This window comes from Equus caballus, chromosome 19 (assembly GCF_041296265.1).
Source record: "Equus caballus isolate H_3958 breed thoroughbred chromosome 19, TB-T2T, whole genome shotgun sequence".
In the NCBI taxonomy this organism is placed as follows: domain Eukaryota; kingdom Metazoa; phylum Chordata; class Mammalia; order Perissodactyla; family Equidae; genus Equus; species Equus caballus.
This window is the reverse complement of record NC_091702.1, coordinates 58,317,893-58,372,329: the sequence shown is the minus strand read 5'-3', so window position 1 is coordinate 58,372,329 and position 54,437 is coordinate 58,317,893. Positions and strand designations below refer to the sequence as shown.

General features: G+C 38.0%; 1 protein-coding gene across 1 annotated transcript; it reads left to right on the top strand.

The window, feature by feature from the left end:
* The first annotated feature begins 18,008 nt into the window (after positions 1 to 18,008).
* Positions 18,009 to 51,959, top strand: TRAT1 (T cell receptor associated transmembrane adaptor 1). The gene is made up of 6 exons (XM_005602016.4): positions 18,009 to 18,475; positions 29,992 to 30,102; positions 37,888 to 37,924; positions 44,293 to 44,354; positions 46,440 to 46,528; positions 51,316 to 51,959. Exons 1-6 carry the CDS (start codon positions 18,469 to 18,471, stop codon positions 51,571 to 51,573), a joined length of 564 nt encoding a protein of 187 aa, XP_005602073.2. The 5' UTR covers positions 18,009 to 18,468; the 3' UTR covers positions 51,574 to 51,959.
* The last annotated feature ends 2,478 nt before the right edge of the window (positions 51,960 to 54,437 follow it).

The window sequence follows — 54,437 nt, the reverse complement described above, 5'->3', positions numbered from 1 at the left end:
AGACAGCCAATGAAAGTTAAATGCAGGTTTCAACTCCAACATTTAAAGAGCTTGGAGGTCATCACTCCAAGCTTACAAGAAAAAGTAGGATAAACTGAAGCTTTTCTTGGGCCCATCAGAGAAGAGTTTGCAGAGCAAAGTACTGCCCCCAAATCTGGAAAAACAGCTGAATCCAGTGTCACAGTAAGATTTGCTTACCTAGAACAGAGGCCACTGAAGGTATAAGCTGATAGAATTTACTTAAATAGTAATTTTGATGAATTGCTGGAGGCTGATTATGGACTAGTGTGAGAATGAGCAAGTCCTAGCGGTCTAATTTTTAGGGGCATCTCATACTTCTGTGGACTTTATCTCCAGGAAACCCAACAAGTTCTCATGGTGATGGTCTGGGAGAGAGAGCCCTTTGGGTTCTGGCAGGTGGAGCGAAGAATAATTGCTGTGAAATGTGTTTTCCTGGAGCATTCCTCATGACAAAGGCCTGCTTCTCATGAGGAAAAACTTTGTCAGAGCCTTGTTCCAGAGCTGTGGCAGAAAGGCATTCCTCTCACACAAGCCTGATCTAGCCCTCCTTTCTCATCTAAGGCAGGTTGGAGGGAATCTGTACACGAACAATCACTTGTGAAAGTCACAGGCCAAAGACACAGACCTAGAAAGGCTGAGATTTAATTAGAAGATTATAAAATGCCTCAGAAGACCCCCAAACACGCCTTACCACAACATCAGCAGGGTTCCAGTAGAGTAGCAGTGGATTACAGCTGAAAGACCTGCAAGACACAGACTCAGTCTGAAGGCGAGTACTCAGGGAGGCCCAGAGTCAAGATGGGAGAACAAAATGAGGACACTGGAGAAGTCTGAGGCCTCCATCACCTGTAGCTACAGCAAGCATTAAACAAAGCCTATGACGAAAGGCGAGAAAAAACAGTCTGAAAGGACAAATCATCAGAACCAGATGAAAACATGACACACACAGATGTTAGAATTATCAGATAGAAAATTACAAGGGATGTGAAGGAGGAACTGGAAATACTCTGTTGTATTCTGTTATTTGTTCCTGCTCTACACATGAAGCAGACTTGTTTTATTGAAGATGGACTTAGTTAAAGATATATATTGCAAATTCTAGGACAAATGGTAAATTCTATCTTTTAAAAGTATAATTGACATGCTAAGAGACAGCAGGAATCATAAAATGCTCAATTTTAAGCGGAGAAGGCAGAAATAGAAGCCTCTGGCAGTAAATAGAAGACAGTTCCAACATTGGCTGATATTAATCCAAATATATCAATAATCACTTGAAATGAATGGTTTAAGAGCACTAGTTAAAAGACAGAGACTGTGAGCGGATTAAACAACAATACCCAACTATATGTGGTCCTCAAGAAATCATTTTAAATTTAAAGACACTGATAGGTTAAGAGTAAAGGGGTGAGAAAGATACTGCATGCTAGGCTCGTTAACTGTGACAAATGTACCAGTGTCGTGTAGGAAGCTGAGAGGGGAAACTGGGTGTGGGGCATACAGGAACTCTTTATGCTGTCTTTATAATAATTCTAAATCTAAAAGTGTTTTAAAATTAATAGTTCATGAAAAATAGGTGGATAAGAAATTATTTAAGTGAGACAAGCAAAACAATTGAATGTAAAATTAAGGTTAAAGATAAAATTCTTTTGAATTAAAAAAAGAAGCTGCTCTGAGTGTGTGTCTTGAAGATCGCAGCGTCTGATTAGCTTGCCTTGCGGCTCTAAATGATAAATAGCAGCCATATATTAGGCCGATAGAATCAATAATTCAAAACCAGTTTCCTATAAAACTTGCTCATTGTTCACCAAGAACTGATACTCTTTTATCCATTTATATACATTTAAATTTCAGGAGAGAGAAAAATTTTAAAGTATACGACAATGAAGTCCTTCACAATATTTCAGCGTAAAATGTGGATAAGTCACTGTATAATTTAGGACTGCCTACATTTATCGGTTTGATTTAGCAGTAATTCCATCCTTTTAGCAAATAAACATTGAGTACCTCCTATGTTTGTTGAACTGTTTGGGGCATTACAGAAAATCACAAAAACGGACAAGAAATAGGCTCTGCCCTACGAAGGTTATGTAATATAGTTAAAAGGTCTTTATATGCAACTTATATAACACTTACCCTTTCCTACAAATCTAGATTTTTTTATACTGACAGAGTCAGTAAATAGGTAAAGAATCGGAACATGCCAACTTAACTGCTGCACCACCGGGCCGGCCCCTGGTACTATTTTTAATTTTTAAAAATTTGTTTGCATTTCCTTACCTGACTAAAACTATTTTCTCATTTTTCTTTTGGACATAATGAATTCAGTGTTGTTCAAATGCATGGCAGTTCCTGAAAGAACTGTGAGATCCTGGTATTTATCCTTAGCCATGATTCTCAAAATGATTTATTAGCTTTTTATTTTGTCTGGATAGTTTTAAGGGCTTCATTCTGGCAGCTTTTTGGTATCAAATAAGGACCTGGATTTCTAAGCAAAGTGGTATCCCTATGCTGTGAGCTCTTCCACCCAATTTTGCTTTAATTAATAACAGGGCAATATTGAGCTTTTGTATAATCATTGATTGCTAGCAATTTGTTTTGATATTTCTAATACAAAGTCTTCATTGATATAAGAAGGACGATGGCAAATAGGAACAATATACATGAATATTTACTAGGATGATTTAGCAAGGTGAGAGGAGAAGTATGAAAATGAAACTAGGCAAAAGAGCCTTTTTAAAAAGTTTAGTTCTTTCTGTAGTGAGAACAGGCTAAAGTTGAAAGGGTTTGTACCAAAGGACGCAAAGCACTTCAATAAGACTAAACGACTTGCAACCGTATTCATGTAACACTTATATGCTCCTTCCTTCTTCCTTTTTTGTCTAGACGTGTAGATGCCTGAGAATCATCACTTTTATTATTATTATTTGCTAACTCTGCAGAGCTTCTTGGAAATGTTGCCGGTTAAGACTCAGTGGTGGGAAGAGGAGGGCTAGGCGCAGGTGGTGGTTTCCCACAGGAAATCCATGTCGCAGCTTGTAGTAGAACTGACTTCGAGGGCTGATTAATGAGATCACAGCTTGCTAATCATCCTGAAACCCATCATTTGCCATTTCCAAACAAGACAGCAATTATCAGGCAGCTTTATCTTGTAACACCAAAAGCTCTTAGGTCTATCTTCTGATAATGCCATTGCAAATTTATCCATACATAGAGTTTACAAAAATTTTCAGAAACTGATTATATTAGCCAGCTGTGGGTTTAGTAGCATGGAACGCCAAACCTTACTCTAGTCAAAAACCATGCAAGCGTTTTTGGTGCGTTCACTGCAGATGAAATCAGAGGGAAAATCCCTTCTCTCAAAGTGTGCTTGCTATTCAATTCAGCAAATGTTAAAGAGAATATGATGTGAAAATCTCTGAGTTGGGCAGTTTGAGAGCTACAAAGATAAATAAAGTAAGATCCTGTAAGCTATGGCTGTGGCCAAAGAGAAGCAATTAAATGATTTGCAGCGGCAGATGGAGCAATCGTCATCTACGCAAGGTAGGGAAATTATGCTTTTGCTCTATTCTCCATCCCTATCCTTAGCTGTCAGAGGACATTTTGTCTAACTCCACAAATACTCAGTGACTGTATTGTCTAAAGCCCTCCACCATAGAGCCACATCCAAGCCTGAGATCACTGAGCGCCAGAAAATTCCTCCGTCCCACACTGCTCCTTCCTTCTTCATGGCTGACTGGACTCACACTCACCAGAAGGAACACCAGTTCCTTTATCCCTGCTTAGAGAATGCTTCAGCCACGTCTGCCTCAACATGCTTAGTTCTACAGAGCACTTTCCACTGGGGCTTGTAAGACCAATGCTGGCTGTTCTAGTCTTGGGGTTGACAGCAAAATCCTTGTTGCGTCTTTGAGGCAGAGGTTCTGGATGAGAAGGATGTGGAGGGCAGTGGGTTGGGGAAACCTCAGTCAAAAATCTTTGACTTTCAAAATCACTTAGTCATACTTAGATGATAGTCACACCCCTGCCCAACGGACAAGCCTTTTAAATCATGTCTTGCCGCACGCTTCCCACAGATGTCTGTCAATAAATATTTGATGAATGAACAAATGCACGAATGAATGAAAACAAAGAGCCACCTGACTCCAGCTGGGAGCTGCATTCACAGTGTTTGTTGTTCTCCTCTGGTGCATTCTAGGCTGTTGTGGAGGGAGAGGAAGAGCATTGTATTTCCTGTGGGAAATTTATATTGGATGTGAAACGAAATGATTGAATGCCATTCAGGACAATTGGCTATAACAGTTATTTCATTAAATCAACAAGCATTTACTGAGCACATACTCCGTGGAGTCACTTTCTAGGTATTGAGGAAGCGGTGCTGAAGAAGACAGATACGGGCCTGACTTCCTGGAGCTGAGAGCCTGGTGGAGGAAAGTAGATCATAAACAAAAACATAAGCAAAATCATTTCCATTTTAACGTGCTGTATAGGAAACAGGATATGACAGAGTGGAGGGTACCTGGGGAGCAGGGCCCTACTTCAGTGAGAGTTAGAGAGGAAAGGCTGCTCTGAGTATTTAAGGTTGAGCTGAGTCATTGAGGAGAAGATGGAAGACGCTTTGTAAAGAAACATTTTACCCTCTCCAAGCAGAGGGAGGGCGAGTGCAAAGGCTGGAGGCGATGAAGAGTTTATCTTGAACAAGGGGAGAGAGGAGGCTGGTGAAGCTTTGGAGGAGAGGTCAGCAAACTTTTACTCTCCAGAGTCTAACAGTAAATATTTTAGGCTTTCTGGGCCGTGCATTCTCTGTCAAAACTACTCAACTCTGCTATTGCAGCACAAAAGTGGCCACAGATGTGCATAAATGAATGAGTGTGGCTGTGTTCCAAGAAAACGTTAGTTGCAAAAGCAGGTGATGAGGTGGATCTGATCCACGGCCTATAGTTTGCCCCGCTCTAGACTATAGAGCAAAAGAAAAAGAGTTACATGTTGAAATTGGGAACTGTGCCGCAACCAGACATCTGGGGCCTGAGGGTATAGTAAGGAGCTGGAATTTTCTTCTTAGTGCAATGTTAAGCCCTTGAGAGTACCCATTAAGCAAGGGAGTGACTTGGGCTAATTTACTTTTTAAAATATTATTCTGGATGCTGTGTGGGAAAGGGATCATAAAAGCCATCAGTGCAGAAGTAGAGAGGTTGTTGGCAGTGGTCTTAGGCAAGAGAACATGACCCTTGGCCTACAGAGGACAGCAGAGATGGCGATCCAGCTCCTGAAGTCAGGACATGAAAATGGATTGGATGTGAGGGTGGGAGACACCGCAAGACAGCAAGGATGAGTTCTAGGTTTCTGGGTGATGATAGCGCTGTTCTCAAAACATGGAGGATGGACAAGGAATCAGAAGTTTAATTTCAGAAAGTTTTAGTTTGACATGTCTGTGAGACATTCTGAGTCATCCTTCAGAAGAAGAATCCCTGAATAAATAAGTCCAAGGAAAGTGGACCATTGTTGAAGCAGGTCAAAGAGAGAAGCAAGGCTGGTATGCAGTCATTCACAGCAGAATGCCTTCGGAGGGAGTGTAGCAAAGCTCCTCTTTGTAGAGCATGATAGATGTAGATGCCGGGCTGTGAAGCTACACCATCAAATACAACTCAGGACTTTTGTTAAAGTGGCCACAACATTACTTCCTGTGTCAAAAGAGAGGACAACCTCCTTCTTCAGCATAGGAAGCTGCATGCCTCCACCGCACGTCGCTGTTTCTGCTCTGTCAATAAGCAAAGCTCACACAGCAGTGAAAGGGGGCTGATTGCAGGCCGATAAAAAGAACTAGTGCAGAGAGACACAGGAAGTTAATTGTGACCAGCAAACAAAGCTTGCGGGTGAGTTGTGACCTGCAAACGTGCTTACACGTTTCTCTCTTGGGCTTTGACCACATCCTAAAACAGGGCTCAACATGTCAATATTGCAGAGCTAGTTTGCTCACTTGAGTAATCTAGTCATGGGCAAAAACAAAAAAAAAAAGTAACTATGTTTTACTGTTTTTGCTTAATTCAACTTAAGCTGCATGCTCCTAGGAATATTGCTGCAGAAATAATCATGGAAATAGGGAATAAGTTAATGAGACACGAATCAGAACACAGGCTAAATAATGTTTCCCAATACATTCTGTATTAGTGGGTGAAGTTTCAATAGATATTTTTTGGTCAAATATGTTTAAGAAGCATACATTTTGTTGAAATAGGTTTATTTACGGCAGAACATCTTAATGCTAATAATTAATACCGTTGTACTAATATGTAGTATGAAATCCCAGAAGGAAGATACAGTATTTGGTGTTTTCAAACTTATTGGAAACACACTACAATTTGGTAAACACACACACGTATACATTACATGTATCAATTATACATTTTCAATAGAGTCCTCATCCCATCATATAAGTCTTGGCTCAGTTTAGTTTATGCTTTGCTGCTAGTGACAGAATATCCAATTTTAGCCACTTAAACAATTAGGGGTTATTTTCCTTAAAGAGCAAGAAACCCAGAGGTAGGTTTGTGGCTTTATTCAGTAGCTCATGAATGTCAGAACAAACTCATAAAAACTCTCTTGACCTTTTCTTCTTGGTTGCAAGATACAGCTACAGGTACAGGTACCACAGCTGTGTACAAGAAAAGAGAGAATTGGAAAGTGGAAAGGTTATATCAGCTTCATCTGTTCCTCCTAACAAGGAAAACACATTTTTCAGAATTCCTGTAGCAGGCATTTCCTTGGGTCTCATTGTCTTACTACCATTAGGCTTCTTGACCACGTCTAGCTGCTGCAGACGGGGGAGGGTAGGCAGAGGCTCTAGGAAGCAGAGGTAGGATTCTCATAATTGGTTTAGACACTCATGTTATTCACCTGGCCTGAGCTCATTGCTTCAGACAAACTAGATGACAAGGAGAAGTTGGATCTTGGCTAGGCAACTAACAGTGTCTATTATACAGGCTGTGTTACAAGAGAAACTTAGTGTAAGTCATTTGTCGTTTTCGAATTGTGATGCACACTGCAATGTACTGCCCAGATCTCCCTTCAGGAATAAAGCATTGATTATCTGGCTGCTGGATTCCCTGGTGGAAGACACGCCTCAAGCTATTAGCAACCTTCAGTTACCGCCTCAACTGAAAAGAGTCACCTGGCCAAGGACATGCCCCATTTCCAGGACTCTTCATCAACAGAGGCCTACAAAGGTCCCACCTCTTTCCCTTCCCCTCCACTCCCTCCCACTCTTCTCTTCTCCCATCTCCCCTCCTCCATCCTCCCCATACTCAGACCAACTCTGAAACATCATCTCATCTTCAGAGCAGAAGTTGGCTGAAGCTTCTGCTGAGACTGCACTGAGCTTGACTTTTCCCTCTGCCCAGTCCTGCTTTCGTCCCCTGTCCCCTAAAGGGGCACTTGATCCCCACCCCCCTCCTAGTAAACCTCCTGCATGCGGATGTCCATCTCAGAGTCTCCTTCCTGGAGAACCCAACCAGCTGCAAAAATAGAATAGGAAATTAAATGTACTCAAAACATGTTCCTTTCTGTATCTTAGTTTCAAAGTATATTTGGAATTTTGAAGTAGTTTTCAAAAAAATTAAAGTATTAAACTTAAAATGTAATTTTTAAGACGGCTACACATCCATGAAGTCCTTTGTCATTTCAACAGTGGCAAGTGTGAAAATATTTTCCATCTGTACCAACTGTTCATTTCCTCAGTTGAGCAAACACTTGATTTTGTCTACAAAATTTATTTTTGGAAATTATTTTTCTGAATATACAATTAATTAGTGCTCATTGCAAAATTACAAAACAGGTAAAAGTTTAAATAAGAAAGGAAAAAATCATCTATAATCTTAACACTTAACTGTTATTAATATATGGGTGTTATCTGTCCAGACTTTTAAAAGGAGTGAACAGCTGTTTCTTTGAACTTTTCTTTAGTCTCAGGAAAGTCTGAGGATCTGACCCATGTTTAATCCTCCTTGCAAGATTAACTGGAAGAATTTTTAGGAATTTCACTAGAACAGATCCATATTAGAAGAGAATCCGGCCAAGGACTAGGTATAGCACCAAACCGTAGCTCATTGGTGAGACTGAGTACTGAATACCAGTATTTATTACATGCAGCTGCCCCAGAAATTGGGCTATTTACATACACCTGAGAGAGCAGTGTGACTAACAAGGAACGAAAGCCTAAGGGACCCCAGAGCTGGCCTTCCTTGAGCTGTGATAGTCTGCCCATTTTCAGCTTCGTTTCTCACGACCATGCATGTTTTCTAAGTGGCATGGCAGGGACATTGCAAGCGGTGCCTGGGAGGTCCAGGACCACCGCGATATTGTTGTGTCTCGGGATGTTTTCTGTTTGCTTTCTTAAAACGAAATAAAGTTCATGCTGGGTGAAGCCTAACATGTCCTGTGAGTTTAATTGTTAAGCTGAACTCTAAATGACCACAGCTCGCAGAAACAGACATTTTTATTGTCACACAAATAATTTAGGACTGCATTCTCGTTGTGAAAGGTTCAGATAATATAGAATTTTATAAAGTGAACTCTCCTCTCCTGCAATCTCCCTTCTCCTTGATTTTAAATTACTCATTTAATTCTCTTATTTTGCATAGATCTATTCATGTTTCCCATTGCTTCTCAAATCAGTTTTGGTAATTTGCATCTTTCTAGGCATTTATCCATTTCACCTAAGTGTTAAATTTGTAGGCATATAAAGTTTTTCATATTTCCTTATAATTCTTTTAATTCCTATAGTGGTCTGCATTTATGTTTATTAATTTTATGGATCTTTACAAAGAACCACCTTTTTATTTATAGATGTTTTCTATTTCTATGTTTCTATTTTTATGTTTCTATGCCATTGATTTCTGCTCTGATCTTTATTATTTTCTTCTTTCTACTTTGATTTGTTCCTTCTTGCTTGTTAAGGTAGAAATTACGATTGTTAATTTAGACTTTTCTTCTTTAGTTACGTAAGAATTTAGTAATCTATATTTTCTCCTAAGCATTGCTTTGGCAGCATCCTATAAATTTTAATATGTTGTGTTTTTATTTTCATTCATTTTGAAGTATTCTGCAATTTCTCTTGTGAGTTCTTCTTTGACCATCAGTTATTTAAAATCTGTTGTTTATTTTCCAAATATTTAGGGATTTCCCAAATATCTATTGTTGGTTTCTAATTTAATTCCTCTATGATAAAAAGTACTTTGTGTCATTTCAATCTTTTTAATTTTTTTGAGACTTGCTTTATGGAATAGCATAAAGCACACATTTTACATGTGTGCTTAAAAATAATGCATATTTTACTGATGCTATGTGGAGAGTACTCTTACATGTCAATTAGATCCTTTTGATGATGTTGTTCAAGACTTTTATATCCTTACTCATTTTCTCTCTACTTCTACCAACTATTGAGACAGGACTAGCTAAATTTCTTAACTATGGCTGTTGTATTTTCTATTTCTCCTTAAATTCTGTCAGTTCTTATCCATTTGTTTTGGGGCTCTGTTGTTATGAGCATATATATTTGTAATTATATTTTTCTAATGTATTGGCCCTTTTATCACTATGAAATGTTACCAACAAAATTATCTCTAGTAATATTCCTTGACTCGAGGTCTGTTTCATCTCACGTTAATGTAGTCATTCTAACTCTGTTATGGTCCCTGTATGCATGCATTGTCTCCATCTTTTACCCTCATCTATTTGTATTTTTAATTTTAAGTACTTCTTTTGTAGACAGAGAGTAAGATCTGGGTTTTTTATCCCATTCAACCTCCGCCTTTTGAGTGGAGTGTTCAGCTCATTCGCATTTAATGTAATTATTGATATAGCTGGATTTATAACTGCTATTTTGCTATTTTGTTTTCTATATATCTCATTTCTTTTTTGTTCCTCTATTCCTCTCTTGTGTGTTAAGAAAAACTTTTTGGATGCCATTTTAATTACCCTGTTGATTATTTTAACTGTATTCTTTGAGGGTTTTTTTGTTAGCTGCTTTAGGAATTAAAATACTCATCTTCAACTTTCACAATTCAATTCAAGTTAGTACTGACTTAATTTCGGTAAAATACACCAGACCAGTAAAGCTCCATGTTGTCTCTCCCCATTCCCTTGTGTCATTGTCATATATATAAAACCTTCAGATATACTACAAACCCAATAAGACTGTCAGAATTATGGCTTTAAAAAAACCTTCTGATTTTAAAGAAATTAAGGAAGGAAAAGAAAAAAATTATACATACACACACATAGTATTTTCATTTACTCACATATTTCTTGTAATCTCTATTCCTTCCTATGGATCTTAACTGTTTGATGTCATTTTCTTCAGCCTGAGGGACTTCCCTTGGTTTTCCCTGTAATTCTGGCCTGCTAGCAGTGAATTCTCTCAATTTTTATTTACTTAAGAGTGTCTTTATTTTGCTTTTTTTTTTAAGGAAAATTTCACTAGACTATGGAATTCTTGGTAGACTTCGTTTTTCTCTCAGCACTTTGAGTCTGCCTTCTGTGGCCTCCATCGTTTCTGAGAGGTTAGTCATTAATCACATTGTTGTCACCTTGTATACATTGAGTTGTTTTTCTTTTGCTGCTTTCAAGATTTTCTCATTTCTGTGCCTTTCAGAAATTTGACTATGATGTGTCTAGTTGCATTTTCTTTTCTGTGTGTATCTACTTGATGTTCATTGAGCTCCTCGGGTCTGGAAATAAATGTTTTTTTTTTATCAGAATTGCAAGTTTTCAGCCACTATATTTTAAAATGATTTCCTGGCCTGTTCTCCTTCCTCCTTCCAAGACTCTCAGTAAATCTATGCTGAAATTCTTGAAATCGTCTAGTCTTTATTTTCAATCTCTTTTCCTTTTGTTCCTTAGATTAGATAATTTCTATTGATCTAGTCTTTATTTTCAATCTCTTTTCCTTTTGTTCCTTAGATTAGATAATTTCTATTGATCTATTTCCTAGTTTGCTGAGACTTCTGCTGTTCAGTCCACCTAGTGAATGTTTTATTTTCAGTTGTTGTGCTTTTCAATTCTAGAATTTCCATTTGTTTCTTTTTTGTAGTTTCTGTTTCTCCATTGAGATTTTCTTAGTTAACTTGTTGGTTGCATATTTTTCTTTAAATCTTTGAACATATGTTTTTCTTTATTCTGACATATTTATATAGTTGCTTTGAAGTCTTCGTTTGCTAAATCCAACATTTGGGTTCCTCAGAGGCAGTTTCTATTGACTGCTTCTATTGACTGACACCCCAGTATGGGTTGCACTCTTCTGTTTCTGAGCATGACTTGTAACGGTTTTGTGAAAACAAAAATTTTAGATAACATATCGTGGCATCTCTGAATTCTGTTTTATTTTTCTAAGTCTCATTGTTTTGCAGGGTTTTGTTGTTTGTTTGTTTCTTTGTTTTAATAACTTGCCTGTACTTAAACCACAGAATCTGTTTTTTTTAGTGTGAAGCCAATGATGTCTCTGCTCATTTTTTTTTTTTTTTTTAATTTCTTAGCTTTTCTTCCTGCAGGGGGGCGGTGGGGGGGTTCCGTCGTCTGCATAGTTTAGTGGTCAGTCAATGATTTGGACAGACACACCTTAACTCTCTAAGGCTTCCTCACATGTTGCTGATTGAGATGGTGTGTTGACGAACACCTTCCAAGTTGCAGCCAGTTCTCAAGTCTACCTTGGCTTTTGTCTTTCCCTGGCCTGTCTTAGGTCTCCACAGCACAATGCATCATTTAGCAGTCAGACAGGGATGAGTGGAGAGCTTATCTTAGTGCTCTGATGGCTCTTACTATTAAATTTGTGTCTAGAAGATCATTTGTCCTAAACCAGGCCTGCAGCCTTGGACTAGCAAAGTTGTGGTCTTTCCCCATTCATTCTGAAATGAGGCTGCTACTTTAAGCGAGCAACGTGTATGGGGTTTTCACACCCATCCTTCCTCTTTGCTCTTCTCACTGCCCCACCCCTCACCAAATCAAGTCTGCTACCTCTGGCTCTAAAGCTGTTGGGTTTTTGCTGCCATTTGCAAGCCAGTAAGTTACCAAGCAACAAAGGGTAAAGGAAGAGAGGGAGAATGAGGTCAGCCAGGGCCAGAAGACAATGGAGTGCTGCCATTCTTACCTGAAACTGTAGCAATTTTCCAAGAATAAACATTTCTTAATTTTCAGATGGTGATTTTAGGCATTTTCCCTCTGTACATTTGCTTTGTACTTGTTTCTTTGCAAAGTGGAACTCTATAACCTCTTCACGTCTCTGTTACCAGAAGATCATCCTCCATTTGACGATTAGAATAATAGACATGCATGATTTTGATGAAAATACGATCAGAGGGTTTGATGGCTATTTCCTTAATATGGTAATATACCTATGCCTTTTTTTATATATCTATTTTGTCTCTATAATTAAATCTATATCTAAATATAAATATCTATACCTTTGTCCTAAGCCAGATCAGCATAGCGTTCAGTAAATTTTGGGGCTGGCCCAGTGGTGTAGTGGTTAAGTTCCTGCACTCTGCTTCAGCAGCCCAGGGTTCACAGGTTCGGATCCCAGTCGTGGACCTAGCACTGCTTGTCAAGCCATGCTGTGGCAGCATCCTACATAAAATAGAGGAAGATTGGCACAGATGTTAGCTGAGCAATAATCTTCCTCAAGCAAAGAGAAGAAGATTGGCAACAGATGTTAGCTCAGGGTCAATCTTCCTCACAAAAAAAAGAAAGAAAGAAAATGAAATCAGTAAATTTAACATTGATACAATACTGTTATATAATTGACAGTTCATAATCAAATTTTAACTATTGTCCCAATAATGTTCTTTGTACTTATTTTCCTGTAAAAGCTAGGTTCTAATGCAGGATCATGTGTTGCCTTTACTTGTCATGTCTCCTTAATCTGCTGTAATCTGGAACAGTTAATTAGCATTTTGTTGTCTTTCTTAACCTTGATGTTTTTGAGGTCTATGGGCTAGCTTTTTTGTAGAATGCCACTTAGTTTGGGCTTGCCTATTTCCTTATGGTTGATTAAAGCTTTGCATTTATCACAAGAATACCAGAAAAATACTTCTCAGTGCACTAGATCAGGAGATACATGATTTTGGTTTGGTCTATTATTGATAACATTGACTTTGATTCTTAGTCAAGGTTCTATCTTCTAGGTTTCTCTATCAAGACGTTAATAGTTTTCCTTTTAAATTAATAAATAATTTGTAGACTTTTTTCCAAAGTTTGTAATTTTGAGATATGCAAGTATCCCTTTGCTCATCAATTATTCACCTACTAGTTTAGCATCTATTGACGATTTTTTCTGAATCAGTTGTTAATTTGATAGTTTCAAAATGGTGGATTTTCTAACTTCATCATTTCTTCTACTACTGAAAGCCATGGCTTCTGTCAGGCAGCTCTCTCTTACAGCTACTTATCTCAGTGAGTTTCAGTGACTGATACTCCTCTAATACTTTCAAGCCTGGGGGTGGTATGGGCTCCTTCTCTCGTTAACCTAAAAGTGTTTCAGCCTGCCTTGTTCTTCCCCTTAACCCTGCCTGCACCTTTGAAAACAGTTCTTTCATTAAACTCTTTTAACTAACTTTGACTGTTGCATCTATTTGCAGCCAGAGCCCTGACTGGTCCATCACTTCTTGGTGTCTTTACCTCCACCCTATGTTCCTAGTCCCTACAGTCCTCCAACTAGAGCTTGCCTTCTCCTAGAAATGTCCTAGCCCCAAATCTCTTATTTTCATCAAAATTTAATGTATTGTGTCTTATCTGGCGGAGGATCTCCTAGAAATAGTCTCAGTATGTAAGCTAGTCTGAGGATGCTAATTGTGTTACCTGCCCTGGGGCATTTAAATTTTAAGGGCTCATTCCTTTGTAATCTCAAGCAAAACATCTCTAGAGATGAAATTCACATATAGGTGGTACAGTTGATGTTATTTGTGGGGCCCATCAAATAAGCCAGGCCCTGAGTGTAGGAGGAGGCCAGAAAGTAAGAGCTGGTTCAACTGGAAGAAAGAGTCGCTTGATCTAGTGTTTCCTAAAATACATACCTCAGAACAGCAAAACTCTTTGAAAAATACTAAGAGGATGTTGCTCTTGTGCAATAATTTTTGGCAATGCTGCATAATACATCCTTCTCTTGAGAAGAGAAATGCATGTCAGCTCTCTCAAACTTTGAGAAGTCCTACAGTAAAAGAACTAGTTTACTTTGTTTGAGCCAGTTATATTTCAAATAAGCACAAACTTCCTCAGAATCTTTAACTGTGTTAACAGCTCTTCCTCTGGCACATCACGTAGAAACCTGTGTAATGGGGCAAGCTGTTTGCTTCTAGAAAATTTGGATACTTAAGCCTTTCACATATAGGAAATTAGACTGTATCTGTTATTAGCCACTTCTCTCTCGTTTCTGAATTTTTATTTTATTTTTGTGTTTGATTTTCTAAGAATTCTGATTCTGTAGGGCTATAATAAATGTAATAAAAAGATCTGAGAATCTTATCCAAGTCCATGCATTGTTTTATTGCTTTTAACTTGTTTTCTGTTTTCCTTCTGAATAAGTTTGTTTTCTGGAGGATCTTACAGTATAAATTCAAGGAAAATCTGAACTATCAATGAAGTCTAATCAGATGCAATTGTGACACCATAATTAATTTTGGATAATCTTATATTTTAAAGCAGCATAATTGGAAGCACAGGGGCCCCTCCCCTCCTGTCTTTCATAAAGTTTTTTGCTTACTTTGTACTAGCTGTAGTCTTACTGAAGAATGATTCACCAGAATAGAGAAAAATCACACAGAGAGATAGGTTCTATTTCTATAGAACAAAGGTATTCTAGAGAGACTTTAAAATAAGGAAACACCTTTTATTCCAACTATAGAAGTAGTGCATGTTATTGTAAATAATTTAAACAATTGATAAATATACAAAATGTAAAGTCAAAGTTCCAGGTAATCCCCTGCTAATGCCTACTGTTAATAGTTTGAACCCCTCGGACTCAAAAAATAGATGTGTGTGCATAAATATACACCTAGATATAAATATGCTATAGTGCTAAAGACTAATTTTAAAAATAATAGATAACCATAAACAAAGAGATTTGAAAACTGAGTCTCTTTCTATACTCTGTGACCCATGTTTCTGAGTGTGGGAGCTCTGAAGAGAGCTGCCATTTTGATTGTTTTTCATTTTCTTTTGGCAACAAAACCTTAATTTTGTTGGCCTTAAAATTCTCATTTCTTGACATGTGCCCATCAAAACCACATTCCTTCCCCTCAAATTTCCTACATTTCTAATCACTTCAAACTTGTCAGAACATTTCTGCTTAGTCTAGCTATCTTCTAAACTTCGTTTTGATAAAATCTCATTAAAAAGTACTACAGAAGTCTCATGTTTATTTATTATTCGAACACGGCTCATGCAGTCATCATTCAAATCTCTGAAAGCATTCATTAATATATCTAATACATTTCATAACAAATATATCTATAGGCTTTTTTATATTCTGATAATGTCTCCATGTGCTCAGCTATCTATATTTAATGAAAAGCTATCATTTTTTCCCCAGTAAATTTCAAACATCTGTGGAGCTATCTACTGCATAGACACAAATTTTCTGTGTGACCTTGGACAATCTTGCTGTATCTCTGATTATATAAATCTATAGAATGAGGAACATTGTAATGCAGATCATTTTTCAAAAATATTATAATAGTTAGAAATTGTGAAGTGGTTAGGATTTATCAGTCTGAGTTTTATTATTTTGGCAATGCCAATCATGCATCATGTACATTATACTCTTTTAAGCTATAGATAATCACTCAGCATGGACCACAGACTGCCTCACTGACCTGAAGAGGGAGAGTGTACCTTTCCTTGGTCCCTGCGTGTCTCCTCTGCTCTTGCCTTCCCAGATTTCTGCAGACTTGCGTATGTAAGGTCACAGACTCAAGGCAGGGAAGCGCTTAGACAGCTTTAGACGCTGTTCCAACTGGCGGGTTTGGTTTGAATCTCGCTCCTTGCTGGGCTGTCCTGAGAGGTACACCTCCTGGGCTAACCATAGTTCCTGCATTTTTACCTGAGTCATTCTTACTGAGTCTGACCTTCTCTGTATTCCAAGCCAACTACTGAACATGCTTATCCTTTCTGGGTTTGTACTTTAGCCGAATGGGTCAGCCAGGATGGGGACATCCTTGTTCCTTTCTTTTCCCATCCTCTGTATTGTTCTTATTCCAGCAAGGGATGCTTGCTCCTAAATTTCCAGTCCTGAGACCCTTTCTCTCTCCCATGTCCTCTGTGTGCCCAGTTGATATAAATGGCCATCTACTTTGCCCATGTGCCAAGGTCCTTCTTAGGGAATCTATGCAGTTCCCCCTTGAGCCTGGGGCTTCTACCCTCCTTTCCAGTTATCCTCTTTCAGGACGAAAGTTCGTTCCCTCAAGGCTGCCCCACAGCTGGGCCCTCTCCCCTCGAACTGGTGTCCCAGGTGTCCAAACTTACTTGGAAGTCTGACATTCAGCTCTTCAGCCGTCTCCACTCCTATGTTCTAATTCTTGGATGGATCCTTCTGAGTCTTTGTTTTCCACTGGTCTGTGCATGAACCTAAGACTTCTGTTCCATTGAGCTCTTGGTCTGTGAGCACCCAGGCCTGCTTCACACAATCTGTCACCCTGCTGATGGACGGCAGCCAAAGAAAAATTTCTCTGCTAAAGAAGTTTAGAAAAAGCTCTAGTAAAAAGGTTATTCAGGTTCCCTTTCTGTAGGACTTACCTAAGCTTTTAATATACTTATATGCATCCATGAAGGTGAAAATAATATATAGTTTTTCCAAAGATGTTTGTTGAAGGAGCATTTGTTTTCCAAGAGTTTCTTAAAGGCCTGGTGTTCTATGGAACACAGTTTGAAAACGCCTTTTCTAAAAAGATTAGACTAGGGAATCTCCATAGTCTCTTTCAGTTTTACAGATTCTGATTCAATGAGTCACAAGAAATACTTAGGGGGAAGTGATTAAAGTGAAAAAATCTGTTAGTGTTTCACCACCTCTTTCCGAAGAATAAAGAAGCGCTGCACTAGTTACTAGGGAGTTGTTTTCTACAAGGGAACCAGGAGACAGAAGACTAACATTCTCTTATTATTCAAACGGTCTGAGAATATTTATTGAGACCTACAATGTGCCAGGCATTATTCCAGGACCTGCAGTTTTAATGATAAATAAGACCAATACTTTTGCTGCCCTCAAGAATCTTAGAGAAATCACCTAGAATAAAATATCCTATGAGCCATCTAATAACTTTCTTCTGAATCTATGCAACAAAGGTCTCATTTTAAAGTTTCCCTTAAAGTTTAAGTTCTTAAAGTTTAAGTACATCTCGTTTTGTAATAAGCTGGATTCGGGTTTGTCATTCTTTCACAATTAAAGAAAATTGGTGGAGCACATAAGCAAATATCCAGCAGATATATGTACACAGAATGCATACAAACTTTATACACAGATAATGCCAAGACGAGCTTAAACAGACTGATGCTAAAAATAAAATATTACTATTGACATATATGTGAGTTTCTCAGAGCATTGTCCAGAACATCTATATAAAAATAAGCAGGGGATGCTTGTGAAAATGCAGATTCCTGGGCTGCACTCCAAATATTGTGATTCAGGAATATGCGTGTTAAACCAGTGCCACATAACACACTTGTGAACACTAACCTTTAAGAATTTCTGATATTGAGACACTGGAGTGGGGATTGAGAGCTGGAGCTTGTTGCCCATTGGCCCTAGATTGGACAGAGGGACTCACATTGGTGGGATAAGGGATGGTGAGAAAGAAAGTAGGCACCCAATCTCCAGTGGGATGATGTGCAGATGGTACCTGGTATATAATGTAGTAAGTGTTCAAAAGTGCCAGTCCCCTCTTCTCTGTCACGCCTCAAAGAAAACAACCGACAGCTGAGCACACCTGGGGGTTTCTCACTGTTTCCTCCTTGGTTTAGTATATTTTATTTTGTTTCCTGTGCCCTCACTTGTGAGGAGATCCCTGGATTCTCTCCAGAAAGATAGGAGATCCCTCCTAGTTGAATTCATACCTTCATTTCATTATTTCTTTTAGATCAGATTTATATTGATAAAAATTCAAATACCAGAGAATGGAAGCTTGTGGGATTTTTCTTCTCACATTACACGAACCTTTAAGAGCTTATTGGTTTCAGATGAAAACTCTAGAAGCCTCCATCACCACATTTCCTGTTTGTAACTGAACAAAGTACACACAAAAGATTTTAAGAAACAGAAAAGAGAAAGAACTGAGGTACAGACAAAGAGAGGCTTTACTGCCACGCTGTTTCTCACATGACAGAGCAACATCACTTAGAATAAAGTTGGCGGGAGTATTTTTAATCCATACACTTGCCTTATGATTACATTAAGATTTCTTTGAGAAAAGAAGCATGTCAGGTAAGTGGCATTTTAAATTCTTTTGCTCCATTCCTATGCCTAAAAATTCATTTAATAGTTTCCAAGTCTCTAACAAAAAGACACTTAAGATGTGGAAAGTAAATCAATTTACACAATTATTTTTAAAATGTGAGATGAACTTTAATATAATTAGAATGCATTTTCAAATATGTCAATGAGAATAAGTTGACTATTTTCCCTTAAAACAAAAAAATTGGTCAATATTTTGTAATATTAAGCTAGTTGTAGCTGTTCAGTAAGTGTTCATTGATAATTATGCTGTTTAAAGTACTTGTTATTTTTAAAGAAACTTTCATTGACCGTGCATATTCCTCTTTAGTTTAGTTATAAAGCAGTTTAGGAGTAACCGCATTCTAATTCCGTAGAGTTTGGGAACCATATTATCTTCCTAGAAATCAATCCAATTGTCAGCATTCAGAGAGATGATAATTTTGCAAAGGCCGCTGGAAATGCATAGACTACGAGGGTTGAGTCCACATCCATTAGCTGAGTGTCTGTTGCACGTCGTGATGGTTCATTCCTCTTTTATTCTTTTACGTACTTTTTATTTCTTTAAAACCCATCTTTTTGTTGTAAGAGAAAATATGCCTATTATATAATGTGGGAGAACCGCGAGATATATGGGTAAAAGAAAAAGTTTACATAGTTCCCATCACCTTAAAAAACACAAGATATTATGTTGTATTTCCTTCCAACTTTTATTTCTATACATTCCACTTGGTTAGCTTTTCATAAATTAAATAATAATATACATAAAATCATATATCCTTTTTTCACTAACATAGCATAACCATTTCCCTTCTTATGATAACTTCTGGCTAATCAATTTAAATGAATGCACAAAATGTCGTTTATTGAGTTAATTATAGTTTACTTAGTTACTTGTTTATTGCTGGACATTTATATTGTATACAATTTTTTAATACTTTAAATGACAGAAAGATGAACAACTCTATAGCTTTTTTATATTGAGTTATTTCCTTAGAAAAGATTTTTAGAATTGAAATTACTGAATAAGAGGTTATGAATATTTTGTCTCATTATTGCCAAACTGCTTTCCAAAGCTGAAGCCACTTCACACTCATCTCATCCTAGCAGTGTTTCTCCTTAAGAGGCTTGTATCATTTGAGAAAATCTTTGCTAATTTGATAAACACAAGGTGCTAACCCATTGTTTAATGTGCATTACTTTGATTGTAATGAACTTGAACATTTTTGCATGGATTTTTAAACTGTTTATAATTCTATCATTTGTGAGTTGTCTGATTACATCTTTTGCTTAATTGTTTTGCTTATAGTACTTTTATCAATTTGTATGTCATTATAAAGATATTACACATTATAATTTCCATGAATTAGCTTCCCAGTGTTTTGTTTGCTGGATTTTAGAATCAATTGATTGGATTAATCACACAGGGAACATAAGCTGACGTATGATTTTCACACCTTTCCTTATCTTTTCCAGGTTCTTAGATTAGCAAAGAACAAAAACAATTGTTCCAGGTTCTCTAGTGCCCTGCAAAAAGTAGACACAGCAACGCGCTATGAACAATCACTGTGAACTGATGGTGGTAGGGAACTCGGGAAGGGTGACAAGGCCAAAGGCAGTGAATATGACATTCAACTATTTCCAGGATTCATTCATTCTAATTATATAAAGGATATGATCAAATTTCCTCCATAACATTTTGTAGGTTAGATTTTCCCTTCAGATGTAGGACAGGAGCTCCTCTATGGTCAATTAAGACCTTCTACAACTCTACAGAAGAGGTAAAAGTGTAATGTAGTTGCCAAGAAAACCTCATAAATCTTAAAAGGAAAAAAAACATCCCAAAACCAAAACCCAAGAAAACCTTAATGTGAAAGAAGAGAACCAGATGATAATATTTTTTGCATTTAGATAGTTGAAGTAAAAACAACGTGAATACAATGAAAAGGTGAAATTATCCCAGTTAAATAAGACAGTTAAAAAACCCAGATCTTTCCTTTTCTCCTACTTCTATGCCTTGTAGTCTCTGCATCAACAAATGTGCCAGTGTCATAATTCCTCCTGTGTTTCTGCACTCACATAAAATCAATACTGGCTGAATCAAATGGTGAAAACAATTTCTTCGGGCTACTGTTAATTTAGTTTAAACAATGATCCACAATTTAGTTACACATTGCTGTTTTTGGAAAAAAAGGATTTTCATTGTCTTTGCTCAGTTTTGTCATCCCTTGAGCCTCAATCACCTTTTTGGGAACAATGAAACCCTTCTTTTAGAGACTGGTTAGAACGAATTTATGAATCATCTTTGAAACTCAGATGTTCTTTAAAGATAGGTCAGAGGCAATGTTTTATCATTTAATTTAGGGAATGTTTGGCAACAATTTTAAGGAAAGTCATTCTAAGAAAGATGGTCACTTTTAGGTCACAGCTGTGAAAATTATGTCCACAAATTGCTAGTTAATAGTAAATATCATTATTGGACACTTTTCCAGGTACTTTTCATTTAATTTTCTCAGCATTCCTGAATTAAAAAGAAGAGAAAGCAAATGAACGGGTCTTTTAAAAACATTAAAGAAACATCATAGTTAACGTATTTTGTTGGATGAGTTTCCCCACATCCATGCCATCTTCAGAGGGTCTTACCAAGATGCTTCTCCAATAGGAACAGTAAGTCTATATTTAAAATGGAGCAGCCAAATACAGATATAGGGAGGTTCACCTACAGCAAGGCTTCTGGTAGCACTTCAGTCCCTGTAGGATTTCTGAAGTTTACCAATCCCAGTTGAAGTTTAATTACAAAAGTGACAAGGAGTCTAGTACTTGAGGAACCATAGCATCCTGTCTTAAATTTACCCTCCACCTCACTCCCATATGGATGGTTTCCTCGGTTAAACTCAGCAAGTATTGGTTACGAGTAAGCCTGATGTAATCAGAACGAGGGGACCTTGATGTCTCACAGATGGGATCTAAACTCCAGTTTTACGGTTGGATTAGTGAGGTTCAGTGATTTGCAGAAAGTCACACAGTGACTAAGTGACTTCACTCACTCTCTTTCTCCGCACTCTTTGAAACAGACATTCCAATGTCCCGTACTGCTATTGTCCCACTCCCCTCACGGCCCCTCCACAATATAAACTATTCAGCTCTCAAATGACCGCTGTTCATAATAGACACTCATTTAAGGTTGACATTTTCAAATTCTGCCTTAGAACCAATGTCTTGTTTACTTGAAAGCCTGGGACTGGATTTGAGAATCCCATCCAGTGCTCCTGTGTATGACTGTAATGCCTTCATTGATGGGGTGATGGAGGTGGAGTGGTGGCGGGGCCTGTGTGGATAGTGACAACGTGCTACATTCAGAGAGTCACCAAGAAAGTGCCTAGTTTGGCACCAAACCATCACTACAGTAAGAAAAACTCGTTTTATGAGTGGAAGCCATGAGGGTTGTTATATCAGAACTTTTAGTTTGAACTTTCTGGTATGCCTAAAATAGATACACACATTCACGCAAATGCAAAGAATGCAAAGAAGAAAGAATACAAATGCAAAGAAGAAATGGTCTCTACTCTGACAGAGTTTAGAATCCAAGAAAGAGAAACCATCAGGAAAAGCCATATCCTATATACTCTAAACTCATACATTTGTCTCAGTTAGAGACCCCCTGAAGGAGAAACAATTAAGGCATTATATTTATTGCTTTTCTACTGTTAATTGTTTAAGTAAAGGCTGCTGTACGAATTAAACCTGCCGGAAGAAAGACATCACATTTGCTTAGCTGAATTTCCTTCCAGAGCACATGTAATTGTGAATTCCAAATGCTGTCCAAGTACCGCTGGCTTTAAGGGAGTCAGAGGTCTTATAATTAAACTTAGTACTGTTAGCTCCCGCTGGTTGAAAGCTAGATGGAAACTTGAATCACAGTTTTTCCAGCTGACATTGCCCCACTAATAACTTCTTGAGGCCTTTGGCTTTTTAACAGTGTAAATAGATAAATTCAAATTGTGTGGGCGTTCTTTTTCAAATGATAAAAACTCTGTAGATGAAAGTAATTACAATTAGTGAGTAATGATACTGAAGACTGCATTTGTTGGGCAGGAATCTTTAAGCACTTTGTGCATCCACTATTATAAGAGGCACTGTGTACTGAGCAGATACACACATGGGTCTGGAGATTTTCATACTGTGTACAGAAAATAACTGCAAAAGGGGAGGTGTGAAGTGTGTGTGTGTGAAAACTTATACAGATCTACCATTCAAGTGGAAAATCTCCACCCTTTAGCCACTCAGTCTCTTCTCTTCTCATTTATGTTTTATTTTTCAGAATGGGGGCATTCATTGTTGGCAGTCAAAAAATCATGAAAGTTATCAAGAATGTCATGGGATACAAAGCTTCTAAATAAAATTCTTCTTATTTAAAACTCAGATCACATTACAAAAGGAAAGATATATTGGAAAACAGAAGGGTTATATAGAAATTACAGACTCTTAAAATCAGAAGAAAACTGGAGATCTTGCTAAACCAACACCATGCATTAGAATTTAGCCCGTGTTTTAGAAGGCCTCCAATTGGTTATGTGAAACAAATTTACTGTTACAGCAAATAACAAAACCCAGGCCCAGAGGAATGTACAGTGTGGTCCAAATTCTTGTCTTAGTGTTGCTGATATATTTCATGAAAATTATTAGGACTTTCCTCAAAGCCTTTATGTAAGATGTAGGCTCATGATATTGACTTGGTTGTTTCTTTGCAGCTGAGGGCAAAATGATCTTCTTGTAGCAGTTAATGGCCTAATACAAATTTTTCAACGCTCCCTTTAATTAAAAAGGAGAAAGGGAAACTTTTCATTTAAATACAATTTTGTGCAAATAATAGGATAATTTATAGCTGGAATCAGTGTAATATTTAAAGTAAGATTAGGGCTTTCTGCTTACTGCCTTAAAGTATACCTTTTTATGTTGTGCTATATTTTATTTACCCAAACCACAACTATTTATTGAAAATATACTAAATACTAGATGCTGTGAGAAATGGAAAGAAAAAAAACACTAAGTAGGATAGAGATTGAGTTCATTAGTTCTCTCAAGGATAAGGTCTAGAGATTTGTTACTGTTTTCTACGTATTTATTTGCTGTCTTATCCCTTCCCCAGAAAGAGAGGTATTAGAAATACATAGAACAGCATAAGGGCCAACCAAATAAATGAAGACTAAGGGAAAATAAGGAACAAAGGATACGATCAGTTCACAAAAATGAGTATCATATAATCCTGGAGATTTGCTTAAGACAGATTGTGTGTCAAATGACACACAAGTACTGACACTGATCAATGACAATATTTATAAGGACTATAGGAGTAAAAATGCATCAGTTGGTGAGGAGATCCCCAGCTGCTTATACATGAGAACAAAATGATGTACAGTCACGTGTCGCTTAACAATGGAGATAAGTTCTGAGAAACACGCTGTTATGCAATCTTGTTGTTGTGTGAACATCATAGAGTGTACTAACACAAACCTAGATAGTATAGCCTACTACACACCTAATCTAGATGGTACTAATTTTATGAGACCACTATTGTATATGCAGTGGGTCATTGACCAAAACCCGTTTATGTGGTGCATGACTTTATGAGACTGTCTTCTAGTCCCTAGCAATCCTATAATTAATGAATTCAATGGCAAGTTTCATACAGTTGTTACTTTTTCTCAAAATGGGACTTATTTTTCCCGAATAACAAAGGAGGAAAATGGAAAGAACAAAAAAGAGCAACAGAGAGTTTTAATTTTTTTTTTAAGATTTTATTTTTTTTCCCTTTTTCTCCCCAAAGCCCCCTGGTACATAGTTATGTATTCTTTGTTGTAGGTCCTTCTAGTTGTGGTATGTGGGACGCTGCCTCAGCGTGGTTTGATGAGCAGTGCCATGTCCATGCCCAGGATTCGAACCAACGAAACACTGGGCTGCCTGCAGTGGAGCGCGTGAACTTAACCACTCAGCCATGGGGCCAGCCCCGAGAGTTTTAATTTTTATTTTCTGACTACAACCTGAAGTTCAGGTCTCTGTTGCCATTTTAGGGCAGATTGTCAGCTGAGATGAGAGCAGGTTTGATCTTCTCTTCAGAAAGTTTGGGAAGATAACTGGGGCATGTCACAGCATAGAAAGTCATCAAAGCCCATTCTACCTCCATTCAGAGTTAGATTCAGAGAGAATCTACAGGCAGGGTCACAATTTCCTTCCCAAATCAGTTCTGCATCCTTTCAGCATGTGTCTGAGAGAATGATGAAGGTCCCAAAGTCTATGTCGTAGGGATTTGATGCAATGACTCTAGATTGGACTATTTCTAAAGCAAGGTTAGAAGTCTCTCAGTTGGCCAAAGGTAAATTATTAATACATCCATTAAATGCTTAATTTTAAGCAATGCAACTTTCTGGTCAACTCTATAATAAATTAGCTGTGAAATGTGTTCTTAGGTAAGTTATAGTATACTATACTATGATACATAACTACTGGGCTAAAAAAGATAATGAAGAACATCCGTCAAAAACAGTAATTTGAATTTTAAGTAGTTACTCTTCCGTCATTCTTTCTCTGACAATAACTAGAGAGAACAACTATTTCATGAGGTTACTCTTGGTTTATGAATATTATAAGCATATACGAAAACATCCATTTTTCTGTTCTCATAGTAGGTGGGTATGCATTTAATAAGTAAAAATAAACATATTAGATCTTTAAGGTAAAAGTTGAAGAGAAGAGAATGAAAGCACATCCCATTTTCTGCTTCCTAAAATTATAATGTGTCCATGAGGAGATTGTTTCTGCTCACCTTCACTCTTCTGTTTTTAACATCCCAGTTTCGGGTGAGCATGTATTGCCTAGGGTTGCAGTGGGCTCATAAAGCTTACCCCAACTAGTGATGTTCTCTAAATTCCCTCCCAAGAGGTTTTACTGATGATAATCAAACTCCCCAAAGACTGATTTTTAAGCAAGAAAATAAAAATTTTCATTTATAGTGGTTACCACTCCCATAAATCTAATCAGATAGCTAGCTGTTAGCACCAACTTCCTCGTATCAAGTTTACTGGGAAAGAAATTAATAATCCGTAGGTTTTTTGTTAAATATAGATCCAGGGCAGAGAGAACTAGGATGCTGTTGATGAGTCCTTTCACCAGAGCCACAGTGGCCCAATGAGCTCCTCTTCTCACAGGGCTCTATTTCCCAGCTGCGGGGAGGTAGGTCCTTTGTCAATAGCACTAGAGATGAATGTAATAGAATCCTCAACTTGTCTCTCCTGGGCTGTGGATGTGTCTGGAATTCACACTTGAGCAGAACCTTTTCTGTTGACTGTGGTCATTACATTTCCCTTCTTCACTCCAGTTTGTCAGTGGACACGTTTACTGAGCACCTGTTTCACGCTGAATAAGTTGCAGAAATAATAATAGGAGTCTTACTAGTAGTGAGATAAGAATAAGAATAAGAATAATGTTGGCTAACATTTATTGAGCATTTTATTAGTGAGAAACACTATTCTACAAATCTCATTACATGTCTCAACTCATTTAATCCCCATAACAATAAGTACAATGAGGAAATTGAGGCATGAAGACAATGATGAATATAACATTCTTTCTGTCCTTTGGGAAGTTCACAGTTTAGTGAGGGAGAGGTTTTCCTGCATAAATGGTTGATTCAATACTTGTTGAAATGAAGAGGGATGCATACGATGTCACTTGGTGAGGGACAGGCAGCATTGAATGAATGCTTCAAAGAGAAGGTACTCTTGAAGGATGACTAGGAATTTGTCAGATACTAAGGGGAAAGGTAATTCAGATAAAGGAGTAAATAGGCAGAGACATGAGACATGAAATGGTAAGTATGGAATCTACTGGAAATTTCAAGTGCTTCAGAATGATTGGAACATGCTCTATTATTGGGTGGCTATAGGAGGTAAGTCCTAAAAGAGGCGGGAAACCTAAAGTAACACTTTTGTGGAAGTTGTTCATAGTAAGAAAAGAAAAGTGTGATGTCCTCTATGTTTAGGGCAGAGATAGGAGCAGGCAGCTTCTCCTGATGGACCTCCAGAGAGAAGGCTCCAGAGAGAAGACAAAGGAACAACTTTCTCCAGAAACCACAGAGGAGGGGCGTACACGGAAACAGTATGTGGAAAGATAGGTAGATCATGAGTAGTGGTTGATGGAGTGTTAATTCACCAACAGAGCCATAAACATAACGTCAGGGCCAATTGAAGTAATAAAAACAGAGCCCAGACGGACCTGAGAAGGGTCTGCTTAGTATTGTATTTTAAAACCTTGGCCATCAAGATATCAAAATCCTTTAAGATGTGTATATCCTTTGATTCAGCAATTCATCTTCAAGAAATTTTACCTAAAAAAAAAAAAATTAAGGTGGGTGTATAGTTTTAGCTAAAGATATTCATCACAACATTGCTTATATAACTAAAAATTAGATGCAACTTAAATGTCTAAGGGATTGCTTAAATAAATTATGGAAAATCCATACAATGGAATTGGCAGCTAAAAGAAATGGAAGCATCTTTTGTTGATAGGAAGAGAAGCACACTATAAAATTATTGGTGGGAAAGTCGAGTTCAGTAGAGTCAGTATAATTGAATCCTATGTCTCCATAACAATTTCTACACAGAGAATAATAAGTTTGGAAGTATATTAACCAAAGTGTCCACAGTGATTATGTCTTGATAATAAGATTGTGATTGATTATCTTTTAGTTTTTTCTTATCTGAGTTTACTAATTGTCTTTAACATTAAACATGGATGATGTCTATAATAAGTCTGGCCTCTTTGTAGCAATTAAAGGTCATTTATTTAAGTGTCACCAAATACAGTGACTGTGGAGGATGAGTGATCAGAGTCTGCCTTTGGCTGACTAAACAGCCTGAAAGGTAGTTGTGTTATACCTCAACAGAAAATACAGTATGTGCCCTCAAATTGTTTTAAAATGTAGAAGAACTTAAAATGGTACTTGGACTGTGGGTCCTTAAGTGACATGTACAAGAAGAAGAAAAATCTTTAACAATAGAAATCTTTAATTTAATCATTAATTTAAGAATAGAAATCAGACATTAATACCCCCGTATTGGGACAACAAAGAGAGAAACTGAGACCCATCTGGCAAGCGAGACAGCTTGCTTGCTTCATTTTCCACAATTATAGTTAAATCAACCACCTGAGAAGGATTATTATCAGTTGGAGGTGGGGCTCAATCTGTCTCTGAAAGCTTTCCTTGAAAATTCCCTTTGACCCGGCAATGCTACTCCCAAGATTCTTTTCCACAGATAACCCAAATATGCACAAAATGTCTGTCCAATGACATTTCTTGCATTATTTTTTGTGAGAGAAAAACGTTTTAAAAAGTCAGAATGTCCACCTTAGAGAAATGGGTAGACAAATTATAGTACAGCAACACTGTGGAATTCTACGCAGCCACTAAAAATAACATACTAACATGGTAAAAATTCCCCAAACACATTTATGTTTTAATAGAAAACCTTACGTGTTATTCTATATTTCTGTATTGCTGAAATTTTTAAAATTTACACTCAGCAGGCACTTTTTTTAATAAACAAACATAAAAATCAAGTAAATAATTCTAAAAATATATGCAGTACCACACAACGCCTAGAATTTCTAGTATATTTAAAATAGTTAATAAATATTGTGTTGTAGAGTTCTCCTAAATATTTATGGGTTTATGATCATGATGAATAAATTAGGCTCCTCCAAACTTTAGTGTTTTTAACCAAATTAATTGGTAAGTCTACTGCAGAGGATAAAAGACTTTTCAAGTCTTCTTGATTTTCTTATACTTTATGAAACATAAAAATTCCCTTAAGGAAAATAAAAGCACACATTTCACTACCATTAGCAGTTATTTTTTCCCATTTATTAATTAATTCCTAAAAAATTTTTATAAATCATGTACTATGTGTCTGGCACTGCAGAGCAGAAAGCAGAAATGCTCCTGTTCTCCACGGAGCTTGTGGTCTTTTGAAGTTCTAATAACATGGCACAGAATTAAAGAGGAGGTTGCACGTGTTAGCAGACAGAGATGCTGGTGCTGAAAGAGCCACAGACTAGTCCAAACAAAAGCAATGTATATATGAATAGGTGATACGCATGCATGTATACGTACATCTATATCGTAAATACATATACATGTACATTCTGTATATGGAATCATCTATATGCCTAACTATGCTGGTTTAAAACTAAATGAGGCCAATAAATAAATCAGCTGCTTACACCTGAGAACCGAATAATATACAGTCATGCGTCACTTAACAAGGGAGATAAGTTCTGAGAAACACATTGTTATGCAATCTTGTCGTTGTGTGAACATCATAGAGTGTACTTACACAAACCTAGATAGTATAGCCTACTACACACCTAATCTAGATGGTACTAATCTTATGGGACCACCATTGTATGAAGGAACATGATATTCACATTGCATTTCTAAGTATGTGTTCACTCATCCACGTCCCCAACTAACAGAGAGTTCCTGAGGGCAGAGATTCTGTTTTCTTTACCTTTGATTCCCTAACATGGGGCACAGTTCCTAGCACAGAGAGGGTGTCTTATTGATACTGGTTCAATACATAAATATACTGTAGCACAGAATCACCAGTTCCTTTTCTGAGATCAGCATTCATATGGATATATGACTACTAAGATCATTACCCTAATTACATATAAATATAAATATTATATACAATAAAGTATATAATATTATATATGTGATATATAACGCTATATACATAATCAGGCTAATGATCTTAGTAGTTGCTCATATATGTGTAAAGGTTGCCACAAATAATAAGGGCAACTGACCGGCAATATCCCACAGAACCTGCTTTACAGCTCAGGAATGAAAAAAGAGACCTTCACAGGGAAGAAAGGGAAGCCTAATCAACTTTCCATTATCCAATCATAGGGCTTTAAACAGTATGAGAAAAGCTCCTTATGATCAATCTTGACAAAACTGGGTTTCTATGATTCCAGAATTATTATTTCATTCCAACACACAGTAGCCTATGCTACTGGGATTAACAGACGGGACGAAGTAATTTTCTGTAAATAATGAAGGCATGTATGATTATAGTCTGAGGATTAAAGAAAGGGGAAAGTATAGCAAAGTATGATTCCAGGTAATTTGAATGTTCTTGGTTTTGAAGCAAAGTTTTTATAATCAGTTGCCAGTTGTCAAATTTTAGTAGCTAGGCTGAAAGCGTCTTCCATTTCATCAACATTAAGCACGTAGGAAACTTGCTTCCTTTTGGCCATGCTGAATGCAGGGACTTATCGGCAGTACTGATTTTGAAATCTGTAAGAAGCTGTCAATGTTAATTTCTTGGTGGAGGATTTGTCCTTTGTTGTGAACAAATGCAGTGGTTTTAGTTGCGCGAATACCCAGTTCAAAACAAATGGGTGAGCAGCTGCTCTATTAAGGGCATGTTTGCTTTTGTTTGCAGGAAGCTCTGGATGCCCTTTTTCTGTCTGGGCAATTCTGGCCTTCTTGGGTTTAGCTCTTGTTGTATCGCTGATCTTCAATATTTCCTGCTATGTGGAAAAGCAGCGACAAGGTAAGACATTTTGAGAAGTAGTCATATGGCACCTGCTTGAATGGAGACTGAGCCACTGGAAAACCTACAGAAGAAGACAGTTTTATGAAATGTTATCCAACAGGATATTTCTGTCTCTAGAAAAGCTATTTGATACATTTTTTTCACACTGAGGGTTCTCTTACTTTAAGAGTGTAACCCATATTAGAAATGTAGACAGACTCCCAATCTTAGCTTTATCTCTGCCTTATAGTATAGAATAGGAAGCGATTATCCTGGTAAAATGTATTTTTCCTCCGCCAACTGAACAACCCATGAAATTAGTCTATTCTGGAGCAGCCATAAACGTTCTCTGTGATGTTTGATGAGAAAAGGGAAGACTAGATCTTTAAGGTTCCACTCACACCTACTCAAATTTCTCAGCATCAGTCGGGTCCTCTAAGGTGCAGTAGGCTCTGCTGGGATCAGAAGGGAACTGGAAAAGCAATAGACTGAACCACAGGCTCGTTATCAAATACTCAAGGGCACCTGCCGTGTCAGCTTTCTTTTTAACAAGCTGGGCAGCAGTTTTAACCATGTGACTTTCACCCTCATGTGCATTATTGAAAGAGTGTAATGCCAGTAACTGGCAAAATCTTTGCATACTGTAGGCATTCAATATATGTATGTTGAATACATGGATGGGTGGATGGATGGATGGATGGAAGAAGAAACTTTAACTATTTCTGGGAGGGGTCTTAATATTTTAGAAGCAAAAAACTATTGGGGGCAGGACATTTAAGTGGTAGTAAATGAATAGAAAAGAAAAACACATTTCCTTTTTGTTTTTTTGGTGAGAAAGCTTGGCCCTGAGCTAACATCTGTTGCCAATCTTCCTCCATTTTGTATGTGGGAGGCCGCCACAGCAAGGCTTGATGAGTGGTGTATATGTTCGCGCCTGGGATCGGAACCCGCAAACCCCAGTCTGCTGAAGCGGAGCGTTTGAACTTAACCGCTATGCAACCAGGCCAGTCCCCAAACACATTTTCTTTTAACAGGTGAAAAGAAATAAAGTGAAGTTAACGAAATTAAGTTAGACATGGCACCAAGAAAAATTTCATGAAGCTAATTTAGAACAATGGTCAGATCCTGGAGAGAATCCTTGATCTTTTTAGAAATGTCTTCTTGAGTGTTGATAATGCTAATGTAAATTACGAAGAAGAAGGCGTTAATGTCATGCAGGTTTGAAAAAGAAGATGAGAGGCCCTAGCAAATGAAGTAGCATAACTGATCAATAGCAAAATCAAGGATAAGTGCCCAGTTGTTTTTCTAATTCTTCGTCCAAAACATTCCACCAGCACACGCTGCTTTTACGTTGTTGACCAAATGTCCTCAACCAGAACCCAACACTTTTTTAAGATCTCTATTACACCATTTCTATGCCAAAGATGAAATTCCAGGCAAGCTATGCGTTTTCATTAGCGGTGATTTCATCAATTATTTTTAAAATCAAGTGTTTTTTCAAACAAACCTTGTAAGTCAGATTCACGAACACCGCATCATCGGATATCTTTTTAAAAAATTTCCTTTGGAGAAAAAAATAAGCTAAAAGCAGCACTTTTCTTTAAGCAATGGCTTAAAATGACTATATTTTAATTTCTTCTTTAGGAAATTTTATGAATGCAGATTATATTGTCACCTGTATTAGGAAAAGGTGAATTGAGAGCTATGGAGGTGAAATAAGGTGGAAACCAGGACAAGAATAATCATTTGGACTACTACTTTACTCATCCGTTGATCCAGTAGTAATCCTCTGGAGATGTGTGTGGGCCCAGGCAACAAATGGGTTTTCCAATTCTCATTTTTAGTAGTTTGTACAATGGAACTTATTGATCCATATTCACAACATTTTGCCACCATACAAATTCCTTTGGGGACTTGTTTGGGTATAATGGTTAGTTGACAACTGCTAAAAGATAGTAGCATAACTAAAAAAAGAGCAGGCTTTTGCAGCCGGCCCGGTGGCGCAGCGGTTAAGTTCGCACGTTCCGCTTCTTGGCGGCCTGGGGTTCGCTGGTTCGGATCCCGGGTGCGGACATGGCACTGCTTGGCAGCCATGCTGTGGTAGGCGTCCCACGTATAAACTAGAGGAAGATGGGCACGGATGTTAGCTCAGAGCCAGGCTTCCTCAGCAAAAAGAGGAGGACTGGCGGTAGTTAGCTGAGGGCTAATCTTCCTCCAAAAAAAAAACAAACAAAGAGCAGGCTTTTTCATTTTTTTAAAGACAGATTTCTTTTATTATTTTTCTTTTCAATTGTACAAACGCTTACTGCCTCAGCCATGTCATAAATGTCTATTGCCTACAAGCAGTATGGTGGGAAATAACTTTCTTTAAACAAATAGGAAATAATAACTTACATTCATTGATATATTTTTAAAAATCAATTTCAGTTCCCTCAGTTATTTTTAACATGGTGGCTTTTGAAGTCAACTTGACAAGAATTAGAACTCTGCCTTCAGTATTTACCTAGGAGATCTTGTACAAGTCATAAAACTTTTCTGAGTTTCAGCTTCCTTATCTAGAAAATGTAGAAACTACCAACTAGACCATAGGTCTCTTGTGAGAATTATATAGATAGCTCAGCACAGTGCTGGGGACTTAGCAGGTCAGTCCTGGACAGGAGACAGCCCATATCCCTGATCTTGGTAGCCCTGGTGCTTCCTTCCCTCAGTTCCACAAATATTTGTTAAGGGCTTACTATGGCTACATGTCACCGGATTTAATTTTAATGTCTGTTATCTCTGGCTTCTTCGCTGCTCCCACCATCCCTAACCTCTGCGAGCCCTCCTCAGCTCCTGTCTCACTTCCTGCCCCCACCTCTGTATTATTTAACAAGTCTACAATAACCTGAGTTTTAGCAATAATGGTTGTGTTCCTTTAAGTCACATACAGGTTCATTTTAGAGAGTGTTCTCTAGGCTTTCCTGGAATTGGTTCTACACATTAGCCTACCGCAAGTTATTTTCTTTGAGCAGGAATGCATCCTCCTCAGGTGGGGCACCCAACCCTGGGTCTTGCGCTGTGTTAGTGTGCAAACCTGAGACTAGCCCTGCAGCAGTGGTCACTGATGCCAGAAACATACCCTCGTTCTCATCTCATCTCCCCTTTTTCTTTCTGCAACCGCTTCCCAATCATCTCAAGTTCTCCTGACATCTTTTCCAAGTATTAGTAATAACTGCTGCCCTTTCTATTTCATATGAGCAAACAGTGCTATCTCCCTTTCTCACTCAGAGATGCAGGTAGGTTTGGGATTAGCTCCTTTCCAGTCTTCCTGAAGACTCCTCCCTGCTTTGTTTCTCCTAGACAGACAGACAGACTGGAAGAGATTCCTTCACATTAGCCAGCTTTCCTACCAGTCGGTCTGCGGAACGCAATGCCCCGTATCTGGCCTCATGTAACTTTTTATTTTTACATCTTTGTGCTATTCTTTGTGGCTAAGAAACTTGCAAGATATGACTCTAACTTGGTGAACTCTCAGTGAGTACATTTTGCTGGCGTATTAAATAGCTCACAGAAGAAAATCTCTATTCCAGCAACAATAAAATATCTACACATTCAATCAGATAGACCAGATAAGCGTGCCCTTGATGTTTTCTGTAGCAGTGCTAGGTGGAAGCTTTGAAATGGAGCTCTCCCTTCCCCCCAAAATAAGTCTTTCATTTTTATGTGATTCTTTGTCCAAATCTGTTCTTTAGGAGGATTCTATTTATTTCTCTTTCTGATAGGAATGCATTAGCGATTTCCTCCTTTAAATCCCCCAAATATTCTTTATCCAACCTTTCTTCTCTGTCTTGACAAGAAGGATAAACAAGTGTATGGTTTGCTCATACATCAAAGTCCTATCACTATATCTGCACATTTTTCACATTAAAAATGTATCAAAAAATTTTTATGATAGAGTTTAAGCCATGTGCGGTGGTTTCTTGTTCTGTATTGCGCACGGAAAGGTGAGCACTATAAAGAGGCAAACATAAAAGCAAATGTTTGCTCACACCCTCTCCACCATGCACCTGACCGCAGTGTTCGTATCTGAATCACAGGAGAGGATTGCAGAAACTTGCCCAGCTCTTCTCTCACAGAGGCTTGCAAATGTAACAGCTTTGTAGCAAAATTAAAACTGCTTTTTTTTGGTTTTTTACTAAATATCATTGAAATGATTAGGTGGCTTTTAAACCAGGCCATTTATTTTTTCTTTCTTTCCCTTTTCTTTTTGATGAGGAAGGTTGACCCTGAGCTCATATCTCCTGCCAATCTTCCTCTTTTTACTTGAGGAAGATTGTCCCTGGACTAATAGCTATGCCAATTTTCCTCCATTTTGTATGTGGGACTCCACCACAGCATGGCTTTGTGAGTGGTGTGTAGGTCCACACCTGGGATCCAGGCCAGTGAATCCTGGGCCACGGAAGTGGAGCACGGAAACTTAACCACTACGCCACCTGGCTCACCCCTATTTTTAAACAAACTTATAAGCCCTCATGACAGAGCTAGTTCTTTTCTGGAGCTTGAGCTTACTGACCTTTCTCCTTAGCTGTAACCTTTCAACATTTGGTTACTACACCCCTATTTAAAGAGGTCCTCTTCCATCACACTTCCCACAGGAAGGATTGCAAAACTAAAACCACATAAGTATGATTGTTCAGCTCCAGATTACACATTTAAATCCTCAGAGGAGTGTTGAATGTGGTGTCCTTGAACTCTGTGAGTTTCCTTCCAGGGCACTTTGCAATATAGTTGGTCTCTATGTATAATGTCATTTACTCATTATTTTCTTCCTCACATGGTTTTAGTTCCCGTTCTTTCCATCTAAGCACTGCATTATTATATTGAATCCTTTATACGGTTGCTTCTACTTCCTTTTTCCCACAAAACTTTTTGTTCTAAAACTTTTTTTACTTTTCTCTGCTGATAATACTTCCAACTACATTTTCTTTCTACAGAGCTCTCCTTTTACACTGTATATCAGTATGCCTTCCAGGAAGCAACATTCATACTCTGCGTACCTCCAATTGGAAGAGCCACATTATTTTTTTTAAATGTTAGTCTGTTTGGGGAAATATTTTTACAAAACCCCTGTTTTTTCTTATTCTACTTAAGTAATGTCACTATTTTGTTTTTAAATTTTTTCTTTGTTTTTTTTTTTTTATCTTTTCTTTCAATTTAACTCTTAGTTGGGGACAATTCTTTTGCCAAAGGTGAGATTTGGTTATTTCATTCTAAATCAAGCTTTACTTACAAATCTTTTACCTTTAAAATAGCATCTAAATTCATATCAGTTTGTTTTCAGCTTATCCATTTAATGAATTCCCAATTCAAATCAGCACAATGAAATTGAGACTTGTTATTTGATATGGATTTAGAATGCATAATGTTGAAAAACAACTTTGTCATTTTCTAAAATGTTTTTACAAAAATTGTTTCATTTATCGTCCACATCTACTCACAAAATATAGGCATTATTAACCCTACTTTAGGGATAAACTGAGAATCACAGTTTTAAAGTGATTTGCAAGTTGTCACACAGAAAATTCATTGAAGAGCTGCTCTAACGTCTTCTGATTTCTCACTCTGAATTTGTTCCGTGATACATCAGGCTTTGTGTACAAGTTTGACTAAATTTTTATATAAGCACTTTACTTCCAGGCAAAGCTGAATAATAATTAATGACCCAAGTATAAACATTTCTATCATACAAAAAGAAATCAACACATTATTTATTTATTTTAGATTGGCTCTGAGCTAACATCTGTTGCCAATCTTCCTCTTTTTTTTTCCTTCTCCCCAAAGGACCCCAGTACAGAGTTGTATATTCTAGTTGTAGGTCATTTTAGTTGTGCTTTGTGGGACACTGCCTCAGCATGATTTGATGAGTGAGTCCTCACCTGGGATCCAAACCTGTGAAACCCCAGCCGCAGAGGTGGAGCATGTAAACTTAACCACTTGGTCACGGGCTGGCCACCAACACATACTTTATTACAATTTCCTGGTCTATATGAAATAATTTCTATTTTTATGCCTATTGATTATATGTATGTTTCTCAAGCTTTCTGATATTGTTGGGCTTCCAACAACTTGTGGCTATGTGCAACAGTAGACTTCAGTAGGCTCCTTCCAACATCCATGTGCATTTATATTCATAAGACTAGTCTAATCTGAAGACAGTTGAAAGTAATCACATCTTTTGTATGCAGTGGATGGTAGGGCATTTCCTGTGGGCTAGAAGAGGGGTATTTTGGATCTGTCCCAAATGGATTACATTCATCATTTTTGGTCTCACAGCTGCTTGGTATATACGTTTTACAAAAACTTCTCACATTTGGTCTTCACAGAATTCTTCCAAACACCTTGACATGTGACACATCCATTTCATATTCCAATGTGATGATTTTAATAATTTGTTCCAATACTGTTTCTCTAAGAGTTAATGACCTCTTTCGAGAATAACTCAACTTTCTTGCACATGAATCTAACTAAAAATAATCTGTGTAGTTGTTTGGTGACTTATTCAATTATTTGGAAATGTTTTTGCTAGTTCCTTACCAATACACAATGCTCTTTTATATATTAAAGCTGAAAGATCATCATTTGGTTGCTATTGTCTCTGAGTCATTGTCAGAGACTTAATGCTGGGTTTCATTTTTATAGGAATAACTTTTGCAAGATTTTGGCTTTTATTTAATGCCAGGTTAAATAATATACAATCAAGATATAATAAATATCATACTATATACGTCCATCCAGTTCAACATCGAAGAAAATTTACCAATGAACAGATGACATAGATTTCATAATACTGATCTCAATTATTAAAACTATACTCTGAATTTCCCTTCATTCCCTTCAATAATTCATTATGAATCAATTGCCTTTCACTAAAATATATTCTTGAAAGTATTGTTTCCAATTTTGAAATCATATATTTAATTTGAGGTAAAAGTGCTTCCTTTTATTTGCCTTTGAACCAGCACCTTCAAGGCTCAACGCTGGTCACTTTCTGAGATTTGGCAGATAATTTTGTCACGGTTTTGCGATCCTACATCAGGTCTCTGGTCAGTCTTGTTACTGCAGACAAGCATGTTGTTTCTTTTAAAAGCCATTCTACTGTTTTGATTAATTTTAGAGACTGTTTCCAACTTTTTCCTGATCTCTTCTCCCTAGAACCCCTATCTCTTCTTGCCCCTATTTGCACCATGTGGATGAAATGGAATCACAACCAGAGTGACTTCCTGAGCATCGTTTTTCTGTTGTTGATCATGTGTCAAGAAATGTTAAGACACTTCAAAGATAGATAACAAATAAATTAACAAAATTGTCTTCTATGGATTTTTTTTTTTTTTTTTTGGTAAGGAAGGAAAGCCTATTCAAGTTATCAAGGGCAAAGAAGGAAATTTTTCAGAAGGAGGCAGACGTGTTTCATGGAACTCAAAGTCAGGAAGGAGCGCTGTGCCCCACAGTGGACTGGCACCACAGGGAAGGCAGGGGCAGAGGTTCCAGCGTTCTCAGCTTGGTGTTTCCCCTGCATAAAATGGCCACACATCTGGCTCTACATCACTTCCAAGCTGCACTGCTTGTATCCCGTTACCAAGGGAGAATACGATTGGCCCGAATCAGGGAAGATCTTGATCTCTAGTTCTATCAGTGGTGGCCGAGTGGTTTGATCAAAGTTGTTAACTGACATTAATGCAAAGCTCCCCTCACTACACTCTCTGGAAGATTCAACAAATGTGTAGCAACATTTCTTTTAATTTGTCTATTTTGAATATCTTTCAGGTATAACATACAGGTTCTCTGATGACTACATTTCCCGGTACGTAGAAAATGAGTTATATATTGTGTTTCCAAGGTAATATGGGAAAGTAACAAGTGCTATGTTGCTTATAGGTTTGGCTCAGGGATATTGCGCTTGGGTAAAAATAAAATGAAAAGTGAATTTTAATTACTTTACTCCCATCTGAACATTAAAAGCTGTAGTATTATTATCTGCCCCAGTAAACAACTCATCCTGAGTCAATGAGAGAGCTGAATGAAGGACAAAATGAGACTCTAACCTGGTATCTACAGAATTCTCATTGATTTCAGCAGACAGCCGAGATTGTGATTCAGATCAGATTGTCAGGATGCAGTCTCATTATGTATGGAATTGTGTGGCCTTAAGAATCCAGGGTGGAAAGGAATCTGGCAACACTTAATAGAATTTAAGATATGCATAGACACATATATAGACAAAGATGCCACATGGTGTGCTGTTTTTAGGGGTAATGTCAGTCAACAGGGAAATGTGATAAATCAACTCTAAAATACCATGCAGTTATACTTATAACTTATTCTCTTTAATAGTCAGCTAGTTGCAGAGAAATTTGTATAGTGTGATACTTTAAAAAAAAAAAAGGCTTATGACATAAATCGTAATAAAGAAGTTTCATTTTCTTGGAAAATATATTCTGACCCAAATGTGTTGTTAGATTGGAGATTTCTCTTTTAGGATAAAAAAAACCCTCTAAATATAGAGAATTTCCTAGAGGACTCTTCAAGACCTTTCTGAAATGTAGACTGAAAGGCTGAAAGGGCTTATAAAAACACAAAGCTTTCTTGCTGGGTAAGATAAGATTATAAGCTTTTTGTTGGCCTCTAAAAGGTCTTTTTAAAATTCTTCTCCATGTGGAAATGTCTCTGGCAGATTCAGGATCTGGGCTGCAGGCAGACCCACACAAAAAAGTAAATCTTTATTTTTATGACTACTTTTAACATTGGATTCTATAACATGAGATAATTTTCAAGTCATTATTAGCTCAAGTCAAAAGTGATTTGCTGATTTGGTTACAACAAATAATGTGACAAAGAAAATCCTGTATACTCACGTAGAAGTTGACCTCTTTGACGATTGATTTGATGCTTATCATTTGAAAGGCAATTAAGATACAATGTGATAGAAAGTGTTGTGATTTGATCATTCTGCTGGAGACTAGGTTGGTGGTTTTTGGATTCGGATGGTAAGAGTCAGAAGGAAAAACTGATAAAATGCAAGCAGGCTCTTAGCTGTAGGGCAAACGTGGAAAAGAGGCTGGTTCTTTTATAATATTCATCCATTCTGTAAATATTCATTCAACAAATAGGTACTGTGCTAGAAAATAGAGACACAAAGATGGAAGGATGCACATCCTTCCTTCAAGGACTTAATAATCTATCCAGTGTATTAAATCTCCAGTTAGGCAAAACTTCAATATACAATGCCGATTTTATCTATAAAAAGTGGCTGGCATGTGAATGCACAGGTTTATGTATGTGTTTTGCAGCTTGTCTGACCGTGTAGTTTGGGAGCTAAACTTACCTTTGTAGGAGGGGCATGGAGGCTCCAGGATAAAAACAAACCAACTGGAGCAACCTCCAGCCACTCAAACTTAAACATTGAAACAGCAAGTGGAAATAAGGGGTATCTTTCTTGGGCAGGGCTAGAATTCCTGACGCCTCCTCAGAGCTGGGATGATTTGAGGGTAGGATTCCCCATTGCACCCTCTCCCTGCTTCTACTCAACACCAGGTGGGAAGCTACGCTGGAGGGGAAAGAAATTTTCTTCTCTGACCTTATCTTCCTGAGTCCCGCCCCCCCCCCACCCCCCGAACCGCCCCCCACCCCCACTTCCTGCACTGGGCCGTCAGACCTACTTCAAGGACAGTGTAGCAACTACATCTAATGGAAAGTCAGATACACACTTCCTGATATTTAAGGGGATAAGGCAGTGGGAATGTCATGGATTTGAGATCCAAACAATTCTGGATTTTAATCAAACTTCCTAGGTTTGTAGTGTTGAGAAAATGGGCGTTGGTGAACTTCATCTGAAAAATCCAGATTATAATTTAATACTTTCCTTAAAAAGGGTAGTTGATAAAGAAACTGCTGCTTTATTGGATGAAAATTAAGGTCTAAGAAAATTCCTACCCCCTTGGAGCACATTCCTCCTCTAGTTTAGGAGAGTAGCTCAGTTCACGATTACTTTAAGGCTATCGTGACTCCTCAGTTTGAGTGTTCCTCTCAAAAACTTGGACAAATTCCCAGCGGCTTTTGCGCGGTCTGCTCTTGGGTGACGTTGAAAGGTGTTTTTATCAGAAAACATGTCTCATCTCAGCTGTTCTTCTACCGTAAGACGATTTCTTGGATTTCTGGGGCTCTGCAGGCTGGGATCCTTTCAAGTAATTTTCTTGGGATTCTAATGGTTTATAATGTTGTGTAATTTCAGGTGTAATTATTGTTTATCAATTCCTGAGTACACTTCATCGTGCTCACCCCTTATCCCATTTGCAACAACATGGATAGACCTTGAGAGTATGATGTTAAGCAAAAATCTTATTCTTGGTTGCCCTTTTGTCACCCCTAGCTCTGTGTCACTGCTCTAAGATTCTTTCTATATCTCTTTAGAGTTCTTCATGCTGGCAGATTTTCCCAGCCTCCTTTCCCCCAAAACTTTAGCGAAAGACCCTTCCTTTTAAGTGCTCCAAAACACTGGCAATATAGGCTCCTTGTGTTTAAGAGATTTTACAAAGAAGTGGCCATAATAGAAGGGAATTTGAACACTGATCAAGAGAATAAAAATTTAGTGTCAGATATCATTGCTCCGAGAGTCCATTAACCATGCCCCTCATAGGGAGCAGTACTCGTTCTTAGCAAACCCTAGTCGTACTAACCCCGGTCACACACAACATTGCTGAGCTTTACGCTTTTCCCCTGGACCAGAGGTCTATCTTTGGTGTCTTCTCACTCTAAGGTTAAGACACCCGCACCTATGGCACAGCCCCTGCCAAAGAAAGCAAAAATTTAACAGGGTAGACTCAAGAATACGTGGCTCCAGCTACTTTCCCTTTGCTCTCCTGCATCACTGCTTTTTCTATCCCTTTTGTATTATTCTCATCACTATATAAACAGGCAGTATTGTCCCATACCTTAAAAAACAAAAAAGAAGAGCTCCCTTGATGCTAGATTGCCTATAACTATCTCTCCATTGCTCTGTACCCTTTACAGCAAAACTTGAAAGTTCCAGCTACATTCTGTCCATATCTGCTGGCTTCTCTTCCTCTTCTCCTCTTCCTCCCTCAATCTTCTTTATTCAATCTTCTGTCCTCAATCATCCACTGACTCAGTTCTTGTCAAGGTCCCCAATGAAATCCACATGGCCAAACCTCAGTCTCATCGCACGCAGTCCATCTGTGACATCTGACACACTGGCACTCATTACTTCTTGAGACACTGTCTTCTCTAGGCTCTGGGCCGCACCATCATTTCTTCCTTACTTACCAGCAGCTCCTTCTCCTTTGCTGGTTCCTGAACCTTAAAGTGTGTCCAGGACTCATTAGTGAACCTCTTCTCTATCTATACTCATTCTGTAGTAATTTCATCCTCTCTCCTGGCTTTAAATAACATTTATGCACTGGTGGAGCCCAGATTTATATGTTTGCCTATTCAGAGAAATATCTATTAAGCAAATCAGGTTAACACTTACCGAAACCAACTTCTGATAGACCCCTAAGCTTACTCTTTCCTCAGACAACTTTCTAGCCCCTTAAAATAGCTTCATTGAGTTTTTTAGAAATATCTTTCATTTTTATTTGGATATTGGAAGCCTACATTTATGTCATAGAATTTGGGAGCTGAAAAGAATAATAAGCATTAAATAGTTTAATATCCTTGTTTTATAAATAAGGAAATTGAAATTCAGAGTTTACATCCAAAGTCACCCAGGCGGAAGTAATGATTTTTTAAAAATTAAATTTACTTATTTAATCTACTTAGATAATAAAGTATTTGAGGCATTTTTCTGAAAAGAACTTCACAATAAAATAATGATAAAGTATAAATAAAAACTTTAAAAGTAGAGGCTAGAGAAAATGTAAATGAAAGTAGAAAATTTAAACCCTAGTGAAAGATACAGTCAATATGATTTTAAATTTTAGAGTGTGAGTAAACGTGCTTATTGGTTAGAAGACCATTTCAGAGCAATGGGGAATCTGATCTGGCCCAAAATGCAGAGGTGCATTAACCTCTAGGATATGGGCTTATTTATTAATTCTTAATAGTAATTAGTCTTCCACTGAAAACACTGCCAAACATTTGTGCTTGAAGTTTATAAGATATTTGCAATAGGCTGGAGCTATTTGGCAATTGCTAAGTAAAAACATAATTTTTAATTTGTTGCTTAGGCAACTGCTCCTTTATAATGGTTTATTTGAGATGATTAATCATTTGAGACCTGCCTGTAGACACAGGGCACTGCATTATAAATCACATCTTATTTTCATTCATAGGGAATGAAACGATGCTCATTTTTTGGACATGATTTATCATTTGCAGGTTGTATCTACTATCCATGCGGGCTAGGAAAATGGATGGATTGTCTTATTAAAAATTCTTCACCTTTTGCTATTCTACTCTCTGCGTAGCCAGAGAAAAAACAGGAGCAGGGCCGACTTTGTATCCCAGTATTAAGCTGTATTGAATTACTGATGAAAAGAAAGGTTACAGATGAGCTCCTTTGTTAGCAGATAAGTGAAATACATGCCAGCATCTGGACTTTTCAAACCATTTCGTACAGGTATCATTTGGTCTGCTACTTTTTTTAAGGACACCTACTTATCATTTACATATACTGTGTCTTCTCGCGGAAGCATGGGGAGTAATATAGGTTTTATGCCTTGAGATAAAAGTTCTTTTTTCTTTTGATGCGATTCCCTCCAGCTCTTGGTGAAATGTAATCTCAAAGTTGAAGCAGTTGCTACTATTTTACGAAATGCCACTCTCACTGCCTATGTTTCTCTGTTCCTGGCCTGCCATTGTGAAAGCTGGTCACCAGGGCCATCATCACTGTCTGGTGACAATGGTGGGGTGTCTACTGTAATCCTAATAGCATTACTTAGATGAGGTTGTAAGGAAATTTAATCAAGCATCAAGAGCAAACAGTGTTCAGGGCTTTAGGAGCAGACTTGCATTACAATCCTGTCACTGCCAGTTACCTTCTGTGTGTCTTTGGACAATTTACTTCTATGAGCTGCAAATTATTTATGTGCACAGTGGGGATAAAAAGATGTGTCTTGTCGGGCTGTCCTGAGGGTTGAATGAGCACTGGCATAAAGAGAAGCTTTCATAATTGGTAGTTATTGCCCATGTTACACATGAGGCTAGGGGAAATATGTTAATCTGTCTGAATCTCAGACTTCTCCCCTGTGAAGTGGGTAGAATAATAATATTTTTGCAGAATTTCCCTGGGTCTTTTAAAAAAAATTATTTTATTGAGGTTGTATTGGCCTATAACATGGTGTAAATTTCAGCTGTATACAATTATAGATCAGTTTCTATATAGACTGCATCATGTTCACCACCAGTAGTCTAGTTTTTACCTGTCACCATGCATATATGCCCCTTTACCCCTTTCGCCCATCACCCAACCCCCTTCCCTTCTGGTAACCACTAATCTGTTCTCTTTGTCCATGTGTTTGTTTCTCTTCCACATATGAGTGAAATCATGCAGTGTTTTTCTTTCTCTGTCTGGCTTATTTCTTAGCACCGCATCTGGGTGTAATAGGTGATCAGTCATTTTACTGCATCTACCAAGCTGAGTCTTTGGCCTTATATTTTTTAAACATCACTGTCAATTAATATTTACTTCGTGAACATAGTTTCAGGGGATGGCTCTGAGTGATAGTCAGGGCAAGTAAGCAAGGAGTACAATGTATAGTTAAGGGCACAGGTAACCTAGATTCTAATCGCGGCTCTGCTACTTGCTATTCCTGTGGCCCTCAGCAAATTGTGCCTCAGATTCCTTATCTGTACAAAGGGGAGGCTATAGTGCCTGTCTGGTTGGATTGTTGTCAGAATTAAATGAGTGAATATATAAAATGCACTTCAAGTTGCATCTGACAAATGGTAAATGCTAGATAAGTATTTGCTATCATTATTCCCTGGAAGAAGGTCCAAAAACCAACGTTTAAATTTACACACACACGTGCAGGCAGGTGTGTACACACACTCATGTTCCCTCACTCACTCACACCTAAATATATCTACCTTGGTTGGCCGAGGCTGAACAAGAACACGCAACAGTTTACCCAGTATTGAATTTAGCTGAGAAATTAGTTCAGAACTATGTGCCAAGTGGATTCTAATACAGCAAATTATTTTTCCTTATTATAGGGAGGATGAGTATTACATTGAAGACACACCCATTTATGGTAACTTAGATAATGTGATCCCAGGTAAGTTGTATTTTTCTAGAAATTTATCTATAAATTTATTCCCCCCACTTAATGCCACAAAGAATTTGAGGTGGCTTATTTTTGGTCACAATCATGTTTAAATATCCCAAGAGAAACCATAAATTCAAGTCTCTTCAGCATGTTATTTAGCTCTACGAAGCTGCGAGGTGTAAATCGTGTCGCAATATTCAGTGTAAATCAACATCCTGTTTTTCTCCAACCTCTTCACTTCACTTTAGTAGTAATGAGCATACAGGAAGACTCTGTTACCATGAACTCTGACACACACAGAATTCTATGAAATAAAGTTATTTCTAGAACAGAAAATGGCCCAGGGGAACAGTGCTGTGTGCTCTGTATACAAAAGCAAATCTACAGTCAATAATCTGGAACAATGAACCTGTTCCCTGGTGTCCCCTGTTTTAACTCATTCTTTTTAAGTAGCACACTAAGGGCTACACTGATGGCAAGTAGGGAAAGAGCCAAATCCCCACTGAATGCTTCTTCATTTTTGTTCTGGTGAAACAAGTACGCTTCAATTCCCAGCATCGCTCATTACTTGAAGCATCTCAACCACCCAAAATCAAAATGCCCGTAAATTCCTGAAAACAGACATCTGTGATCCGATCTCAGAGCTGTGATGAGAGAAGGCATGAGGGTAATGCTGGTATTTAACTCCATCCTTGCCATGCAAGCACTTCGCTTAATTCATGAGAGGAGACTTGGGGGTAATTCCTATTAATCTCTGAGTCTTGAATGCAGAGATTTCCAGTAATGGACTAAATGTATCTGAATCTCTATAGATCAAAACAGTATAGAATTCTCCTTAAGGAAGAGTGTGAGAATTTTAAAGGATTCAAGAATTTATTTAATTTTTATCTTTCCCTCCATTGTAAAGTATCCTCTACTCTCTGCACTCTGAGGAATCGGAAATTATTTTTCAGGAATATACTATTAAAAATACCTTGCCCTCCCCTCCTGTTTCCCCTTCCAGAATCGTGGTGCCCATGTGTAATATTTGAGGACTTAAATGCTTACACTCTGGCGGCTCACAGCGCACTGTGTCTACAATTTCCGTATCTAAGTGAGCACGGGTATCACTCCCACAGGCTCTGATTGAGTAGGTTCAGGATAGGGCTTAGGAATCTGCTGTGTAGAAAATTTCCGTGGTGATTCTAATGCATGTTTTCCACGGACCAAGCTTTGGGACACCACTCTATGGACCTTTCTCTGTGTTGATTTTTGGAAACAGTTGAATGATTTTGAGGTACCTTGTGTTAGAGTAGATATGTCTTTTTTTCTATGGGTCAAATTGGTTCAATCCACATTTCTGCTAGGTTGCTGGCCATCCTACAAGTCACTATCTCTCTTTCCTCTCCCTTTTAAATGGCATATCTGGGGGAAGAAAGGTAGGGATGAGTCAATAAGCCTGTCCCCACAAGATGAAATGAGGCAGGTCTGCTGGCTGTTGGACCTGCACAAAACACCAGATCCTTAGGACTGGCATTCCACTGGTTCAGACCCTCTGGACAGCCTGGCTGAACTGTCCTTCACTGATTTAGGGAGCAAAAACCATAATCTAAATCCTCTTTTTCAAAAATAGGATATAGGGTTTAAAATGCCTCTGAGTAAAACTTCTTAGTCATGGAGAAAATTATCAAACTGTCATCACCAATGTATGTGCACTGGGCTTTATGCCACTACACATCGCTTGCCATCATCCCTAAATAGAAGAGAACGTAGGCCATCCTTCAGCTCACGGGATCTCTGCAACATCTAAATGGCGATGGAAGTTGAGACGGTCGTGTTCTGCAATAGTATATAAAAAGTAAGAGAATCTAGTCCATATCCCAAGTGACCTTTTTGTCTTATCGTTAATGCTGTGGGGAAACAGACTTCTCCACTGTCTGATATGCAGAGAGCAGCTTGTGCTTCCTTACCTTTTTGCATCCCCATGAGATAGCTGGTCAAACGATTCTTGGGGGTTTCATATTTATAGCAAAATGTCATTTGGGTCATGTATTTTTATTTGTGTCAGCATTTTTCATTTTTCCTTGGTAAATCATGATCTTTTCAACTCCCAAGAACCAATGGATGAAAACTGCTATGAGCAAATGAAAGCCCAACCAGAAAGATCTGTGAATCAACTGCGAGCAGCTCCCACACCTGCACAGGTGAGTTTTGTTTTCTGTATCAAAGGTCAAGCTCAGCGTCGATCACAGCACAGCCCCATGTTTCAAAAGCAGGAAAGCAGCGCATTCCGATGCACGCCTGAAGCAGCCTGCTAGGAACTTTCAGTCTGAACTGGTGTCAAGTTCTGGGACCTGAGCTCTCAAGGGAAACTCAAAGGCAAATAAATATACTCAGAACCACACTCGAAGAGTCAAAAATATGTACAATTACACGTTTGTAATTACAATCACTTTGAAAGAAAAGTGGATTCTCCTAAGTTAAGTAAGCTTTTTCTTTCAGATTGAAAAAAGTGTGTGCATCACAGAGATGAATACAAAAGTTGACACAGGCATGATGCTCACAAGAGCTAGATGTCAGGAATTTATGGGAGGCAGGAGAGAAAGACCTTTAGCTAAAAGATAAATTAGCTGGAAATAAAAGACCATACTTCTACTTTACAAAGCAAATGAATGTACATTTTAATACAAGTCCTATGGCTGTGCTCTTATGGCAAGAAATTTTCACATGGCTTATGTGGGGATAGGTCTCAACAAAGTCTAAGCAGAAACACATAAAAACCCAAGAAGAAATGGGTAGTTTCTCCTTTTCCTATAAAATCAGTGCAGTCTTTTCTGACAGAGCACTGATTTCATCGAAAGCCATTCACAATTTCTAGCCTATATGCTGCTGAAGTGTTAGAAATCTCTGTTAAAATCGTTCTTCTTCCCTCTCCTCCCAGATCTTGTCCCCTCAGTTGTGTGCTCTCTTGCTACTCCCTGGAAATGGTCCCAGGACCAGCATTTCCTGTGCGGCTGTTATGTGTCAGGCCTTGAATTATGTGCTTTATAGGCATTATCTTCTCAGATTCCTATGAGGGAGGCAGCCTTGTTATTCCCACTAGACAGGGGCTTGTAAAGCCTGAAGAACTTACCCTAAGCGCTCAGTGCCAAGTGGGGAGACGGAATCTAAACTTAGTCCCACCTAGCAGAAAAGTTTCTCCTCCCTAAGATGGTTTGCACCTTCGAAACTTCCCACTAAGCAAGAATTTTCTTCTCCTTTTTTATATGAATCCCCTAAGAAATCGGAATTCTTGACATTTTTATTAAGGAACCAAGATGTGGCGAGGTTTAACCAAAATGTAGAGTCGCCCTCTGATGGTCAAATCCATCATCTGATGTTCAACTTATTATAAAATTTATTTTTAGATAAAAGGTGTGAAAAACTGCACGTTACAGTATGATCTGCTAAATCCATGAAAAGAAAAAGAAAACCTCTCAAAGAAGGTTAAAATGTAACCACACCATCTGAAATGGAGAGATCACAGCACCTTAGCTGTGAAAGAAATGAGAATTCCCAATAGAAGTTACTATTTAATACACATGAATTGGACAGGCCAGCTTTATTTGAGCTGCATCTGGTGTTTATGCAAGTTGCAATTGTGCAAAGCCTTAAAATGTCTTTTAAAGTCTGCTATTTTATAAATTATATATTTGAAGATTCTTCTAAGGAGACTAGTCTTTAATTCTATTACACCCTTCTCACAAATTTAGTTTCACAAATTAGAAATAATCTCTCTATATTTGCTCAATTCCATTTTATTAGAATGATCATTATCATCAAAAACACTCCCTAGTTTGCTACTACAATGCTCACTCTGTTACTTTGGTCAATTACAAAAGCAGAAGGAATCTACAATATTATGCATAAAGCTTGAGGGATAAAATGTTTGTTGGAAAAATGGAAATAAGCTCCTTGCCCTTTGAAAATGAGGTGTACAGGTGAGAAGTTGTTATTTCAATATCTCAGTCTACTAACTAGGAAGAGTTAATCAGGAAACCTAGTAATAAAATGAGTCCACATCAGTTTCCATATCCTGAAAAATGTGAGAGACGTAAGTTTAGGCTTACTCCTTTTCTCATCTTCATGTCAAAATCTGTGGCCTCTCTCTCCTTTCCCTTCCTATGTCAGAAGCATCCTCTCTCCTTTCCAAAGCCAATATTCCTACTTATGCTCTTGACCATTTCTCCTATTTCTTTCAAGATCTTGCTCTTTCAGTGATTTGTCTCCATTGTCCATTTTTTAAATGAATCATTACTATTTACCTACCGTATGCACAAGTCACCCTAATATCTAAAAATAAAACAAACATCACAGGAAAACTTTACTTCAATCTGTTTTTCTCACTAATTCTTAAACTCTTACTTTCCTCCACTGTTTCCATTTCTTTCCATAGATCCACATTCTTTCACCACTGGCTATATATTCTCCACCCATCCATTCAACTGAAACAACACTCTGGAAGTCATAAGTGACTGGTACATGTACAATTTGTGGTCTTTCTCAGCCATTCTTTGAACTCTGCAGTATTTGATAAAGTTGACCAACTGTTGACCAGACATATACTATTTGGAATGCTTTCAGCTGTAAGTGCAGACACCCAATTCAAATCACTTCAGCATAAAAGGGATGTTTCTGGCTCATGTAACAGGGAGAGATAAGGGTGTATTTTGTTTTTGAGATGGCTGAATATGGGAACTCTCCCCATTTCTTCTTCATTCTCGTCTGTACAGACTCTTCCATTGAGGCTGGGCAAGCCGCTAGCAGACCCAGTTTTCTTCCTCCCAGCCCCAGGAAAAAACACCTTTGCTATTCCTGCATCTGTGCATTAATCCCAAAGATGCCTTTTAATTGGTTCTGCTGGAGTCACATGTCCATTCCTGGGCCAACTTCTGTTGCCGGGGGATGGGTTGTGCGATTGGTTCCAGCCTAGGTCACATGCTTAGTTCTGTGCTGGCCTTGGGCTGCAGCACTGTCGTTGACAGTCTCTCAAGGACCAGATAGAGGAGAGGAATTTCCCAAAGGAATATGGGGAACTTATCGAAGAAAAAGGATACAGCAAAGTGCTGGACAGACAAAAAAGGTATCCACTGTTTGACTTACTGGGCGCCTTCTGGTTGTATTTGAACGTCACTGACATCTCCTCTCTCTGTCCGGGCAAAGGCAAAGCAGGTGAAAGCAGGAGGTCTGTGCAGGAAGCAGCCAACTGTCCAGTGGAACCTTGGAATACAGCGTCTATGTATGGGGGAGGTGGGAATCAAAATTGAAAAGGTAGAGCACAAGCACAGAAAACCTTGAGTGTTGGGAGATGAAATTTGGATGTTAGTCCATAGGCTAAAATTTTGGAGACAGGATGGTAAATATATGAAAGTTGTGCCTTAGGAAGATAATTTGAAGACAGGATACGGGCTAACTGGCAGAGAGAAGGGACTAGAGCAAGGTTACCAGTTAGGCAACTGTTGCAATTTCCCAGAAATGACTATTTTAGGAATAAAAAGTCAGACAAAGATACCAGATAGATTGGAAATGGAACCCTCTCTTCTGCCTGGTAGAGAATATAAGACATTTAACTTTTAGCATGAAAATGAGTGCAACAGGGGCCGGCCCTGTGGCGCAGCAGTTAAGTGCATGTGTTCCACTTTGACGGCCTGGGGTTCACCGATTGGGATCCCAGGTGTGGACATGGCACCGCTTGGCAAGCCATGCTGTGGCAGGTGTCCCACATATAAAGTAGAGGAAGATGGGACAGATGTTAGCTCAGGGCCAGTCTTCCTCAGCAGAAAGAGGAGGATTGGCAGCAGATGTTAGCTCGGGGCTAATCTTCCTCAAAAAAAAGAAAGAAAAAAAATGAATGCAACAGGGAGATGCTTACCAATGCGTTAGGGGCTTTGTTAATCTAAAGGTTGCTTCCTGCCCCCACAAATTGATTCAATTTTGGCGTCCTCTTAAAGTAAATCCTTAATACAGAAGTTTTTGGTTTATTCAATGACTGTCCTAAAGTTTTAGCATACAGCTTCTAATAATTATAATCCCATACCTTACTTTTGGACAGTGGTTATAGCTTCCACATATTTTATCTCTTTTTACTCATAACACTGTGTGATAGGTACTCTCAGTTTATGAGCAAGAAAACTGAGACCCAAATAGTTTTGAGAAATTGCTCAAGGTCCCACAACCAGTATGTGACAGAGCCGGGATTCAGTCCCTAGGCTTGCCAACACCAAATTCAAGGTCTTGCCTTCAAGCCTATCACTTCAAGTTTCACTGGTCTCCTGTCCTTATTCTAGTATTGACCTGGCGCCAGGCCAGAGAGGACCGCCAGACCCTCTTGATACAAACGAATATCTCCAAGGCCAGCCTAAAATGGGCTTCAGGGGACCTGGGGACAGGCGGGCAAGAAGGAAATAACAGGGAAGATGGGAAATGTAATTCTTGCCAGATGCTATCCCATAAATGGACACTTATCTTTATACTTCTGAATGTCAAAAATGTAGAAAAATTGGGGACTTTTGTGAGTGCCACCAAATGACCAATTCTTAAGCACGCGTAACATAGACTTTGTGATTTATGAAATTCCTTCCTGTCATGCTTGTTCCCCGTTTAACGAGTTAGAGGATTGTGCCTTGGTAAGAGCAACACGGGGCAAGGGCCACCTGAGATGAAGGCAGGGAGAGGCACGTGAGAGTCCATCTAAAACGTTCATGTATGATTTGAGTACGAGAAAAAAATAAAAATATGCACACACAAATTTCATCTAAGCATTTTTTTCCACTCAAAAGTCTTGAGCTGACTATTGTTTTTTGTTATCATCCTAACTGACAGATTTGGCAAAGCAAGGTAGCTGAAGCCCAGAAACAAGCTGCTGGTTTTTCATAGGCCTTAGAAATCCCTAGAAGTCATCAAAGTTAAAGAATGGGCTAGCAATGAAAACCTGACATGCCTTTCTTTTTAGGCAACCAATGAAGCACAGATGTTCTACTCCTCCCTGGAGCACAGCCTTGAGGGGAAGCGCAGAAAGCCCAGGAAACACGATCCTTATTTGCCAGACAAGGTTGAAGATGAGCAGTTACATGCGACGGATGCCAGCCTTTCTATGACTGCTTTGGTTGATAGTTTTGCACCTGAGGACCAGGAAGAAGAGGAAAACATCCATGATGATCCCATCAGGCTGTTCGGATTGATTCGTGCGAAGAAAGAACCTATGAACTAGCTGGACTCTGATCTAGCTCAATGATTCAGCTCTTATTGGAGATCTTTGTCAAAGAAAATGAAATTCCCATATGACACACTGTGATTTAGCTGGGTGACAGCCTGATCGTTTGTTGGTGAGATGGTGACTTTCCTCTTATCCAGAGTGTCCGTTTGTACACGCCAAATGTAATGCCAGGAAAATTAGTTATGTGAATTCACTTAAAAATGCCTAAGTAGCAAAATGCAAAATAAAATCTAGTTTGCAAATTGAGCCTGATAATGAATAAAGTCACAACTTCACGGACAATACTTAAAACTCAATGAAATAAAACAAAAAAAAATTTTAAGAAAAGCTGTGTTCTGGAACATGTTGAAAGAAAAATAAAAGTCAACTTTTTAAAAACATTTCTTCTTTTTCATCAATGTGAAACACTCCATAATTGGAAGAAATTTCTGATTGAAGGCGTGGGAGACATTCAAATATATTTCTAAGAGAAGTGGGATAATCTTCTTAAGAAATACTTTTCTCAAATGGAAATATCTTTATTAGTTTTAAAAATTGTTATAAAATTAGCGCATGCTCCTTGTTACAATAAACAAGTATCAAAAAGAATTTAGATATTCAACTAGCCAGAGATAATCACTATGAGCAACTTTCTATATATCCTTCTAGATATTTTTCTGGGTATGCCCGTGTATATACATTAGTTGTTTCTTTTTTTTTTTTTTTACCAAAAATAGGGGATGATAACCTTATACATATTATTTAAACTTTTCTCACCTAACAATATATTCTGAATTTATTTTCACCGTTATTTTCAACTATAACTAAATGCAGTTATATGCTGTCATTTAACGCCTGCAGAGCATCTCGTTAATGACTCAGAATTTATTTAAATAATTTTAAAGTACATTTAGCTCATTTCCAATTTCTGTTTCTTGCTTTTACAAATAATATTGTCATGAGAATGCATCTGCGCGTGTGTTTGGGTGCTTGTCTAACTACTTCTTTAGGCTAAACGCCTAGGAAAGGAACTGCGGCTTTAAAAGGTGTATACTGTGAGTCTCTAGAACACGCATTGCTGAAAGGTCAAGAGTTTGGTCAAAGTGTGTGTCCAATTTAAATTCTGATAAATGCTCCTAAATTCTCCTCCAAAAAGTTATTTAAAAAAAAGTTCTGTTATCTTTGTCCATTTGGAATAGGACTTTTAATTGAGTCTCAAATCCTCACTGACTGAGACAATAGTACATGTCAACCATCAGTGCTGGCCTCTCTCTAGAGCTTAGTGGATTCTGTTCACTCTCTTCAACTCTTTGTTGAGCTCCTGCTGTAGTGTGGCACTAAGTTGGACACTGGTGTACAATCGTGAGGGAAACAGACAGAGACCCTGCCTCCACTGAAATTACAGACGAGTGGAACAGTTGAATATCAGGTTAACAAAGAAAAGGGCAGCTACCAGTAAAAAAAATACTATTAAGAAAATAGAAGAATGAAAAATAATGATGGGGAAAGGGCATCTCTGAAGAGGAAATTTTAATTCTGAGAACTGAACAATGAGAAGGAGCCACCCCTGCAAAGAGAGAGGAAGGAAGAGCACATTGCTGTATAAGAATTCGATCCATATTTGGAAATACCTACTTTTGTCAATAACTCCTATCCATTATGAATCTGTATAAAATTAAATGCCAATGCCAAAGTAAAATATTTGAAGTTATCCACAATGCCATAGGAAACACACAAAAATATTAATATCTAAGGGTAGAAGAAAAGGAATTAGTTTTCTGATTCTAGAGAAGAGGCAAAAACCACAAGAAATAATAATTAATTAAGAATTATATGTTGACTTTGTTTTAATTTTCAAATTAAAATAAAATCTCTGCTTTTATATGTGTTTATATTATGTTAGATTTCTATGCATGCTATGGCTGAGTAAAAATAAAGTCTGATTGTATTTTTGGCAGTTATTTTTTCCTATAACGATTCCATGTCATTCACTTACAGTGTATTTACCCAGCCCCTAGAAATATTTGAATTTTTTGTGTCTGGTTTGTATCATTTGAATTCCATTCAATAATATTTTAAGTTTTCTTTTTTTTGAGGAAGATTAGCCCTGAGCTAACTACTGCCAATCCTCCTCTTTTTGCTGAGGAAGACTGGCCCTGAGCTAACATCTGTGCCCATCTTCCTCTACTTTATATGTGGGATGCCTACCACAGCATGGCATGCCAAGCAGTGCCATGTCTGCACCTGAGATCTCAACCGGTGAACCCTGGGCCGCCGAGAAGAGGAATGTGAGAACCTAACCACTGCTCCACCGGGCTGGACCCTATTTTAAGTTTTATGCATCAAATGTATCTGGTAATTGGGAATGTTTAACCACAAAATTGAATTCTCTAATAGATAAAAGGCTATTCAAGTTATTTCCTGTTGAGTGAATTTGGTAGTTCATGTTGTTCAAGAAATTTGTCCCTCTCATCAAAGTTGTTAAACTTATTGACATAAAGTTGCTCAGAATATTCCCATATTATCCTTTGAATATCTGTAGTGTCTGTAGTGATTTCACCCCTCTTTGATAGTGGTAATTTGTTTCCTGTTTTCCTGATCTGTCCTGTTAGAGGTTTATCAATTTTATTGATTTACTCAAGGAACCAATTATTGTTTACATAGTTTTTCTATTGTTTTTACACTTTCTGTTCCTTTGCTTTGCCCTCTGATCTATACTACATCCTTTCTTCAAGCTATTATGTGTTCTGCTTGTTCTTCTTTTAGCTTCTTATGGTGGAGGCTGAGGTCATTAATATGAGACTATCTTCTTGTCCAAAATAGGCATTTAATTTCATAAGTTTCCCACAAAATTTAATATATTGTATTTTCATTTTCAT

What these genes read in the sequence shown, in the direction of transcription:
- TRAT1 (XM_005602016.4), top strand. An exon ending in TGTGGAAAAGCAGCGACAAG is followed by an intron (nt 30,103 to 37,887) that starts GTAAGACATTTT and finishes AATATCTTTCAG; the next exon opens with GTATAACATACAGGTTCTCT. An exon ending in CTTAGATAATGTGATCCCAG is followed by an intron (nt 44,355 to 46,439) that starts GTAAGTTGTATT and finishes TCAACTCCCAAG; the next exon opens with AACCAATGGATGAAAACTGC.